At 39.5% G+C, this 61,158-nt stretch overlaps 1 protein-coding gene and 2 pseudogenes across 2 annotated transcripts; all 3 read right to left on the bottom strand.

The window, feature by feature from the left end:
• Window positions 1-742: 742 nt before the first annotated feature.
• CBFB (core-binding factor subunit beta) lies at window positions 743-49,331 on the bottom strand. 2 transcript variants are annotated; one of them, XM_070770750.1, is made up of 6 exons: window positions 48,988-49,331; window positions 48,673-48,759; window positions 43,681-43,797; window positions 25,222-25,338; window positions 14,977-15,072; window positions 743-2,974 (listed from the first exon to the last, which is right to left on the bottom strand). In XM_070770750.1, exons 1-6 carry the CDS (start codon window positions 49,063-49,065, stop codon window positions 2,906-2,908), a joined length of 564 nt encoding a protein of 187 aa, XP_070626851.1. In that variant the 5' UTR covers window positions 49,066-49,331; the 3' UTR covers window positions 743-2,905. The 2 variants fall into 2 exon arrangements, with proteins under 2 accessions (XP_070626851.1, XP_070626852.1); XM_070770751.1 differs by having other exon boundaries at window positions 14,946-15,072; window positions 48,988-49,330.
• LOC109572588 (protein-serine O-palmitoleoyltransferase porcupine pseudogene) lies at window positions 18,039-25,215 on the bottom strand (annotated as a pseudogene).
• Window positions 49,332-52,173: 2,842 nt separating the features above from the next.
• Window positions 52,174-52,777, bottom strand: LOC109571672 (large ribosomal subunit protein eL22 pseudogene; annotated as a pseudogene).
• Window positions 52,778-61,158: the final 8,381 nt, after the last annotated feature.

Below are 61,158 nucleotides of genomic sequence, written 5' to 3'. Positions count from 1 at the left end.
TAGATTAGAAATATAACTTCAAGGGAAAATAAGTTTTCTGGTTGAGTAGCCTTTATCAAAAAAGGGTCATAAAATGTCCACAGGCCTCCAAGGCCAGAAGATATTGTACACAACATTGTTTATGGGAAAGGTATGCAGAAAAAATCCTGGTTTTGATAAAGACAAAACAGATGTAATGTTTGGGCTGACTCTGTATGACTTTGTATCTTTCATTTCCCTCTATGTACAAGTCAAGGTACAAAAGTTCCTTTTGAAAATAAAGTTATGGGCCTCGCTCACTGAAGCTTGGTCTCCTCGTGTCATTCTTTTTTTCCTTTTCCCTCCTTTTCTCTCTCTGTTCTTCTTTCAAGATGACTCCTTGGAACACAGGAGCTTTATTGGCTTTCTGTGTTAATCAAAGAAGATCAAGCCTCTTTCTCTTCTCTTTATTCTTTCTCCTTTATTCTCTTATCGTTCGACCCTGGACTATCAGGTTTAAATCCATTATAAGACCCGTGTCATCTCTCTCTCGCCGACGCTGTCTTTCCTGAGGGTACCCTAGGATCCTGCTGGGGCTGGACCCCGACATAAAGGTTTTCTTTGGAATTAACAGAAATGACCACTAGATGCCACTGTTGGGTTTTTTTTTTAAGGGTAAATAGGATGCAAGAACAGTTCAGATACAAAATCAATTTTTGTGCCATAATGAACACTGGAACAGAAACTGCTGGATTATTGTTAATGAAGAACCAAGACCCAGAAGTTCACTACACAGAAGTTTATTGTGAAAGTAAATTAAACGTACAAACACACAATATGGCTAATGGTGGCAAAAGCAATCTGGTAGCTTAAGGCAAGTTTTAATGGAGATGAATTTAGAAAAGATGATGCAATGATGTAATTTTGTTTAAATACAGATTATGGAAAAATATCAAATTGCATCAATAACTTAATAATAAAAGTTTTGAAAGCCTGCACTACTGGAGAAAAAGGGCTCATGATCTTAATGCCAGCATTAAGACAGATGGAAGCAGTACAATGCTAAATGACAAGAACAATCCCGTATTTACAGAAGGATGGTAACATGAACATTTAATAACGTTTGATCTTAGTTACTGGTGGACTGAAAGCCCTTAGCTAGAAGCAATAGAAAAAATGTGCCATCATCATGTTTTTTAAAAAAACAAAATTTAAGTGCAGAGTCAAAAACCAAGGAGCTCTGTGATAAAGTAACCTTAAAACAGCACTGGAAGGACCATTTAAAAGGCGATTCCCTCAAGGGAAATTAGGGCACTGAGTGTGTAAACATGTGAGCTGCACAATATCAAAATCCAACCAATTCATTCATAGTACTTAGTTACACAAGATCAGCATGGTCTTTTATGATGCATATTGTTTATAATGATTTAAACACACTCCTTACCATGCATGACTTCAAATATATAACACATACTTTTATTCTGAGATACAGGATATGTTTATGAATTATAAGACCTATATACATTGAAAGTCACACCTCCCTCATCAGTCAAGTGTATATAATCCAATAACCTTATTCAGACTTCAGTTCATTTTCTGAATTGACCATGTCAGTTTTTTCAAACTCTTTATAATAATGCCATTAAAATACATTTTTGCAAAACTTCAGAAATGTAGTAACATTAAATGAATGTAACCATGAAAAATATTTGTAAGAAGGTGCCAAATAACTTACGTTTTTTTCCAGTTTGTATTAAAAAAAAAAAGCTGCAATCAATTTGACAATGAGCCTATTTTAAAAATATTCTTATACTAATTCATCTCAAAAGGTTCTATTAATAGTCCTTTTGGAAAATACCATATATATATAACCTGTGAATTTTTTCTCCAGAATAATTAATGGAAGAAAATGTACCCTCTGCATAGATGTACATTTTCTAAGACTAATTTTTCATCACTCAGCATTGTTTTTACAAAAGCATGCATTATAAAATACACATAAAAGCAGCTATCTTAAACATGATTTTAATACAATATTACCTTTGTAGCTGATTCATCACTGTCTCCAGTTTAATATGCTGTTACATACATGAAGAAGCTCCAGTATCCCTTTTCTGATTGACTTAAAAAAAAAAATCCCTGAATAAAACAGAAGCCAGCCTGTGACTTCTTTAGGCATTTCAGTAGGATATTGAGAATATCTCCATACAAACTCATGATTATAGAAGAGAATCTAAAATGATCTGGGGCAGACTAGAGTTAATTCCAATTACAATTTTTTTATGTTTAAAAAGGAAAGAAAAGGAGCTGATTATCAACATTTAAAAGGATACTGCAACTTTAACAACTGTAAACTTTGTGTTAGAAGGCATGGCAGACAGCTCTATGCTACAAGGTTTTTAGCTTGTAAATAATGCAAACCATCAGCAGTTTTAAAATGCCATAAACTATAAAAACACAGAAGGAAACGGGAAACACAACAAAAAGCCAAGAATGTTTATCTAAAATGAAGCTGAATAACCAACACATCTAAAACTGAAAAAAAAAAAAAAAAAAAACTAGAGCAACTGATAAGGAGGGGGGAAAACCCTCTGGTAAAAATTTTAATTTCTTGACTTTTTAAAAATGGCATGAACTTTTAAATTAAAATGAAGGGAAAAAAAAAGTTTTACAAGTGGATAGTTTCAACTCACTAAAATAATGCCAACAAGATAAGCTTGCATAGAAAAAAATTTCAAATTATTACTGGCTACATGCATACTTAATTAGAAATGCAGGTATTATAGTGCAAAACCATGGCAGTTTGTGATGTCTTGTTACTGCCTAAGGTTGAGAAATAAACCGTAGTACCTCCAGTTATCACAGTTTCTGGTCTTTTAATTAATTATTTCTGCAGACTAGAAACAATGAATGTGTAAAGATGGGGTCACATCTTTTGTGCCACCAATTAGCGAAGTTTGAGGTCATCACCACCACCTAAACTGGAACCAGGACTAGGGTCTTGTTGTCTTCTTGCCTGCAATGACAAAATTATAATTTAGGGTGAAAATGTGTTTTGAAAATCAAAGTGCTAATAAATATAAAATACAGTAGCACATATAAGAAAAGTTTGCAACTAACAAATTTTCAGCCAGTATTTCCACATGTTAAGAGGAAAAAGAACAATACAGATTATGTATGAAATATTTTGCTATAGTTGCCTTAAAAATCAAGAATAAAAATCTCATTATATGCAAAAGAGCATTATCAAAATATGTACTGTGGATAAAAGATTAATAAACCCTGTATTTATAGTTTTGGGACTAAAAGGTTTAATTTGAACACACCATCCAATCGTCTTAGAAGCAAACTTTCCCATTTTCTCTTTTAATAACAGCAGACATTTTACATACTACTATATAAAATAGATAACCAACAAGGATCTACTGTATAGCATAGGGAACTATGCTCAATATTTTGTAATAACCTATAAGGGAAAAGAATATATACATATCTGAATCACTGTGCTGTATACCTGAAACTAATATAACACTGTAAATTAACTGTTCTTCAAGTAAATATACATATAAATAAATACATTTTTTTAAAAAGCTAACATCCATCGAGCACTAACTATATGTTGGGCACTGTTCTAGGCAATTCACATGGATGAATTAATTGAATTAATTTAATCCCTGCCAATCACCTATAACACAGGTGCTACTGTTTATCCATTTTATGGATAAAGAAACTGAGTCATAAGAAATATATGGCTTATTAATCACATAACAACAATACAGTAGTGAATTTCATCTCCCACTGTATTCTATCTCTGCCATCTGGGTTTTAACCAGAAATCTCTTTACCAAGAAATAAAATTCAGAATTACTATGAATAAAGTATTGTCTCAAAAAAAAATGAGAGTCCTTGGTGCACGTGTTTATACCTGGAAGTATCTTTACAACAATACTAAACAACTAAGAGGCTTGACAATTATAAACATTGAGGATTCCAAGTTTCACTTTAGAATAAACATTTCTACTTAAACTATGGGAAATAACAGAGAACATCTAAGAATGAACATATGGTACATGACACTCTCTGCTAATATACAGTTTTTTAAAATTTATTTTTAATTGAAGGATAATTGCTTTACAGTATTGTTTTGGTTTCTACCAAACATCAACATGAAATATACAGGTTTAATATAAGTGCCCCCCACTTGATCCACACATAATATTTACTTTCAGTCTCTCACAAATTCCAGTGCATCTTTCTTCCGTAAGTGTTCTTTAGTTACTACAAATGTCAGTCAAGCACAAACATCTGTTTATAGAACCTAGTTCCTTCAGCAACAGTTTTCCTATGCTAGAGACTACTCCATTTTACCAGCTGTTTAGGCAAAAAACCCTCAACATGTCTTTCTCTCACATCCAACAGCAAATTCTGAGAGCTCTACATTTAAATAAATCCTGAATCTGACTGACTAATTCCTACCACTCTCACCCTAGTCCAAGCCACCATCACCTTTCATCTAGATCTTGTTTTAGCCACCTTTGTTACATGCCAGCAACCAAGACTGACTGCAATTAACTTGTGCCATCTTTAGCTGGAAATTCCATCTTTAAATGGAATCATGTATTATTGTCACCAACTGATTGTCCACTGTCTGTCAGTTTTGGGAAACAACCAAAAATTGAAAGTTCTGATTTCAATTATTAAGATCTAAAATAGCTGTTAGGGAATGAGCATCCTTGACCTTCAGTGAAACATCTCAACAAGTCACACCTGTGTAAAATCATGTTTAGTTGGAAGCTCCAGTTTTGTTGTCATTTCTCAAGAAGGTTATGCTCTTTAGACAGAAATGACACTGCCTTATTTGCTTTCAAACAGATGAAAACCCAACACTAATTTCTATGGTCTTTCTTATAAACTGTGATGTATCCTGCAGCAAACCTTAACTATTTTTACACGCTGACTACATCTTGGCACATTCCTTTCGATTAACTAGTCAGGTTAACGTTATGCTACATGGGTACAGACTGAAAGAGCGATAGAATGCATATGCATCAGAAAAACAAGTTATGTTCTCTACAGAATCAATGCTAAATGTAGTGTAAGGACAGATCAATTCTGCAAAATCAGAGATGGTAATATAAGCATCTGGTTTCAGTCAATGAAGGTTAGAAAGGGGCTGAGCAATGAAGAAAACACTGAGAAAAATCAATCCTAATTATATATTTATAAATCATTACTAACCTACCAGTAATACTTTGTGAAAAAGGTATTTCAGCTTTTGTCTTGGAATAAGAGTAATTTTCAAATTATTTTAATAATCAAGATGAGGTGGATGAACCTAGAACCTATTATACAGAGTGAAGTGAGTCAGAAAGAGAAAGATAAATATCATATTCTAATGCGTATATAAAGAATCTAGAAAAATGGTACCAAAGAATTTATTTACAGGGCAACAATGGAGAAACAGACATAGAGAACAGACTTATGGACATGGGGAGAGGGGAGGAGAGGGTGAGATGCATGCAAAGAGTAAAATGGAAAGTTACATTACCATACGTAAAAATAGAGAGCCAATGGGAATTTGCTGTATGGCTCAGGAAACTCAAACAGGGGCTCTGCATCAACCTAGAGGGGTGAGGTGGGGAGGGAGATGCGAGGGAGGTTCAAAAGGGAGGGGATATATGTATATCTATGGGTGATTGATGTTGAGGTTTGACAGAAAACAGCAAAATTCTGTAAAGCAATTATCCTCCAATAAAAAATAAATATATTTTTTAAAAAATTCAGTGAAGAAAAAGAAAAAAAATTATTTTAATAATGGGATGACTCCAAATGAGTGACAAAAACAGTCATCAGCAGCTAGAGTTCTCTCTACTAGTCAAGGCCGTGCAGAGGTTGCTATGGGTTTATTTGTTTAAAATATATTTTTGGTGAAAGCACGGAAAGAGAAGTTATTTTGCTTTCTGTGTTTTTAATTTCTATTTGCATTGTAAAGAAGGAATGAGGAAGATGTAAAAGAAGACACTATGATGGAGAATCAAAAACTGAAAAAAATGAAAAGAAGTCTGACAGTATGAATGAGAGCAGAAGAGAGAATGAGAGAGCGGGGCGACTGGGAGGAAATTTAATGTTAGAAAGGAAGATGTATGCGCTGTCACATGAAGGAGACAAACACAGACACATTTATGTCCAATGAAATAGATTCCACATGACTGGAATTCAACAGCTGGATACACTGCCTTGAAAAGTGGTGCTTTAAACTGTGGCAGTTTTCTAATGAAGGCTGGATATTTTAGAAGGAATTCTATGAGTAACAAACTAGACGAGATGATGGCAAAGAAACTCTGAACCTGATTATGTTAAAAGCATAAAGCCTGTAATTTCTAGTTTCTTTCTCCCCAGTCTATCCAGATAGGCCCTTGATTTTAACTTTTTATTAACAATATTTCAGAATAGGGTTTTAATATAAAGCAGACACCCATGAGCTTGCTCAGAAAACAAATCTGTTTTTAGTTTTTATAAAGAATTAGTCTAGACATTTTACTACAGACCCCTCACTACCAGTTGCTCTGTTTTCTTTATCACCCAGAAACATGGCAAATCCAGTTTCTAGATGGCAGTCATGGGATGTGCTCAAAATGAAGAGACAAAGACATTCACCAGACGCTGGAGCTTCCTCTGCTCGTCAGAGCCATGCAAAGTAGCCAAGAGCAGGGATACCCAAGTGAAAATGAATAAAACCTGGCTGACTTCCTTTCTTTTATTATCAAGATCATCAAACTGCAGAAAACTCTTCATGAGAAAATGCCCTAATAATTAAAAATAGATCCAAACTTATTGAGTGTATACTACACCAAGATAATGTGCAAATCACTTTATGTTTAACACTTGGCTAAAGGCTGGAACATAGCATGATAGAATTTTAGAGCAGCACTGTGCTTTATAGAGCTCTAGTTCAACTCTTACTTACACACGATACACCTGAGACCAAGAATGTTTCATGGTTCCCCCAAGGTTTCAGTTAGCTGGTGGCAGTGAAAACAAGTTCAGAACGCTAAAGAAAATGAACCTTTACCTTACGATTAGTATTAATGTCAGCCTCCTAAGAAACTGCTATTTCTCCTGACTGCTAAGGCAAGACGAGACACAAAGCAGAAATTTCAAGTCCTAATACAACAGAAAGAAATGCACTTTCTCCAAACTCATAAAAAAGGTAAAAACGAGGTCAGAAGACAATCATTAGTAGACTTCAAGAGCTGGTCTACTCAAGAGCTGGTCTATTTCAAAAAAAAAAAAATACAGTTCTGATAAAGTATACTTCAGGAAAACTTTTAAAGTGGCATTTTAAAAATAAAAGAGATAGTGGAAATAACTGACATTTCCAGCCTTGGATGGGGCAGCTCTACACTTTAGTAATGTGAGCTTATATAAGTTTCTTCCCCTCTTTCAGCCTCAGCTCCGCAAAAGGGAGATAAATCTTCTAAGAGCATTTAAGAATCAAATGTAAAACCAATATTGCAGCATATATTGTCTGGCACATACTAAGCACTCATGCTGTTACTATCACTACAAAGCTGTTTATAACTTCCCAACTTATCTATATGAACTTTTTAAATCTTAAAAAAAAAAAAAACACTGCATCCTGTAGACGAGTAATTTTTATGAATTAAAATAAAGTTGAAATTAAAAGAATTTTAGTAAAATCTACCTCTCCTATGATATCTAGCAAACAAGGCCCTCTCCCTCTGTGTGGGAGAAGGCAGACCTAGCACTCTGGTTCTCTCTCACTAACCCTCTTCTGATGCTCACTCTTAGTCTGAGTTCATATTCCTAGTTCACTTTCATCTACTGTCCAAAATACACCTCAGGAAGGTCCAGTATAGACAGATTTTTATGTTAATTTGTCCTTACATAAAAATAAGTGTTGATAGAGTTAAGTGATGTGAAAACTGAAGTCTGTGGGAATTTAAATAAGAGGCTGAAATTTTTTTCTTGGGACCACACAGAATCGAAGGCTCCAAAAACATACAAAACATAAATATAAAAACCACATAGTCTTTCGCCTGTTTTTATTTCCAAATAGTTTCCACATAAAATTCCCATATGATTTGCTGAACTGTACTAAAACTGCTTATAGCAGAATAAGCAATAATGGTTTACCCATTCTCTGACATTAAAAACAATAATTTATTTGCTAACATTTTATAACCTAAACAAATGAAAGCATTTTCTACATAATGACAGAGAAAATCTCGTTTAGCACCCTGTCACCCTGCAGCTGAATTAAGAGCCAACAGTACTATATCACAGTTTTAAGAGGCCAATCAAGCTGAAGGCAGCCTCTGGACACACTGAGAGTGTGTGTGAGCTGCTAGAGAACAGATGACACAGGTTATCATTCCAACTTATTTATGATCAAAGCACTCAGCCTCTACCTTATGAAATTATTTACTTCAATCTTCTTTCACAAAAATCCTAAAGTAAGGCAATGAAATTACAGTTATAGAGATGTGTAACATGAAAGACTGCCACGCATAGCATGTCAGTATTTTCAAGTCGTGGAAAGACTCTCAGGTAAAGAGGCATGGGGTTTCTTCTATGTGACAACAGTTATCAGTGGGCAGGCACTTTACAGAATAAATGTCTTTGATTACTTTTTCTGTTTTAAAGTCTACTTTTTTATTAAAAAAGCATTTTTTATCTTCTGTACTGAAGAGTGTACAAATCATAAATATATGATTGATGCATTTTCACAAAGTAAACACACCCATGTAGTCCTTAGATAAAGAAATATCACCAAATACAGTAAGTTTGTACCCGCTCCTCATCACTACTTAACCCCAAGAGAAGTCAGAAAAAGGCAAAATTGTTTAGTATTGTTAAAAAAACAAAGAAAGAAATAGCACAGGATACAAAACAGCTTGGCAACATATCTTTGACTTTCACAGTTTATAAAGTTAGGATATGCCTGCCTTTACTGCCACTCCAGATAGACTGTGAGCTAAGATGCACAGAAAGAGGAAATGAATAAAAAAAATATATGAACAATAAATGCTGGAGAGGATGTGAGGAAAAGGGACTCCTCTTGCACTGTTGGTGGGAATGTAAATTGATATAGCCACTATGGAGAACAGTATGGAGATTTCTTCAAAAACTAGGAATAAAACTACCATATGACCCAGCAATCCCACTACTGGGCATATACCCTGATAAAACCACAATTCTAGAAAACACATGTACCACAGTGTTCACTGCAGCACTATTTTACAATAGCCAGGACATGGAAGCAACCTAGATGTTCATCAACAGATGAATGTATAAAGAAGCTGTGGTACATATATACAGTGGAATATTCAGTTCAGTCGCTCAGTCGTGTCCGACTCTTTGCAACCCCATGAATCGCAGCACGCCAGGCCTCCCTGTCCATCACCAACTCCCGGAGTTCACCCAAACTCATGTCCATTGAGTCACTGATGACATCCAGCCATCTCATCCTCTGTAATCCCCTTCTCCTCCTGCCCCCAATCCCTCCCAGCGTCAGGGTCTTTGCCAATGAGTCAACTCTTTGCATGAGGTGGCCAAAGTACTGGAGTTTCCGCTTGAGCATCAGTCCTTCCAATGAACACCCAGGACTGATCTCCTTTAGAATGGACTGGTTGGATCTCCTTGCAGTCCAAGGGACTCTCAAGAGTCTTCTCCAACACCACAGTTCAAAAGCATCAACTCTTCAGCACTCAGCTTTCTTAATAGTCCAACTCTCACATCCATACATGACCACTGGAAAAACCATAGCCTTGACTAGACGGACCTTTGTTGGCAAAGTAATGTCTCTGCTTTTGAATACGCTATCTAGGTTGGTCATAACCTTCCTTCCAAGGAGTAAGCATCTTTTAAGTTCATGGCTGCAGTCACCATCTGCAGTGATTTTGGAGCCCCAAAAAATAAAGTCTGACACTGTTTCCACTGTTTGCCCATCTATTTCCCATGAAGTGATGGGACCAGATGCCACAATCTTAGTTTTCTGAATGTTGAGCTTTAAGCCAACTTTTCACTCTTCTCTTTCACTTTCATATTTCAGTGGAATATTACTCAGCCAAAGAAAGGAATGAACTTGAGTCAGTTCAAGTGAGGTGGATGAACCTAGAGCCTGTTACACAGACTGCAGTATGTCAGGAAAAGAAAAATTTCATATATTAATGCATATACATGGAATCTAGAAAAATTGTATTGATGAACCTATTTGTATGGCAACAAAAGAGATGCAGAAATAGAGAACAGACTTGTAGACACAGTGGGGGAAGGAGAGGGTGGGCCTGACTGAGAGAGTAGCACTGAAATATATACATTACCACATGTAAAACAGATAGCCAGTGGGAATTTGCTGCATGACGCAGGGATCTCAATCTAGTGCTCTGTGACAACCTAGAGGGGTGGGATGGGGAGAGAAGTGGAAGGGAAGTTAAAGAGGGAGGGGACATATGTATATCTATGGCTGATTCATGTTGATGCATGGCAGAAACCAACAAAATATTGTAAAGCAATTACCTTCCAATTAAAAATAAATAAAAATCAAAGAGGGGGGTGAAGAAACTAGCTTCCAATGAGTTCCATTTTAAGTGTCAGATACTGAGTTAGGCAGTATCCTGGGAGGTACGGTGTTAGCTCCATTTTATAGATGAGGGTCAAGAATTTAAGCAACTTTCCCCAGTGTCACATAGCAACAAGTAGTAGAGCTAGGATTCAAAACAAGGGCAGTCTATTAGAAGCCTCATCCTCATCTACTACCTGAAAGGTTCTCAAGTTACATTCTGCCAGTTACTGGATTCCCTGAAAACATCCCAGGCACTCCAGAGGGAGACCAGAATACTCCCTCCCCCTGCTTCATCCAGAGCAGTGCCCCCTTTAGCTGTTTTATGCATTAAAGTTCTATGTAAAATTTCAAATGAAGATAGAAGTTCACATTAAAAAAAAAAGTTTGAGAATCTTCTGTTTTCATCATTCTGTGTTAACACAACCAACAAACATTCTCTTAACAGGTAATAGATGATACAAAATTCAAAAGGTATAAAAATGTAATCACTCCAGGAGTTTTAGAACTGGTTTCAGGTTAAAAGATCCTGGGGAAAACCAAAACCACTTGGAGTTCTGCTTCCTTCTGTCAGTAACCTTAACCAGCTACACATACTAAATGCTCATGAGCCCCACTGTTACAGGTTTAGCAAGCCAGGGCTAGAGGCCTCAGAGGTTGTCCAAACAGGGGCAGGACATCCCCAAGCCTCTGTGCTGCCAGGATCTTAAGCCTCCAAGGCTTTAAGCCCAGTGGCACTGGGTGACTGCCACCCACGAGTTTTCCGCTGCTCCTTGGCCCTTGTCTCCAGTGAGGCGTCAGGACCACCCACTAGAACCATTATTATTCTTTTCTTCCTCAGTTTTTTCTTTCCCAGGCAAAACGGTTTCTGACCTCTTCTGGGAGATTTTATTTTTCAACTTAATCATCTTTGTGGGTGATGTGGAAATTCATTTCCCAGTGCTAGGCTGTACTGGTGGAAAACTGCTTAGGAGGTTTAAGTCTTCACGCTTCCCTTCATTAACCAACTACTTGCAAGACACAAAGTCATTTTTTCTCAGAGTCTCAGTTTCTTGAAATGGAAATAATAACTTTACCCAGGTGAATGTAAAAAACCCATTTTCATAAAATTGTTACTTTTTAAAAAACAAAATTAAAAACAAAAAGAATCTTTGATTATATTGTTTAAGATCCTCTTACAGATATCTGAATTACAGCGGGGGCGGGGAAACCACAGTGTTTTCTCCAATGTTCTCCCTTCAGGAAAAAGGAGGTAAACTACAAGAAATAAGCTGACTTCAGGAATCTGTTAGGAATTTTTTTTTAAAGGGAAGAAAAATACACATTCACAAAGTGCCAAAAGACATGATACCCAAAACTCCCTAAGAGACTGCCAGTGCGAGCTCTGGCGTCTCCAGTCCAGTTTTCTAGGTGACAGTTCTCTACAGGAACTGACTTCTTCAATTATTGCCGTAAGGGACTACAGGATCTTAAATCATTGATGGAAACCAAGCCATTTTCTCTACGCTCCAGGTCATAATGCAGGGAAAGTGCCCCAATACACTTTACAGAGAACGAAAAGGATGTTCTTGTTAGCCAGATAACTCAATTAACTGGAACCAGCACTGTGGTAGAGCTTTTAGTGCTAAGAAGTACTTTAGAGCTATTATTTACTGAGAGCACACACACACAAAGTGCCTTATAAGCATCTTCCCATTTAATTCTCACAACAATTTCTCTGACAAAACAGACCTGAGAGAGGTTGGCAACTGATGAACCAGGAATCTTAACTAGCCCTGACTACAAAGCCCATGTGCTCTATCACTGACATAAAACTCACTGGAAACTATCTATCTGAGAAAAAAATTATTTCACATCTTTATCAACAAAAATATCACTATATTTTTGTTCATATACAAACACACACACATAAATTCTCACACCAACATGTTTTTCAAGAAACATTATTTATAAGAATAGTCAAACTAACATTTTAGAGAAGACAATTCTTAGCCTCAATTAATCTAAAATTTTATGTAAAGCAAATCGCATACAAAAAAAATTCTAATTAACTTCCAACAGCTGTCAAGTCGTTATTCTTCAAATATAATGTAGCTGGGCAGCACTTTTTAAAAAATGATTCTGATGTTCCTTTAAAGCTATGTTAGTTTGTTCCAGAAAGACTGACCCATTCTTTGACATGCTAAGATCTCGTAGTCCTTCACTCCTTTGCACATTGCTCCATCTCTCCAGAATGCTTGCCCCAGCTTGTCCTGCTGGCAAGTTCACATTCCTCCCTCAAAACCCTGCAAGTGACCCCATAGGCAGAGGCAGATGTGAGCGCCCTTCCTCTGTACTGCCATGGCTCAAAACATCAGGGACCCCATTTCACTGGGGATCATACTACAGTGGAGGACAGACAAGTTTTTAATTGTTCTAACATACTGTTCAATAAGAACAGTAATAGAAAGAAGAAGAGCTCTGGAAACTACAAAGTAGAAGGGCTAATTATGATTAAGAAGATCAGAGAAGGGATTGACAGATAACACTTAAGCTGGACCTTGAATACGCAGAAGAGTAAATTCTCAGTCAAGGAACAAACAGCATGAGCAAAAAAGGTTTAGATAACAAATGCATATTACACATTGAAAATTCCTTACTATTACAGAATGAGTACCCTTGAAGAAAATGCCACAGAAAGTTTGATTACAAGAATTGCAAAAGCTTCAAAGAAAAAAATGTACTACATTACATCCCTCCTGTCTTTTCCCCTGGCTAGAAAGTATTTTTGAGGTCATCATCAGTCGCTATCAGCCAATAACATCAATTTACTCACTGACAAAAGGAAATATCAACCATTAAACAATAATTCTGTTTCATACACTAAGCACTAAGTAGACTTGATTTTTTAATTTGTTATATATATATGGCCATGCCACATGGCTTGCGAGATCTTAATTCCCCAACCAGGGATTGAACCTGGGCCCTTGGCAGTGAAAGCACGGAGTCCTAACAAATGGACCACCAGCGAATTCCCTTAGAAAATATTTTAACAAACATATATATGAAGTAATACCAATAATGTCAGCTGACACCTAGTCAGTGCCACATTCTGTAAAGGTGCTTTCACATGTATTAATATTTACTCATTTAATCTTTATGATGAACGTATGAGATAGGCACAATTACAGATGAGAAAACTCAGTCACAGAAAGATGAAACACGTTATCAGAGGTGACAAAGTGGCAGTCAGATTCAGAGCCTGCTATCTGGCTCCAGGGTCTGGGATCTTAACCACTGTCTTTGTGTACACACACACACACACACACACACACACACACATGCACAGACACAGACACACACACTTTTAAGCTAATTTAAATAGTGTATATATAATTTTGTGCATGGAAAAACAACAAATTTTCTCTGTCATACAACACTAACTTAAAAAATGTTTTTAACATGGAAAAATATATATAAATAACATAAAAATTACACCTTAACCATATTTAAGTACACAGTTCAGTAGTATTAAGTAAACACATTCACTTTTGTGCAACCAGTTTTCAGAACACTTTTAATGCCTGGAAATTATTCTATTTAGTTGATAGTCATATCAAATTTAAGTCCTGGACAAGACTAAATATGAGTGTTTAGGACTGAAGCAGACATTGGTAATAAAACTGTAAAAAGACACAAGGAAGTGATTACTACAAATACTGAGGTAATGATTACTTTTGAGCGGAAAGATACGGTCATAACTAAATGCACACATGGAGGTGGGAATACCTAGGTAAATGTCACATTAAAAAAAAAAATCTCAATGGTTACAGGAGTGTTCACCTTCCAATAATTAAGCTACATATTTTTTTGGTGTCAATTTGGTGTCTATTTCACTTTATCACAAAAAGATTTAAATAAAAATAGTCTAAGTTAATTCCATTCTTTGCAGTAGTTTGAAAGTATTCAATTCTCCTCTAGTAAAGAGACTATACAAAAAAAAAAAAAGAGAGACTATACAGAGGACTGAAAATTAAATATTACAATATCAAGCCAAAATATTTACAGAAAAGTGGAAAATGATGTTTTTCCCAAACATTTTAATAATGTTCTAAAAATACATATTCTATGATAACATGATAGTTTTTACACAAACATCTAAAAGATATTTAAGACAAAAGAAGATATTTGGATCAATGAATAGAAAATATACGTTCCAGTAAATGATTTTTAGGAAGACCAATAAATGAGGAATTCATGTACAACCTTAAAATTAAGACTAAAGTTTCTTTTTAGCAATTACATTTAATAAACATGAAGTCACAGAGCATCACCTTTTAAAAATGAAAGACGTTAAACTACTTAAAAACATTATGCACAAACATCACAAATAGAGCCTGAGAGTTTGGGGGAAAGTACTAACCAGTTACTGCCAGCAGCTGTGAAACTCTCACCTCCATTTCCTCCCGATGAGACCTGTCTCGGTCTTCAAATTCACGTGTCCTTCTTCGGGCCTCTTCAAAGGCCTGTTGTGCTAAGGCATCCTCCTGCTGTCATAAGAAGACATGAAATGGGTACTTTAATTTTGACTTATAATCAAAACATTAAAATTTGGGGGGGGGGTGTTTTATTCTTTCAAAGAAAGGAATAACAGAGGAATTCCCAAAACATCAAAGCCATAAAAAAAACATTAGAGCAACTTCTCCAAGAAAATCTCATTATTTTCGTGTGCTAGTATAACATCCTGGAAATAGCAGTCACGTTCAATCACATTCTAACAAATGAAAATGCTCTTCCCTTTTCTGTCCTTACCTCATCCTATTCACCAAAATAAAATCCTAATCAAGTCAATATTTAAGACATGGAAGTATGAGGAAAAAGAAATTAAGATACTTCTACAGTGTGGGGATAAGACAGGCTGGATGCTCTAATTATAACACTGAAGCCAGAAATATAAAGAGAGTATTAACAGAATTGATTGTACAAATGTTAGAAACTTCTAGGCAACAAAAAGAAAATTCCAAGGGATATTATCAAGGAAAATTATTTGTAATATGTAACAAATCTACCTGAATCCTTTCCCAATGGATGAATAAAGATCTGTACATGAAGGAAACCCAGATATCTCCAACTTCTTGTGTCTAAAAGGCAACCAATTTAAACTCACCCTCTCTACTTTAGTCTGGATGGTACCACCACTCACTCATTTCAGCTGGGAACCTGAACTGCCTTTGACACTTTACTCTCCTCTTATCTTCACAGACCCAATCAACCACCAAATCCTATCCACGTGACCTATTTTTTGAATCACTGTAGTCTCCTTTTCATTCCTTCAAACATTTTGCTAGTTCAGGCTCCTAAGAACTCTCACTGAATTACTGCAATTACTTACTGCTTCCATTCTATCATCTCCCAAGCCATAATACAGCCATCAAAGCATGCCTTCTAAAGCACAACCTGACCATAATAACCCCCAACTTAAAGCTCCCTCACTGTCTACAGCACATGATGCTCAATGTTTGCAGCCACATACGTCTCAACCCTAGAACTTTCAATGCACAGTTGATGAAATTAAAATATCAAAAACACAACCCAGAAAGTCAATATTCAACTGCCTCAGTTTCATTGCAGGAATGGGTGGCCAGGTAACAATGCTCTAGCCAATGATACAGAAGTGTAAGTCACCCGATAGGGCTTCTAAGATTCATTTAAGAGACATGTCACCTTTCCTTCTCCCTGGGAACTGATGCAATGACCAGAGATACAGCATCCATCTTGCACGCATAATACTAAGCCATACACACTGAGCACAGTGCAGCAGGAAAAATGAAAGGACCCACAGCCCCCAGTAATATGTGCTATACCAGGCCTGAACTGCATACCGCCGTTATCTTATTCTGCGTGCTAAATCCTTTATTTGGCTATGTTAGTAGGGTTGTTCAATACTTGTCATTTTCACTGACTAAACAAAACGGATAAGTGTGAACAAGTTTCCACTCTTATGATGCATTTACTAGCTTTGTGACCCAGGAGTATTTCATTTTCTAAGCCTCAGTAAACTCTCACGAAGAATGCACATAGCCCTAATGCTTCATGAGATTAAATAACATAAAAAAATTTAAGTGCACTACCTGACAACATTCAATAAATCCTATTCTTTTATAAGCATTTGTGGACAGATAAAATTTATACATGTGACTACACATTACTATATATACCAACTGTATTCTCAGAATGTAATGTATAAGCCAAAGACACCCACAAAAGAACACTATTCCCAACTCCTCAGGGCTTTCTCTTAGTTAGGTATCAACTAGGACATGTCTGCTGATAACAGGATATCCCTTCTGTTCTGTGTATTCATTCACTTAATTTCATTTATTCCACAAATGTCCCTGAGTCTTTATGATGCCCAAGTCACTGTGCTGGGTGCCACGTATACAATGAGTGGGAACAATCAATGCTTTTCCTCACAGTTTCTGGTCTAGTAGGGCAGATGGACAATGAACAAATAATTACAAAAATCAATAAATAATTACCAGTTGTGACTGAATACTTGAAAGATAAAATGAGAGCATGTGAGATGTAATCTAACTCTAACAAAGTTATTAGTCACTAATGTGTATTTTAGCAAGGATCATAGGTTTTTACCTTATTAAAATAAAAAGAAATTATTACCATTATTTATAGTAAAAAAAAGCCAAGAGAGATTTGGTAGCTCTCTACCTACAATTCCAGCTTCGTCTTTTCTAGTAAGATGTGAAATGTATGTGCAATGAACAGTGTCTTACACTTTAATAAATGGTTAAACTGAAAGACAATCAGCGACCCAATGTTATTTTGATCGTCTCCTGGTGGGAACTTAAATAACACCTCCCTTTCAAGGATAGTATAAAGAGTACTTGCTGAGAGAACTACACACTCACCCATCAGGTACGCTAAAACAGATAGGGCCAACTAACACCAGCCAGACTCAGGCAGTCGTGGAAGAGGCTTTCAGCACTCCGGTCCCCCCAGCTACCTGCTACACTAATCTGCTACTCCAAAGTCTATACCACAGTCTGCACTAAGCAGTCAGGTGGGGTCATCATAAAGAGTGGTTGGGTGTTTGTGAAACCCACATGGGAAAAAAGTCTAGCAGTGCTCTCGCAGAGCATACAAATAGACTATTCTTAACCATTCTTGCTATGCTGATTTTGTCTTTATTGTATAGCTAAATCTACAACTATATTTATTTTACAGTTTGGTAATACTCACCTTCCTGTGCAATGAATTTAAAAAATAGATGTATGTATTAAATGAAAAATTAAGAATCAAATTCGTATCCAAGAAAGCTGATGATGAACGCATAATCTGTACAAAATAATAGCATTTCCTATTCTCTGTGGGGACCAGGATGATTACCACTGATCACATGAAAACCAAAAGAAATAAATCTGCTGAAGAAGCATCAACATATACTTCAAAGACGACAATTTAGCATGTGCAGCTGCAAACGGTACATTTAACACCACTCTGTAGAACATAACTTTATTTAAATCAAACGACTCTTCTAAATTTTCACTCACATTCTTGTGCACGTACAAAAAGCAAAGCTGTTTGCATGTTGGCTTTGCTGGAAGAAAAACTCTGAAAAAAGCTTTAGGATACCAGTTTTACATCAATGTCATCAGATACTTTAAATAGAAAAATTTATTCATCCCAATAACAGCTAAATTTTTCTAACCTTATTATAGAATCAAAATAGAACTTTTGGAAAGTCATTATATTGAAGGTGAAACATTTTTGTGACTGCTTAAATTAATTTAAAAAGTACAACAACGAAGATAAAGCTGTTAGTTCTTAAACTGATAATACAAATACAAACAGTGCAACAAACATTTAAACACTGTATAAAGAATAATATTCTTGGTGAATTTTTAAAATGATTAAATAGAAATTTACTAGGAATTAGTTGTGGTACACAAGTAACTCATAATTGTTACCCGAACAATTCTTTACCAAAGTAGTGAGGAATTCTACCAATCAACTGGACATCAGAGTCGCATAAATTACACATATATCCATGTATTCACAGTTAAAGTGGCTGAACTATAAAATCTGTGACAAAGCTGATGCTGAACACAAAAAAAATTCACATGACATTACACAAGCACTTTGTATTTTAAAAATTTGAGCCTTTGAAGAACTTCTCTGAAATCAACCTAGTTCCTAAAATGGCATTGATTTTGTTTCCTGTGAATGAGTCCTTTTAGCTATATTTTGTTCAAAATTAGCTGGAAATCTCTGATCAAAGTACACAATGGTGAAGTGCCAAATTTTTCAGTTTTTCCAGCTTTCAAAGAATTGCAATTATTGAAAATCAAACATAGGAAAACACTGAAATTTACCTCTTACACATTACAGAAAATGAAGTGAAAATACAATCAGCAAATATGATTCAATTGTGAGTTTATACAACTGTACTCAGAAATATCTTCATTGTGGGAAACTTTCAAAACACTTTACTGAAGTATATTACAAACACAAAATAGTACATATCTTAGGGCTGTGTTGTCCAGTAGCACAGCCTCTAGCCATTTGAGTACTGCATACCTGAAATGTTGCTAATTTGAGTAAGTGGAAAACACACTGGGTTTCAAATAGTTACTTCCAAAAAAAGGTAAAATGTCTCAATAGATGTTTATATCCATTTTATGTTCAAATGATAATATTTTGGATATACTGGGATAAATAAAATGCAAAAGTTACTAATTTAAAAAAGCTTTTTAAAATGTGACTTTTAGAAAAATTTAAATTACATAATGTAGCTCACACTTGAATTCTACTGGACAGCACTGTCCTAAAAGATAGCTTGATGAATTTTCAGAAACTGAACCTGCTCTGTAACTAAAACCCACACGAAGAAACAGAGCATTACCAGCATCTTGGAAGTCTTCTCCTCCATTCCAGGAACTAGCCTCCTCACCCAAGGATAAATCACTACTGTTCTTTTTAACACCATGTAGTATTAGTTTTACCTATTTTTGTACTTTAATATATTTGTGAAATTCACTCATTGGTGGGCTAATTGTAGTTTTTTATTTTCATTGTATTTCTCTGTGTGAACATGCAATTTACCGATTTGACTGTTTAGTGGGCATTTGGGCAGTTTATATAGTTCCTGGCTATTAACCAATAATGCTGTTACAAATGTCCTAGTATGTGTATCTTGATGAATACATACCTACACACACACACACACACACACACACACACACACACACACACACACTCATTTCTACTGCATACCAAGCCTCAGAAAAGAATTACTGGATCACGCATACACGTATGTGCAGTTTTAGTATTTATTGCCAGTTTTCCAAATGTTTTGTCAACTTTATGTAATCAAACAATACACCAACTGTTTTTCCATATCCTTGCCAATGTTTGTCAAAGATACTATGAACAAAGGCAAAAAGACAATACCTGTGAAAATATTTCAGCGGAAATACTTACACAATTTAATTTTTAAAAATGCAGTTGTGACTATTCTCTGTTTATCTCTTAGCTTACCAGGTACCTCAGCAACTGTTAGAGAATTTTGTTCTCACATGGCAGAGAGAATAAGCAAGCTAGCTCTCTTCTGTGTTTCTTATCAGGACACTAATCCTATCATATCAGGACTCCACTCATTGGACCTCATTTAACCTTAATCAACCCCATAAGGAGGCTTCACTGGTGGCTCAGTGGTAATAGAATCCATCTGCCAATACATGAGATGCAGGTTTGATCCTGGGGTCAGGAAAATACCCTTGAGAGGGAAATGGCAACCCACTCTATTCTTGGCTGGAAAATCTCACAGAGGAGCCTGGAGGGCTACAATCCATGGGGTTGCAGAAGAGTCAGACACAATCTAGTGACTAAACAACAAGAACATACTCCATAAAGGCCCAATCTCCAAATACAGTCATATTGGAAGCTGAGGCTTCAAAGTACTAACTTAGGGGTAACACAAACATGCTGTTCACAACAGCTGGTAAGTGGTGGGGCCAGGAATCACAATTCTATGACCATGAAGCTCCTACTCCTAACTTCTATACTATATTGCCTTTTTACTTTTATTATCTTCCAGAAGATTTGGGATGGTGAAAGCTCCAGACAAGTGCTGATGGTTGGCATCCCCTGCTTTAAAATTTTTATATTATGAAAGACCTATTATTATATTAGTTTTCTATCACAGTAGATGACACTTTATAGCAATAAAACCCAATCTGTGGACCAGGGCAACAAAACCTGGGAAATTCTAAGTACGGAAAATACTATGGGTTAAACTTAAAATTTTTTACCTATCATTTTATATTTCAGTTTTAGACGTCAACTTAATTCCCCCTTATATAAATTCACTCTGCTGTTAATCACTTTTTACAAAAACAGCCTTCTAAATTGCCATTTACTACTTTCCTGAAAGAATTAAGTATTCCTCATCCCTGTGGAAATCAAAGTAGCAGAGATTCTTTCCTAAGAATTTTAACTCTGAATCTGAATTTTTTTACTAGGAAGGTTTAATTTTTTTGATCTCTTACGGAGACAATTCCTACATTTCTATATATGGACAACAACATGGAAAGAGATAACAGAACTAACAAAAAGAGAGCTCCTTTTATTCATGCCATCATTTTAACTTCATTAAGTGGATTAATATTAAACAACTGAAAAATTAACACCATCTAATAATCATATACTCTGACATGTTCTGGCCCCCATAATTACAGAAGTCAGTCAGCTGTTAACCTTACTGCAACTCACTTGCACGTACTGAGGCTTCCCTTTTGCAGGTTTGGCTATGATGTATCTAGGTGTGGATTTCTTTCTGCTTATCCTTCTTAAAGTTCATTCAACTTCTTGGACATGGAGATGAATATTTTTAATCAAATTTAGAGATTTTCAGCTATTTCTTAAAACACATCTTCTGCTCCTTTCTTTCTCTCCTCTCCATCTCGGATTTTCATAACATGTATGCTGTTCTGTGGGCTGGCGTCCTACCGTCTCTGATACTGATTGTTTTTTTCCTTCTGCTTTCTGTTCTTGAGGCTGGATAACCTCTGTTAACTTGTGTTCAAGTTCACTAATTCTTTTGCCAGCTCAAATCCTGAGTCTGTGAATTTTTCATTTCAGTCATTGTACTTTTCAAATTCTAGAATTTCTATTTGATTCTTTTGAAAAATTTAGATCTCTTTATTCCTTAAAAAAAAAAAAAAAAATCTCTTTTGGCTACACTGCACAGCACATGGGATCTTAGTTTCCCAACCAGGGATCGAACCCACACCCCCTGCATTGGCAACAGAGAGTCTTAACCACTGGACGAGGGAAGTCACAAATGTCTTTATTAATACTCTCTTTGAAGAGTCACTGGCAAAAGGAAGAATTTTTCCTTTAGTTCTTTGAATACACTGAAAAAGAAACTGCTTTTTTTGTTACTAGGAACCATCATTTGCCACCGAGCTCTCTCCAAGTTTCTATTGCTTGCTTTCCCCCTGAATAACAGTCACACTTTTGTGCTTATTTTCGTGTCTTATAATTTCCTGTTAAAAACTGGGTGTTTTAGATGAAATACTCTAAATTAGTAGCAAATAGAAATTCTGACCCTGCCTACAGCTTCATGTTGCCTGTTTTCTGTTTGTCCAGTTAGTGACTTGCCTAATTTTCTGGAATCTGTTCCCCCATCAGTGTCCAAACTCTGATGTCACTGCTTTTTTTCACCCCTTCTTTTTAAGCCTTGCTTTCTAGGGGGCTGTCCCAGGTCAGCATAACTTAGTGGTCAGCCAATGACTGGTCAGAGGTTTTGCTTCAACACCTTGAGCCAGAAGGCTTTCAAATCCTTTGCCATGGGGTCTGTGTGTGGCTTGGAGGGATACTTTCAAAGTGTAGGGAGTTTATCAGTCTACCCTGCATTCAGTCAGGGGCCAGTAGCTTTCAAGGGTTCTCTGTCCTCTCCTGAATAGGTGCGGCCTTGTACATGTACACAGCCTTTTGGACCCTAAGAGCTAAGTGTGATATGAATAGTAGGGCTCACTTTAGCTATCTCTTTCCCTAGATTTCCCTGATAAATTTCTGCCCAGTCTGCCATTTTCTTCTTCCCTGCAACATTAGCTTTCTAAGACTGTCTGACACAGAGACTGCTATTGTTTTCAGTAACAGCCCTGGGCTTGTGTTTTTCCAAGTGCTGCTCTAAATAAAGTCAGCTCCCTCTGACAGGACAACAGAGCTGCCAGTCCTCATGGTGTGCCCAGAGTAGAACTTGAGGAACCAGAGCTGAGGGAGGAGATGGGAGCATCTCCTAACATGCTAGACCGTCATCACTGTTTATACTAAAATTCACTAGCTTTGTTCGAATAAATGCCTCTCAATATTTGTCCTTTGGTTAACTTTCAGAGACCTTAAATGGGTTTTTGCTTGTTTGTTTACAATTTTGTTAAGTTTAATAATTGCTTTTTTGGAAGGAAAACTTGCCAAGCTCCTCATTCAGCTGTTTCAAAACTGCTGCTCTTACATTTTATTTTAAACTGCGTTCCCTCCCCCCAAAATGTGCCAAAGATCCAGAGCAAATATTAAACAGAACCATCTATTACACTTTGAAGTGCCCCACTAAGCACACAGTGGTAGTCCGATGCAATTTAAAACCACTGAAGGAAAACTTTCCCAAAACTGGGACCAAATTCTGGGTCTCAGTCTCTTCAGAATTCCTCAATATTATGAGAACATGAGACTTTCTATACTTAAAAAAAAAAAACTTCCAAATTTACTTGATAATAACAAACTGTATATACAAAGAGACAAGGCAGGCAGGAAGGCCCTGGATCTCCTGTTCTCTGCTTTCCCAGGCTCTCCCCACCCCTAGGCCCCAGGAGGGACCACTCCCTTCCCATCCTGTGGTGGAAGTGGGGATTGGAAGGTATGGAGATGATGTGTGTGTGTATGAATGTGCATATGTGTGTGTGTGTGTAGCGGTATGGGGGGCAGTGTGAAGAATGGAGAAGAATCAAAAATTAGAGAGAAGGCCTTCCCTCATCCCCACCACCCTGAGGAGGGTTCTTAAGGGAGCTGCCTCAGATGTGTCTCAGCCTATGAGACAGTAGAAGATCCAGCATCCAAAAGTAACCCAGTGACTGGCCCAGCTGAGCTCTGACCATTTGTGGACAGTGTATGCCATGCCGTAACCCTGCTCCTCTGTGGTGTCGTCCACATCAACATCAAAGAGGGAGCCCAGGTAGGCCAGGTGGAAGATGGCCAGGGCCCCAAAGAGCAGATTTAAGGCTCGCACCCCCAGGCCCAAACGATACTGGTGTGAACAGTCTGATGGACACCTTCTCGACAAGATGCAGGCACTGAGGATCCGAGCCAGGCGCTTTCGGAGGATGTGCTCCACATAAGTGATAAACGCCAGAGACAGCAGCACTGCAGCCAGGTGGAAGCTAAAGCCGTGCAGGAGGGCGCTGGCTGTATAGGTGACCAGCACGGCTGAGAAGGTCCCCAAGTGGAGAGCATTCTTGAAAACATAGTTATTTAGCCAGCAAGACATGGGCAGGTTCCAGCTTGTGACAACTTCCACCATGGACCGGGGCAGCTCCACGTTCAGTGGCTTAGAGACCGTCAGGTCCCATTCCAGGTGATCCTTCTCCTCGGTGAAGCCGGTCCCTGCCAACGTGGCTGTGGCCTCAGATAGAAAGCCCACAAAATAGTTGCTAAAGCGGAAGGAGACAGCACTCTCATAGGCTCGCAGCCACTTGCGAAGGAGGTGGTCACCATCGAGGGGGATGAAGTAGGGGAAGAGATACGGGCCCACACAGGTGGACAGCACCAGGCACAGAAGGGCCAGCAACAGGCTCTGGGCCACCTTCTGCAGCCACCGGCAGCTCAGTGGGCGGCCTTGGACGGCCTCTAAGTACCTGTGGAAGGATATCCAGGGCCCAAAGATGACAGTGCCCACAAAGCAGAGGTAGCCCATGAATTCCATGGGTGACGGCACCATGCTCACCTCACCCCGATCCAAGTCAAAGCCCAGAGACACTGCCTTCATGGCTACAATCATCTGGGCCCCTCGCATCCTGTGCCATGCCACAGTGTCCACCATGTACATCTCACCCATGAGCAGGTAGGTGAGGATGGTGATGGAGACGAAGACACCGCGATGGGAGGAACGTCGGCAGAGGAACAGCACGAGGTAGCACAGAAGGCTGAGCAGCATGACCCAGACCATGTGCAGCTCGAAGAAGTGGTAGAGGCTGAAGAACCCACCCACCACAGTACTTGCGTGCTTCAGATAGGACGGCAATCCAAGCCTCCAGAGGAGGCGGCAGGCGAGACAGATGGCAAGGAGCAGCCAGATCTGGTCAAGGCCCTGCTGGGCAGTAGGCAGGAGACAGTCCTGCAGGAGCTGCTGGAAAAATTCCTGGCGGCTGAAAGTGGCCATTGTGGACTGCCACGGATGGATGAACAAATAACTTGGCAGTAAAGAAGCTGCAGTCCAGAGGGCCAGGGATACACCACTGCCACCACTGGGACGCCTTCCCCACCAGCTGCAAGGCTGCGACCACTGACGCTCCCAGGGCAGCACTGTATACTTACTCTTAAGGACTGGGTAACATAGATCTCCAGACAAAGGCAAGATTAGGGATAAATAAAGGGACCACAGTCAGTAAAGCCTGAAGTCACCCTACCTGGGCTCGCTCCTCATCAAACTCCAGGCAGCCCATACCATCCAGTCTCTGGAGATCAATCCAGCCTTTCCAGATAACACAGACTCCATTGAGAATCATGGGAGCCTTCAAATATACCTAAGACACAGAAAAGAAGAATGAAGATCCATGCTGAGCCATCAGACACATAAGAAACAAAGGATAAACTTACTTATGAAAACTGGTTTTCTTTGGGGGGGGAACTAAATACAGTGATAAAATTAAGAATTGCAGGAACGTATACAAAGCACAGCCTCTGTGTTCTATACATTAAATTAATCTGGCTTACCAGGAGTTTTTATTTCTAGTCACAATTTTTCTAGATTATTTTTAAAAGGAAGTTTCACAGATTTTGTAAAAACTGTTTGTAGTTAAGATGATGCTTGAAGTAGACATCATTTCTCTTGCAGCTGAAACTGGGACATTCAGGTACTTTGCCTTCATTTTTGAATCTTGACTAGAAAGACATGTAGATGTACAACAACTGGAATTCACTAACTCCTGAAGAGAATGCACTGTTTCTATCTGGATACCTGAAGCCACCCAGGGTCAGGCTCTTCTCCTTTCCTTTCCATCTTATGACCTACCTCATAGACTTCTGTTAAGTAATGCTGCTTCTTTTTCCTTCTTTTTTTTAAACTTAAGTTAGCCAGAGTTGATTTCTGTTGCTTTTAGCCAAAGAACCTTAACTAGCACAACACTTACTTATGCATGTAACACATGTTTCAAGTAAATAACCCTTGAGCAAAAGTCACTTTAGGCATGACTTCCGAATTTGTCACTTTCATTTTGGATCACCAAATCAATCTTCATATTGCCTGAAAATATAATTGTTCTCAAGCAATTAAGGATCCACCAACAAAGGATGGATCATCTTGATGAAAGATGGATGATGCTATTATCTTGAGGTGAGTATTTTACTGTGATACAGTAAGAAAAAATAAAGGAGGAAAAAGCTGAAAACACCTTTTTCTTTAATCAATTCAGCAGTTTCTTCAACAAAAAAATCTTGAGGCACTCTTGTTTTTAGAGAGGTTTAGTAGGACTCTCAGTACCTATAAATATGCAAGAAAAATGACTACTGAAGCACCTGTAAAATAAAACCTAGAGGACTTATGCCTTCTTAGTACATATTTATGTCATTTCCCTCCACTACTAAACACAACTATTTTTCCTGTTAAGGGCCCCCATAAGCCATGCTGAGTCAATTTCTACTGATATTGGAAAAAAAGTACAAAACATTAGGTTCCATTTCTCCTCCCATGTGGACCAAGGGAAACAGTCTACAGTTATAGCTGAAACCGTTTAACCACACATTTCCTTCTGTTCCGATAACTGCACATTGTGAATTCCCTTCCACATTGTGAATTTAAAACTCCAGTGGTGTGCACCTAATTGAACAAGTGACTGTGACAACCTCATGCGTGATACCTCACTAAATCTACACTAACTCTCTGAATTGCCTATCAGTATAACTTGACTTACCACATTTACTAATCGAGATTCCCCTTACTCTTTCCAAGAGAGAAGAGGGTACTACACAGCATGGCATTTCAACTGTCAATCTACCTCATTATTTTATTTTATTATTTTTTTACCTCATTATTTTAAACTCTCACACTAAACATAAAGATGATTCTCATTTAACAGGAGAGAAAGGTCAATTTTATGATCAGATTATATACTCTTTATCAATGACTTACATCTTTTAAATTCAAAGATTCCATAACCTAACTTATTCAAATTAACTTCCATCATCAATAAATATTTTCCTTATGAAATTACCAAATTTTTTTAAAAAGCTGATTTATTACTCTTTTGTAAAAGTTCTCTCATGACTAAGAAAACCACTGATCTGCCTTGGAAAATTCCTAAATGAGTTCAGAAAATGGCTACAGTTCATAATCAAGACTAGTGCCTAGAATTGTAATTTAAAATAATATTTAGATGATCCTGTGATTTATTTAGATGTTCACATTTAAATACAGTTTTATGTGTAGACCTTCAAAGTAAGTGTTTGGCATTTCATACATTTATGAATAACAAACCTCAAAGTACGAAGAAAATAAAACTGTCAACAGTTTGGCATCTTGTAATGTAATTTAATAATGTCATTTAAACATTCAGACATTTTTTTTACTGAAAGTAATGATGGTTCACTTCAAACTGTGAAAAGAAAATGTATTAGAATATGACCTTGGGTTTAAACCACTGTCCTAGAATAATTAAACGTTTTATATAAAATGAATTCTGTAAAGCCTTTAAAATGGGTAAATATTCAGCTAATCACACACAAAAATAACAATAGCTTGCTTATCTTTCCAAAAGTAAAATATCAGGAGGATATGCTTAAGACTTCACAGAAAGTTAAAAGTGACCGCAGCCTCACATTTTGCATTCTTTTGGAAATAAGGTAAAAGTATTACAATTATAGGAAATGGCAACCCACTCTACTACTCTTGCCTGGAAAATTCCACGGACAGAGGGTGCTTGGGGGCTACAGTTGGTGTCACAGAGTCAGACAGGACCGAGCATAAGCACAAAAGTATTGGACATTTTAAAAAATCAGCTTAAGTTCTAAGTACCAGTATTTCTAACGCTATTTCAATTCAAATTACACATGGTATCACTTAATTTTCACATTCTATAGCTTTAAATTCCACATCACTGTAGCAGTAAAGCTTCAACAAAAATATGCACGAACCAACCATGGCATTATCCATTAACAGAATACCACTCAGCCATTAAAAAGGAATAAAGTAGTGATACACGCTACAACATAGATGAACCTTGAAAATATTATGCTAAGTGAAAGAAACCAGAAAAAGGCCACAAACTACATGATTCCATTTACATGAAATATCCAGAGTATGCAAATACAGAGACAGGAAAGATATCAGTGGTTCCCAGGGGCTAGGCGGCGGTGGAAATGAGGAGTGACCGTTAATAAGTACATGATTTCTTTTTAGGGTGATGAAAATGTTTTGGAATGAGAGTGGTGATAGATGCACAGTTCTGTGAATATGCTAAAAATCCCTGAATTTTTCTTTAATTTAATGAAGGGTAAATTTTATGCTCTATGAATTATATCTCAATAGAGTAACATAGTCATGGTTAAGTTTTATTATCTGTTACACAGGCGACATCTAAGATATGTGAACAGTGATTTCTGGGCAGGCAGTTGCATGTGGGATTTTGGCACTCTGGGAAGAGATACTGGTTGAAGATACAAATCTGGCAGCTATCAACAGGGCTTCCCTAGTGGCTCAGATGGTAAAGAATCCACCTGCAATGCAGGAGACCCAGGTTCAATCCCTGGGTCTGGAAGATCCCCTGGAGGAGGAAGTGGCAACCCACTCCAGTATTCTTGCTTAGAGAATTCCATGGACAGAGGAGCCTGGTGGGCTATAGTCCATGGGATCACAAGAGTCAGACATGACTGAGCAACTAACATACACACAGCCATCAACAACACTGTGGTGTTTCAATTCAGGGGTATGGAAGAGATTACTCAAGCAACCGTAAGTAGGAGAGAAGTGACCCATGAAGAGACCTGAGGCAATTCAACTTTTTAGATGCTATGTAGAAGAGAAGAATCCAGCAGAGCAGGCTGTGAACAAAGAGGAAAGCATGCAAAGAACCTAGTGGCTAAAGGTTAAGTTACAGGCCTCCCCGTAAAAATTTCTCCTTTGTTGGCCACATAAAACTTCAAAGTATCATGTTACAGGACCTTATGTCACTCATAACTTTTAGCAATGCTCTTATTTAAAGCAGGAGTTTAGTCTGGAGTCCAGACAACCTACATGAGTTTGGATTTACGGGTAAGTTTCAAGAAGACCAGAAACATATCAAAATTCTGTATAAAAATATATGTTTGTGTCCATGTGTATTTTTCTAAAGAAGTCTAATGCTTTCACCAAATTCTTGAAAGGATGTATAAGGGGAAAAGGATACAACTATGATAGTAAAAATGCAACTTCCCCTTCCCCCACAGACACCAATGTCTCTGCAGCACACAGCTTACGAGATGATAAATCTCATTTCCTTTAGTAAAGGGACCAAACTACTTCAGTAGCTAAACATTAGTTACCCTGGGTTTTGAAATGCAAGAGTCTGAGTAAGGATATGAGAGAACTTAAGGTACCTTTCCATTTATCAACCTGTATAAAACTGTTCTATCTGAGAGTCTGGAGTCTCTTTTCTGTGGCTATCTAAACTTGGAATAAGCAGTGGCAACTTCAATTGTCCTTTCTTCTACAATAGCTCCTAGGTAGCCAGAGAGGCAACAGAAACAGAGAGTACAAAGCAGAGTGAGTTCCCTCTGTTGAGTATTTCTAAAGAATGTAATTTCAAGAAAATTAAAACAGAATAATTGTAAATTTGCAAAGATTTCCATGCACACCAGCACTGAGCTGTAACGTAACATCAATATACATGGAAATCAAGTATCAAAGCTATTGCTAAAGCAAGAAGCAGAAAGTTCACCCTCAAAAAATCCATTTCAATTGGAAAGAATATTTCACTTCCTTGTAGTAAACTTTCAGAGCTCAAACACTGGTGACTTTGGTCTATAAAATCAGATGTTAGGGAAAACAGTGGAAGAAATGATCAGCACTCCTTAGGCTCTCAGTAAATAACTGAATGATGATTACCAGAAGAATAGAAAGATAGCTGGAATTAAGAAATGCTTTTCTTATAGCTTCCTTATAATTTCAATTTGAAAAGATTCACCTATTCAACAGATGTTTATTACCTGTCATTTTGTAAAGGGTAGTTATCATAAGGTTAGAGGGAAATACATGATGAATTTTTAAAAATTTATATCCTACCACCTCCCTCAAAAATTCCAACACCAGTTATCTTAAAGTCTGTAATAAGGAAAAGCTGCTGCTACTGCTATGTCACTTCAGTCATGTCCGACTCTGTGCGACCCCATAGACGGCAGCCCACCAGGCTCTGCCATCCCTGGGATTCTCCAGGCAAGAACACTGGAATGGGTTGCCATTTCCTTCTCCAAAGGAAGAGCTGAATATATACAAAAAGAACTGTAAGAATTAAGACTGAATTCAGCTATTACATTTAAGTATGACTTAAATAACTCTTAAGATTAATGGAATGTTCCACTGACAGTGATAAAATTGTCAGGAGGTAGATCCAGGAGCTTTGCAATCTCCTTTTAAAGACCACAATTCTAACAAAGTGGACTAGAAATACAACCAGGACATAATATCTGAAGATTATCTACCTGAAAAATCTATAATATTTAACAAAAAAACCAAGTGAATTAATGTGCTCAATAAAATGACTAGTTATAAAAAATATACAAAATCCAACAACTTTCCTATGTTGCAATAGTAACTATTTAGAAAAAATTTTAAGTCTTTATTTTAAAATAGCATTAAAAGTATCCACTAACAATAAATATAATAAGAAACAGGTAGATTCTGTAAGAAGGAAATACCTAATTTTTAAAAAAAATTTTATTATTTTTTACTTTACAATATTGTATTGGTTTTGCCATACATCAACATGCATCTGCCACGGGTGTACACGTGTTCCCCATCCTGAACCCCTCTCCCACCTCCCTCCCCATACCATCCCTCTGGGTCATCCCAGTGCACCAGCCCCAAGCTTCCTGTATCCTGCATCGAACCTGGACTGGCAATTCGTTCCTTATATGATATTATACATGTTTTAATGCCATTCTCCCAATACCTAATTTTTAAAACACAGAAAAGGACTTGAAAAACAAGATGTCATCTTTAATGTAAGAGTACCAATGCCAATTTACCTCAAAGTAATCCTTATTTTAACCAAATTCCAGGATAATCTCAAAGTAATGTTTTCTGGAATTTGAGGGATAAGTCTATAATGCACACAGAAGAATTAGACTATCCAAGAAGATATAAGGAAGTATTTTCTGCCCTTTAGATATTAAGACATGTAACAATGCAATCAATATACATGAAGTAGTGCTGTGACAGCCAGAAACAACTTAATGGAATAAGCAAAACAAAAATTAAAAACAAATCCAAGAATACGAGGATTTAATAAATAAAAAAGGCAACACTGCAAATCAATGGTAAATTGGTATTTTACTTAACAGTGGAGACTGGAAAACTGACTACCATGTGGAAAAAAAAACAGTTTGAAACAAATAAAATGGCTAAAAATATTAAAATAAAACAATATAACTATCTTTAAATGAAAGAAAAAAAATTTTTAAATAAAAATTCTAATAATGCGTATGAGGAGAGATACCAGGTTCTAATACATTGGCAGAGGGAATGAACTGGCTAATAATTGGGGGAAGGCATTTTTTTTAGCAGTAAGTATGAATTTTCCTCTTATAAACAGGTCATGTGTTTGCAGGGACTTTACAGAAGACAACTACCATAAATTAGGAGAATCAACTGTAATTATTTTTTAAAGAAAAGGAATATTATCACTATGCTTAACTCCAAGTCAGCATGGGAAGAGTAAAAATTAAATGTGCTTTAGAATCAGATAAAACCTGGATTTAAATTTTAGTTTTAACAGTATATTTGAGATAAATAATTTAAGATTATGAATAAGTCTACCAATTTCTCACATATAAAATCAATAATCACACCTCTTTCACAGGTGACAACAAAAATTAAGCCAATGTCCATAAGCTTATGAAACATATAAAGCACCACAGAAACTTAAACAAAATACTTCCACTAAAATTTTACATAGTGTTCTCTTTCCAAGGGAAAGAAACAACTTTTTTTTTTTTGAGACAATGAATAGCTGACCACACCAATAGCATCAGCAGATAACCTTTAATACTGGGATGGCCACAGGCACCCAGGAAAACAAGATACTTCACAAAGGAAGTATGTATCCCTTGCTTGTTAGTTGTAATCATTTATGTAGTCTATTTACAGATTCCTTTAGAAGATACTTGGTTCTGACTCATCCTCCTTCAGTCACATGTTCCTCTCCATTTAGAAATGCACAGTCAGCTGCCTGCCTACTGGATAATCATTACAGACAGTCATTCAATCTCACTTGCCTCTGAATCATACTTGGGTTGCATGCAAGTGTTAAAAAAAACAGATTCTTCTATAGTGATTAATGTAATTTACCAATCTACTTTTTACAGTTCACACAGAAAACAGTACATCTTATTGAAACCATAACACGGATTAATATAGAATGTGCCTGGAACTTAAAAGATTAAGCAAGCAAACGTGTGCATGCACACACGCAGGTGCACACTCAATAAATGGATATTTAACCAAACAGAAAATTCCATCCTAAAAGTCATATGGAAAATGGATAAAAATACATAAAAAGAAAGAAAAAAAAAAAAAAAAAAGTTACAGGGACCTGAAAAGCCAAACAATCTTGAAAGAAGATAACTTGAGGACTCATACTTTCTGATTTCAAAACTTACAACAAAGCTTCATTAATCAAAATGCTATAGTATTGGCACAAAGACATACAGACTAATGGACTAGAGTAGAATGCCCAGAAATAAACCCTCACATGTGTGGTCAAATGATTTTTGACAAGGGTACAGAGACCATTCAATGGGGAAAGAAGAGTCCTTTTAATAAATGGTGCTAGGAAAACAGATATCCAGAAGCAAATGAATGAAACTGGACCCTCACCTAATACTACATACAAAAATTACTTCAAAACAGACCAAGCCTAAATATTAAGACCTAAAACTATAAAACTTTTAGAAGCAAGGATAAAAGCTTCATGACACTGGGTCTAACAATGATTTCTTGGGGATGACACCAAGGACACAGATAACAACAATAAAAATAGATAAGCTGGACTTCATTAAAATTTTTAAAATTTGTACATCAAAAGATATCAATAGGGTAAAAAGGCAACCCACAGAATGGGAGAAAATATTTACAAATCACATACTTATTAAGGAATTAACATCCAAATCAATACTGAGAACTTCTAAAAGACAAATAATGTTCGTACAAACACTTATAAGAGCTATTTAGTCAAAATCACAGAGAAAGAAGAGTGGCTACCAGGAACAAGGGGAAATAGGAGTCAAGGAATAGAGAATTACTATTTAATAGGTATAGAGTTTGTTTTATAAGATGAAAAGAGTTATATGTGTGCGTTAGTCGCTCAGTCATGTCTCACTCTTTGCGACCCCATGGACTCTAGCCCGCCAAATTTCTCTGTCCACAGGATTCTCCAGGCAAGAATACTGGAGTGGATTGCCGTTCCCTTGGCTCAGATGGTAAAGCGTCTGCCTACAAAGAGGGAGACCAGGGTTCAATCCCTGGGTCGGGAAGATCTCCTGGAGAAGGAAATGGCAACCCACTCCAGTATTCTTGCCTGGAAAATCCCATGGACAGAAGAGCCTGGTAAGCTACAGTCCACGGGGTTGCAAAGTGTCGGACACGACTGAGCAACTTCACTTTCACTTTCTCCAGAGAAGAGTTATGGAAGGATATAAAAAGGAGGCAGGTCATGGCGAGCCTAAAATCAGAGAATATAAAGCAGCCTTAAGTTAGAAAAACAATTCAAGAAAAGTTAAACATTGAAAGGAAAAAGATGGAAGTTAAAGGTTGTTCTGAAGTCATCAAAATGAGGTCAAAAATGGCCATGTTAAAATACTGACTCTAATGGGAAGAATAACTTGGTGGGCTAAAGTAACTTTTGAAGGTGATATGTGAAGTTTCTAGCAACTTACCTAATTATTATTAGCAGCAATGTGGTAAACTGCAAACAACACAGACTCTTGGGTAAAAGACCTGGGTCTGGATGCTGGCTCTTCCTAGGAGACAGATTACATGACTACTGAAGATTTAGTTAGCCTCTCTGGGCCCTAGTTTCCTCAGCTGTGAAATCAAGCTATCACCAAATGCATTCCAATATCAAATAAAAGACTTCATTCACTCTGGTGCAGGATTAAGTAAATTACTGAGGATATAAATCATATGGTACTAGTGGTGGTGATCAAGATGAAAACTAGTTTGCAGAAGGTCAAAACATATTTTAAACAGTTCAGAGTTCTGAAAATGTTCTGAATTTGATAGTGGTGATGAAGGTTGTACTCTGTGTATATATTAAAAACCACCTAATTGAACAGATGTGTAAGATGGTGAATTCTATATGAATTTACTACAATTGGAAAAAAAAAAAAAGCCCAGCAGCATTGTTCTGGATAGCAGAGGAAAGGCAAGTCAGGACTGAAAAGCTGGAATAAGCAATACCCTCCAAAAATTTAGAAGGGTTCTCCTGAAGTCCCATTATTTAAAACAATATTCTCCAAGAGAGGCAGACATTATTAAAAATTGTCATTTAATATGGGCAGAATATTTTGTTTATTTGAAAACATCTAAATTCTCCTAATGGAAAAGCTGAAGTCACATTCCTAGGCTATACTTCTGTTTTAATCTGAAGATTAATCTGCCTTCATATCTAAAGTTTTAAAACACAAAAGGGCTTATGTTGACTGTATACATGAAAAAAATGTTTTCCCCCATAAAAACAACCTGTCAATCATTCCCAGACTTGGCCATTTTCTTCTTAGAACATACAGTATGGCACAGGAAAGTCATATTGAAAGTCTGAAAAGCACAGTTTCACTGCCAAAGGCACATTTTAAGCAGTATTTTAAATTCTTTGTTCCTAAATATACATCAATTTGGGAAAGCCCAGCCTAAACTGGAAAGCTCAGAGTAGATAATAATTTCTAACTACTTACATTGTATACCTTCATAAAAGAAGGTAACAATAATTAAACTCCCCAACAAATCACTGTCTCTAGCATGAGGCAGTTAGCTGGTCTGTGGCTTCTACTCTTCTGTAGAAAACTAAGTATCAAGGAAGTGATGTCAGAGAAATAAAGTCTCAGAGCCTGCTCAAACTAAGTGGCATTAAGACTTACAAATGCTTTCCTACCAGTAAAAAAGGAGATAATAAAAGTATCTGTTTTTGTATCAATGAAAACAGTACCTGGCACAAAGCCAGTGCTACAGAACTGTTTGCTATTTCTGTTCTAATTCTTAAATGAGAAAATGACAGTACACAGTAGCAAAGGGAGTCCCATATACTCAGAGATAATTAATAAACATTTTCTGCCCCCTAAAATGCCTGTACTAGAAAGCTCAAAGTTTTCTGTAGGAGAGATTTTTCATATGACTGCCATGTGTACAGTACTGACTGTCTACTGTTTTCTAGATCTGCAAAGGTTTCCTAGATCTGCAAAGGTTTCCTAGGTGAATGAACACTGCACGTGTGCTCACTAGATACATCCACATCCATTATTTCTTACTTTCTTTTTCCAAGAATTAACACTGATAATCATTCTGTTGCTTCTCTCTTATACAAAGGTATCTATTTATTGCTGATTTTTCTATTCCTAAAATCAATTATTAATAAGATATGCAGAAAATCTGAAGATAAAAAGTTAATGCCATATCAAATAGAATAATTTTGCTTTACAATTTAAATATACACAGAAAAAATAAGAATGGCAATATAACAAAATGTTAACAATGATTCTCTAAGAGGTAGGTTATGGATGATGATTCCACTTACATGAGGTACCTAGAGGAATTAAATTACCAAAGACAGAAAGCAGAAAGGCAATTGTCAGGCGCTAGGGACACAGGAGAAAGGAGAGTTAGTGGTTAATGGGTACAGAGTTTTAGTATAAGGAAGATGACAACAGCATCAATTTTAATATACTTAATGATACTGAACTGTATAGTTACAAACAGATAAAATGGTAAATTTTATGTGATGTACATTTTAAACATAATAAACAAAACAAAACAACAAGCTCAAAAAAACAAACACCCAAAAACACATCAAGGGACTTCCCTGGCGGTCCACTGGTTAAGACTCCAGGCTTTCAATGCAGAAGTGTTGGGTTCAATCCCTGGTTGGGGAACTAAGATCCTACATGCCACACAACCCTAGTCAAAAAATTTTTGTGTTTAAAAATTAAGATATTTTTTAAGTTGAGAGGCACAATTGAAGGAGGCCAAAATTACTACATTAGAGGCAGTTTCGACAAAAATTTGTATTTATACTTCCTAATATGTTTTATATGCAGTCAAGGCTATCTCTACTTTAAATGTGACTCATAATAAAACTTCAATTGCAAAAATATCTGATAAAGCAAATGTATTTAATACATAAAAAAACTCCTACATCTCAATAATAATTTGATATCAAAAAATAGGCAAAGGATCTGTACAGACACTGCCAAATGGCAAAGATGCACATAAAACATACTGAACATCAAGTCAACAGGGACATGCAAATTAAAACCAAAATGATACCACTACAAACTCACAAAAAGGGCTAAAATAAAAAAAGACAGTACCAAGTATTAGTAAAGATATGAAGTAGCTGAAACTCTCATAGACGGCTAGCTGGAATGCAGAATTGCAAAGCCACTTTGGAGAAGTTTGGTGGCTCAGACAGTAAAGAATCTACCTGCAATACAGGAGACCTGGGTTCAATCCCTGGGTTAGGAAGATCCCCTGGAGAAGGGAATAGCACTCCACTCCAGCATTCTTGCCTGGAGAATTCCAAGGACAGAGAAGCCTGGTGGGCCACAGTCCATCGGGTTGCAAAGAGTCAGACAGGACTGGGCGATTAACAATGACAGTTTCTTAAAAAGTTCATATTCATGAAACTAACTAGCCAGCAATTTTAGTCCTATGTATCTATCTACCCAAGAGAAATGAGAACTAATGTCCACATAAGAGACTGGGGTATAAACATTCAAAGCAACATAGTAGCCAAACCAAGGCAAAATAACTCAGATGGCCATCAACTGCTAAATGGATAAAGGAAATGCAGCAGATTCACACAATGGAACACTGCTCAGTAACAAGAAAAGATAAGAGACTATGTAACAGAAAGCAGACAATGGGTGCCTGGGCTAGGCGGGAGGACTGGCTGCAAAGCACATGAGGGCACCTTCTGAGGTTACGGAAATAGTCTGTATCTTTATTGTGGTGGTAATCACAAGACTGACTGCACACATTTGTCACTGAATTGTACATCTTAAATAGGTGAATTCTACTGTATATAAATCATATCTCAATAATGACAACTGAAAAAAATCAATTACAATGGGAAGCAGTAAAACTGGGACATAGCAGCCCGCTGATTTCTTTAGTTGATAATGTCTTAATCCTTGTAGTGTTTGAATTAATCATTCAAAAATACTGGGGTCGGAAGTAGAAATAAAAAGGGGGAAGATTAAGGATGTTTCTCTCAGACATACTATTCTGACTTTTCTAACTTGGAAAATATAACTGAGATATGGCCAAGACTACACTTCACACTAAAAGGTAAATCCAGGCAAACAATGCAATTCAAGAAAAGGGGAAAAGATGAGGGCTGTATATCAATTCTATCTCAGTAAAACTGGAAGAAAAGAGAGAAGAGGGGAAAAAAAGAGTATATTATCTTCATATACTTCAGAGGGGCATTTATCATATATGTAAATTAATCTAACTGGAAGGTACTATGACATTCTAATTTTTAAATATTATTATTTACTCATGAAGTTAGTCAACTCTTCCTGGATTTAAAATTTGTTGAAATAAAACTTTTTTAAAAAGCCCAGATTACTTATTTCAGCGCACTAAATCTAGCACTAAGTGCTAGAAAATATACTTCATATTGTAGTTGAATTGAAGCACTTAAAAGTCTATATCCGACAAGCTAGTTGTAAAGTTGCCTCAGTTTCTCTTGGGGAAAACCACATTCCAAAGCGTTACCACAGATCTCTCTTATTTGGAGTGACTGCACTGTCTTAAGAGGAAAAGAAACTTGCTTCTGCGCTTGAATAGGAATTTCTCAAAGCTAAAGAGAGTGCTCTAAACTCTGCCAAATTGTGGATGGTATATAAACAGACACAATATTTATTTTGGGACAAAGATTCTGCAAGCAAGTAAGCAAACCGCTCCAGAAGCAGGAGTTACAGAACTCTGAAGACATTTAAAGTTAGAGTTTTTGTTTTCATTCATTAAATCAAAGGGTATTAAACTTTGCTTTATTATTTTATGCTGATGAAAACGAGTGATAAAAAGATTTTTAAGTATGAATGTTCAGAAAAGAAAACTAAGTAAAACACATAACTTATCAAAAAGTTTAAAAGTTAACTGCTCTACTGCCACTTAATAACTACTCCCAATGTCTGCTATTGTTATCTATCAATTAAAATTGTAAGTAATAAATAGCAATGCAAAAACCATAGAAAGTTTAACCTCTTTTTCTGGGACATGTCTAGTATATCTAGATAAAACTAGATAGTATATTCAATTTCCATAGAAAAAAATGGAAAACAAACAATAGCACTATAAAGTTAACTTCTTCAGTTTATAAGATTTTCACACCCTCTAACTTCATGCTCACAAACTAAGATTATGCAGTAAGCATAATCATTAATTTTAAAATCTAAGGAGGCTTTAAAAAAAACACAAAATGCATACAAAAACCATTAATCTGACCACTCAAGACTAATAACTATGGTCAACCATAACCATTTGCATTTGTTTGAAATAAAAATTAATTGGAAATAAGTTCCAAGAGGAAAGATCAAAGGAACAGGGTGTTGCTTGATCCAACAAAAATTTCACACAAGAATGATTTAAATTCTGATCTGTTGCATTCCTTGTCTTCTGACAGCTAAATGAGAGGAAAGCAGTTTAAACTAAGAGAGAATTATGAACATTTTGGCAGTCTAGGTTTATAAAGTACCAGGAAGGACCACTGGGGAAAGATGTAGTCTCCTAACACTATACTGCTAAGGCCCCTATAGCACTGAAAATCCTTGATTATCTACGATCTCACTCTACAAACCTATCAAATAGTCTAGCTTTGGATAGGGCTTGACAATTAAGAAGGCATTTTCACATATTCTGGTACTTCATTTAATCCTCACATGAGGTTTATGAACAGGGAAGACATTCTGATTCCCATTTACAGCTAAGGAAAACAATTGTGTTTGTCTTCTGACTCATATCTAGAGCTCTCTCCATTATACTGCATTATTTTAAACCTTTTCTAAGAAAGACCCTTAATTAAGAGTCAGCTTTATCTGTCAATAGCTCACTAGGTACCTGGGTGTGAAATTTTTAAATATAATTGAAAGGCAGACTATAAAAGTGTGTGCTCTGACTTGATGGTCAGTTATCCACTAACAGACCTTTCTTACTGAAGACTCTAGGTTTGAAAATATTCCAACAAACACAAAGGCAGAAAGAATGAATAAAAAGACTAATTTTTGTGAAGCCCATTTTCTTAGATTATAAAGCCATATTTCAAATCTAAGAGAATATGGAACTTCTGTTTCCTATTAGCATTCTAATTTTTTTCCTGAATTCATCAGATTTAAGTGAACACTGGGAGCCAGCCTCTAAGATGGCCCCAATGATCCCAGCCTCCTCCCATATATGTGAATAAACCACCCCCTCCCTGCTGAGTGTGGGCTAGACATAGTGACTCGCTTCTAATGAACAAGAAGAAAAAAGTGATCAGAGAATAAGTCATAAAAAGCAGGATGACCTCATTCTTTTTCTCTCTATGGAAAGGAATATATGACTAGGAATTGAAGCCACCAAGCAGAAGTCATGTGAGTGAGTTTGCAAGGGGATCCTTTAGCTCCAATTAAGGCTTCAGAGACTGAAGAGCCCCAACAGCTGGACTGCAACCTCATGGGAGACCCTGAGCCAGAACCAATCGGCTAAGCTACTCTCAGATTCCTGTGAAAGGGCACAAAGGGATGAAATATTATCTGGACTGTGGGTGGTGTTTACATGGGTGTGTACATTTGTTAAAACTCAAATTATACACTTAAAATGGGTGCATTATTTGGTAAGTAAACTATACTTTAATAAAGCTGATTTTTTAAAAAAAGACACTGAAATCTTGAGATAAGCAGACAAAGGGTCACTTAGGAAAAAGCTGTGCCATCATTTAAGAAGTTAAGGGTGAGTGTTGAAAACAGAAGCTGCAACAAGCTACCACCACAAACTCACGTGCCCTTAACTGCTCAAAATTGCTCCACCCACAGCTTTTCTCATCTCAGATGACTGCAATCCCATACTCCCAGTTGCTCTAACCAAAAACAGTTGGCGTCATTGACTCTCACACCTCACTTCCAATCTATAAGCAAATCCTGTTGGCTCTATCTCAAATATTCCTGGACCGACTCCTCACCGTGTCCACTGCTACCACCCTGGTCTCTCACCAAGATTACTGCAACAGCCCAACAGGTCCCCCTGCTTCACTCTTGCTTGCTAAAACTGCTGTTAACCCAGCAGCTAGAGTGATCTTTTCAAAACTAAAGGCAGATCATATAATTCATCTGCTCAAAAAGCAGAAACTACTCTCCATTCCACTCAGAATAAAAGTCCATTGTTGTTCCCATGGCCTCCCACAGTCATATAAACTGGCTTCTTGCTATCTCCTTAATCTCTTCTACTACTCTCCTCTTTGATCAGTGTACTCCAGCCGCACTGGCCTACTTATTGTTTAACAAACACACTGTGCAAGCTCCCACTCCAGGGCCTTTACAAGGCTGTGTCCCCTGTTTGGATCACCTTTCCCTCAAATATCTGCATTGCTCATCATTCCCTATCTTCCTTCAGGTCTCTGTTCAAATATGACCTTCTTTACCCAGTCTATCCTGTTTAAAATTGCAGACATTCCCGTTCATTGATGAACCTTATTTTATTCTAATTTTCCTTTTATCTCCCCAGAGCATTTATCACTTTGTAACACACTATATAACTTATATACTATGCATACTGCCTGTTCTTCCATTCCTTCCATACAACAACCAGTAGGGCAGGATCTTTGTTTTGTTTATTCATATATCAAGCTCCTAGAACAGTGCTCACTAAATTACATAATAGGTGTTAAACAAAGACCTTCTGAATGAATGAATTTTTGAATAACTCTGCCAGTTACTGAGCTAAGCACTTTATATACACTATTTTATTTAATCACTAGGGCCACCGTGGGACACATGCATTAACCTCCTTTTATTGAGGACCATAAAGATTAAATAACTTGTCCAAAGTTACAGAATAAATGAAGTAGTATATGAAGCCAGGACTTAACTTCAATTTGTATGTAACTCTAAAGGCTCAATTTCTCAAAGTTGGGTTTGAATGGGAAGAGAACTAAGCTGCTTTAGGACCTAACTAGGTTGAAAGTATGTGGAAGAAGAAACACTGATTTTGGATTTAGTATAAGGAGCAGAGGCAAATAATTAACATTTAGGGAAACTGCTTCAATTAGTTTTGCTTCTAGTCCTATGGGGACAGAAACAAACGTTAATGGTTATCAGAAGAGAAATAAGAGACCCCACAGCCTGAGCTCTATGGATGAGAAAACATGGGTTAGTATCTTTCCTCTAAATTCATTGCTATACTTATCCCAGTGGTAAACAGCGAAATACTAGCAGGGTTTTGTTTTTTCCCCCTTAATGTTGTTGGTTTTTTTTTTCATTAAAATGCTTTCTTTTTCCTAGATTCTACTGGTGTAGAAAGTATTGGTAAAATCATATTTGAGAAATGTATCATCTATACACAAACATTTACCAATTTAAATCTGAGGGAAAGATACAGATTTCTGCCAGTATTACCATCCTTGGAACACAGCCACGTTCATTTGTTTACACATTGTCTATGGCTCCTTTCACACCGAAACAGCGAACCTGAGAAGCTGCAACAGAGATCGTATGCCTGCAAAACTGAAAATATTTACTCTGGCACTTTACAGAAGAAAATCATAAAACAAATATTAATAAAATATAAGTTTCCGTATTTCTTGCATCAGTTCTATCATTTTTCTTGATATATGTGAAAACACATTCTCTAAATTCTAGAACAAGCTATATAAGGTTTTTGTTCTTGTTGATCATATAACTAAAAACATCTCAACAGCTTAAGTCCAAGGAAAACATGGTCTTCAATCTACTAAACAGATATCATTAATTCAAGCAAACATATTCTAGTAGAATTAACACCCATTCACTAGTTATTAAATACTAGAAGATTTTAGTAACATTGAGATGTCAGTCATGAAATCCCAAAAGAGTTTAGCATAAAAGTTGAGAGGAAAGCAATTTTTTGATTTATGTTTTTAGTATCTGAGCTAACAAGTTAAACTTTAAGGAAGTGTTTGGAACAAGGAAAACAACAGTCACACATTCACACACCAAACAGACAAAAAAGCAATAATCGTACACTGTCATTACCTTCCAATTTCTCCTTTATATATTAATTACCAAGTAGTAAAACCTGGAACATGTGCTTTTAATCTTCCAAGCAAACAAGTCTAATACATAAAAAAGCAAACTTCTAACTTATTACTCATTTTAAAATTCTGTAAGCTATTTTCCCTCTCCCTGTCAAAAGATTAGTTGGTTTGTAACTCACAAAAGATCAAACTTTGTTTCACAAAATTAAAGGAAAAAAACCCACAACTCTTCATTGTATATATACAAGATATGAAAATCCTTTTCATAATACAGCCCAATACAAAAATCTTTTAAGTTCCTCAAAGGAATATTTAGATGTTCCTCATGTTTCGCAAATACAGTGATAGGTTATACTATTCAGAATGACACTTAGAAAAGAATTTTAGCAAGTGAATAAAAACAAGTATAGAAACATGCTGCAAAGGAAACAGGAGAAAGACTGAGTACAAAATGAGGTAAAAAACTTTTTTTCTTTAAATATTTTATTTCAAGAAGTCAATTTCTACATTAAAAGATGAACCAATCCAAGACACTATTCATTAACATTTCATCAAAAGCACATAATTCATTTAACTTAGATTTTAATAGGGCTCTCAACTTAAACATCTCTACCTACATTTTTCACATCTTTGATCTAAAACTTCCTACATAAAAATTTTAAGATATTTGTTTCCCAGAAGCTTTTCCTCAAAACAAAAAAATATTTCCGGGTTAACGTTTTCATATTTTCTCAAAATTAAATTCGCTACATTAAGAAGTGGAAACCTATCCATGAATCATTTCTAAATACTATTAAATTTTAAGCCTAAGTCTTTTCCCATTTTTCTCTAAATTTCATTAAAAAAAAAAAACAAAACACTATAGTCACACACATTTTAGTAAAACAAAAAATTTCTTGTCCACACTTTTGAAGGAATTAGGTTTCAAATGTTACATATAAGAAAGCACACTACTCTTTTTAAGGGTGAGAACTTTCTGTGGCAAACAACATAAGCACGATATTAGCAATGAAATTATATAAAACACTTGATTTTTAAAAATTGTATTATATCTTTTTAATATGGAATGAAAGCAAATCTGATCACACGTCTATAATCAGACCTGTGATCTCTTTCTTAAAATATCAATCATCAGGTAATCTCTAATAGTAAAACAATCCACAGTATTTCAACTTGCAAAGAAATGTTTCCTACCTTGCCTGCTTCTCTTTCGAAGTCGACATACTCTCGGCTAGGTGTTTGTCGCTGTTCTCCCTGCCAGCTGGCCGGAAAAAACTGGAGAGACAGATTGGTTCCTGTGGCCACAAAAGCCTTTTAGAAAAATCAATACAAACAGGATCAGGAGCAGGACATTACATAAATTATGCAGGCAGTCATTTATTTTTACATCAGTTTCTGTCTTAAGCCAGGCAGCACCAAGATTACTTAAAAGTAAAAAAACATGCACTCATCATTTTTCTTAAGTATTAAGTTACAAACATCTGATTCCATTTTGAGGACATTTGCCATTGGCTGCTTAAATATAAAATCAGACATGGAATCAATACTTTCTTTCAGGTCGTTTTTTGCTGACGTTAGTACAACGCACTGCTAATGTCTAACCAGAAGTCCCCATCACTACATTTAAGAACTTGTATTTTTAAACGTAAAAATCACTGAAGAGCTGAATATTTTGAATTTTAAAGCATACCACAATTTAAAGTTGTATAAATGAGACACTTGAATTTTTCTTGATTTTCCGTGCTCAAAGAAACACTATGCTTCAAAAACCATGCTAAAAATGCACTCGGAGATGACTGGAAGTGAAAATATCTCCACGATATATCACATTGGGAGGATCTCATTATCATGAATAAACTAACCAAATATCATTTCCAGTAATTTTTAATAACCAAAATTTATAAGATGAAGACAACATCCTCCATTATGGTTTTCAGTAGAACTCACTCTCAGAGACAAAAATTTCAGTTTCAGCAAAGGCTCAGCTTAAAAAACACACACTTTTTCATCCCCATAGGTGTCTATTTTATCCAGAGTTTCCCAAATTCCAATCACTTGCACACTGACTATAAATAAATGTTAATTAATTAATAGCTCACTACTGAAAAAAAATGCACTTGGGACTATCTCTCCTCTGATAAACCATACATTAGCATGTGATATGACAGTACTCATCTCTCTAAAACCTTGGATGAATTTTTTAAAATGTGTTTTCGAAAATCTGACTTTAGGAAAACTGGATCTGACAATAACAAAAGCGTATTCATCTAATATTTATAAAAGATTTGGATGGCACAGCTCAACAGACAGAACAATCTAAAACCATTTCAATCAAGTGTCATTCTGTGTAGCCCCAGAGCAATTTAACTCTATACTTTCCCTGAGTTAAAAATGGAAGTAGCACTGTCCCTCTTTCCCAGGGAAATTCTAAAAGAAATACATAAAAAGCACTAAAAAAATTCTGCTTTTTATCATCTAAATGTAAACTCTTTGTTGAAATCAGAAAACTTTTTGTTTTAGGTTACTAATTAAAATTCTAAAGCATGATTTGTTTCCAAGTATAGAGTCTTCATCTGAAAGCTGGGGTTCACATTCTTGGGCAATTTGTTGAAAGCATTAGCTGATTCAGCTATCCACTAGTTCCCCCAAAGATAGGGACTTAGATTCTTTACAGATAAAAATTACAGCACTTCCTATTTCTATAATTGATACTAGAAGGTGCAGTGGTCAATCTAACTGCTAAATCTCTATAGATACCTTTAATGGCATTTCCCTAATCACTGGGATATCTTTTCTTGTGGTAAATACTTAAACGAATAGAGACTGAACATTGATATTACGATATTAACCTTAAGAACTTTGCCAACTATTAGCGTAAGTTTAAAAAAACCAACCACTGAAATGAAAAGCAGACTCTAGGAGGCAAACTGCCTAGGATGACCTGAGGCAAATTACTTCACTCTGAACCTCAGTTTCCAGAACTTGTAAAGTGTTTAGAACACCACCCAGTAAATGCTACATGTATTTGTTAAATACAATGAGAAGTAATTCTTAGCTGAAGAAGACAGCCAACTCTTTCGGTCTCAGACAATGAAATTCTCAGAGCAGAGTGGTAACAGATAAGAGATCCTGTCCATAAATGAATACCCTGCCCAAATCGGGCAGCCATGTTTCTTCAGCAGTCACCTAGTAACAAACCCTTCTGTCACAGTGTATCCCAAATCAGCTCTGGGCTAAGTAAAGACATTCTGCAACTCTTATTACCTCACCACACCTCCCGCCTGAAGGCCAACCTCAGAACAGATTTCCTGCTTCATCACTTCATGTCCATTATCTCATCAACATACCTCTCTGAGACCAGAGAAGTGGTAAAAACAGATCACACTCTAGAATACCATTTCTCAAATTTGACCACAGAACTCTTTTTTTTTAATGGAACATCTACAATACATAGGAGTTGGGAAAATTTTATTTGAAAACATAAAAATCCACAATGGTAAAAGTGGTTGTATGGAGAATTCTCAGAATGTCCTGACTATATTTTATGAGGTTTCATTAAATTGTAAAATAGCCAATCCAACATACATTTTATTCTTCCATCTTCAAGATTAAAAAGATTTTACCACTTTCACAGTAGTCACCATACCTCTCATAAGTATTTTTTATTAATCATTAGTGTTGAAGATATCTCTTAATGCTCTTACTATAATACAAGAGCTTATATAAGGAATAAATCTGATTTTACCAAATAGATTCTACCCCTCACCTATAATCACGCTTATCTCATGCTATGATATAGAGTCTTGTTAAGTTTTATAGCTAAGAAGAGATGAGCATCACAGCCTTATGTTATTTTTTTTACATCTAAATACAAAATAAATTCTTCATTAACCTCACTGATAAGGAGGTGTTCATAATAAAAAATAAATAAAAGGGGAGCAGGGTTGGACATAGTTTAGAGAACTATATACTTTTATCATACATGGCTGCTATTAAAATAAAAGCAAAAAAAATGCCTTTCCCCACCTATTTTCCACCACCAAATAAGTAACAGCCACAGCCTGTTTACGAGTTGTAAGATAAATTTGGGGCATTAAATGAAGTAACCTTTAAATTCAAATAATCAAGCGCTTATGATACAAAAGATACTGTGCAAAACCCATACAAAGGGGGCATATATGAAATTAATGTGGTCTCTATCCCCTAGAAGCTAAAACTCTGTTAATTTAAGTATGGCTAACATTGAATTAAAGGGAGAAAACTGGAGAGGAAAAAGTGAAATTCCTTCCAAATACAAAGTTATATTATTCAACACATTAAACTGTGCTGTCTTAATTACAATTCTTAGATGAAATTCAAACTACCTATCTTCTTTAACTTAAATACTTGTCAGAAATTAAGAATTTATTAAAATTTGTAGGACCAGATTTTTGGAAGAAGAGAAGGCCTAGAATTAGAATGTCTGATTTATCCCTGAAGAGGAATTTATAACAAATACAAGCAACCTATAATACTGCTGTAACAGTAAATTCATGTTATATATGATACAGTAATTCAAATATACTATGAATTCATATATATTCAAATACACTTTATACTTCCAATTCATAATCACATGCAATAAAATTTGATATGACAGAAAATACCCTATTAACTATATTTCCCTAGGTTTCCCCAAAAACCTCAGCTCTAAAAAATTACAATAGCATTTTATAGCTCATCTTTTATACTTACATCAATTACTTCCAAGAAATCCATTGGTTGGGTATACCATCCACCTTTTCCAAAAGGAAATCCAGACAAAGGATGATATAATCACTGAACCAACTAAGTAAGGAAAGATTCTTCTACCACTTAGTGCCAAAACTAAAAACTATTTGTCCTATATATCTGAATCATATTAACAATTACAACTACTCAAGGAAGTGGGCTAAAAGCTAGACATTTTCTTTTATAATGTGCAATAACGACCAAATATTCTAGAGTTCCTAGTTAAGTTGGCCCTATCTTCTCATTATCTGTAATACAATTTAAAAAGCCTTTGTCTTAAACATCAAAATATTTTTAAAAAATAAACTTTATTTCAGTGATGACAAGGGAGAATTTTATGATATGTGAATTATGTCTCAATAAAAATATTCTCTCCTGTACCGGGAATGGGAGAAGCAAATGGTCCAACAAGTCTTGCTATTGTTAGCCTAAATTCAAACTGCGCCTGTAGCTTCAAGTGTGTGAAGATGCACTGGCCCAAGTCATGGAGCAGATAATCAGATTCCATTATACAGTGCCTCAACTTCTTAAAAAATTAACAATCAGCCTCTACTCTTTAGTTTTTTCCGATGCACTTTTTGGCTCCATCATTCTCTCCTCATTAGCACCTCCAATAGGACAAACAAACCAAAAGGAGATGAGGGGAACTAGGATACTTGAATTTTTTTTCAACATAACGTTTGGTGGAGGTAAAGCACCAAATCCAGCATCTAAAACAGGGCCTCAGATCGACTATGGGTTTTGCAAATCCATGCGATTCTTTAAAAACTGCAGGCCTAAGCGGGATATGTTTTTTTAGGTTTGGAGGGAAAAAAAGGTTTCCTTCCGATTCTCCTGAAGCTTAACATGCGAAGAAAAGATGGCACGTTTTAGGGGGCTTCTTTTTTTCTCTCTTAGGACAACAGATAACCGGATTTACCCTCTGATTTATTCTCAGCTCTACTGAAAAAGAGATAGCTTCACACATAGATTTACGCAAAATCTAGCGTTAAGAACCAAACTATCGCCCAAGAAACGATTTTGAACGAAACCCACTTCTTTTTCCCTACGGGTGTTTTCTTCCTACTAATATCCCCTATTAATATTCCGACTCTTTCTGTAATCAGGGTCACAGCCTATAACAGTGACCTTTCCTGGTTTAGTTGGGCTCGGGTTTGAGATCCACTCGCGGCAAAGTGTCCGCCGAGTCGTGTGGGAAACATAATCCACCCGCCGACGGCCACCGGGAAGCGTCTCCCCGCGAGGACGCGGCCCGCCAGTGTCTGGTTTCGCATTTTGAATCCCGAGTAGGAAGTGAGACGGCGCCCGCTCAGTTCCGGGAGCCGCGGCGTTCGCGGCGCCGTCCGGAACCGGCCTGGGCCGCGGCGGCCCCCGTGCAACAAGTGACCCGCGCGCGCCCCGGTCCCGCCGACTTACGATTTCCGAGCGGCCGTCGCGGCAGGCGTTCTGGAAGCGCGCCTGGCGCTCCTCGTGGGGCCGGTCCCTGAAGCCCGTGTACTTAATCTGCAAGGCAGAGACGGCCCGAAATCAGGAGCCAAATCCGCGACGCCGTCCGCCCCGCGCCGCCCCGATAAGGGCAAGCAGAGTCAGCGGGCAGACGGCTGCCCGGGCGAGATTGCCCCTCAGCGGGCGCGCCGGCGCGGGGATCCCCGGGGCCGCACCGCCCAAACTTTTCTCCTCCCGGGCCCGCTCGGGGCGCGCCGCGGCCTCCCCGCCGCCCGCCTGCCTCACCTCACATTCGCGGCTCAGCTTCCTGAAGAACTCCTCGTTCTCGAACTTGCTTCTCTGGTCGGGCACGACGCGCGGCATCTTCCCGCCCTGAGGCCGCGCCGGCCGCCGGGCTCCAGGCTTCCGCGGGCACCCGCTGGCCGGCTCCGCGCTGACCGACTGACCGCCCACCCGCGGCGCCCTGACTCTCGCTTCCCTTTGTTTCAGGCGCCCGCCCGCGTGGGCTCCCGCGCCCGGGAGTCTAAGGTGCCGCCGCCCGCTCGAGCCCAGCCCACGCCGCCGCCGCCTAAGCCGTTGCCTACCGCCCGCGCTGATCCAACATTCGCCGCCCCCGGCCGCCGCCGCCGCCACTTCCTCTCGCCGCCCACCTCGCTAGCCCGCCCGCCCGGCCCCGCCCCGCCCCCGTCGGCCCCACCCCTCCTCCTCGCGCGCCCGCCCGCCCCAAACTCCGGCAAACAAAACGCACCATTCACAACTCTGCGACCCGCGCCGCGCATGCGCCGCAAGTCCGCTTGCGGTGCCGCTGGACTGCAGCGAAACCCGGCTCCTCCCGCGGCGCCGCGCGGCCCCTTTTCTCCTGGCCGGCCACTTCGTTCAGTGGGGGATCTGCCCCGTTCTTGGAGATAGGGAGCGGCCCGCGCGAGTCCTTCCTCTACACTACCTGGAACTTTTGGGCTCCCCAGAAGCGCGGAGTAACCCCAAATTGTCACCTGAACGCCAGGAAACTTAAGTCCTTGGAGACTTTGAAGGAGACTCCAAAGTCTCCTTTGGAAACTTAAGTTCTTGGAGATTCCGAAAACCGACCAGGAGGGGTGCAGGCTGTGCACATCAAAGACTAACGGTGGAAAGAGACTAAAAAGATCCAACTGAACCCGCATCATGGTGGAAAGGTCTGAGTTGTTGGAATCAGAAGGGCCTCAAATGGGACCTCACTCACTCCCCTGCCTGCTGGCTGGGGCCCTTAGATAGGCACTGGACCACAAAGCCTCAGTTTGCTTTTTTCCAAAAATGCAGGCACTCACAACCTCGCAGTATTAGCTGGCATGAGAGCTTTTATGTAGTTTTAGCACATGATGAACACTCAATAAATTTAGGTTTACAAAGAACAAGCTGAATTAATAACCCAATACCGGTTCATATATTTACACAAATGTACAATCCAATCCTAAAAAACCAGATCCACAAGTTCTAGGGAAGTCATTTAGCTCAGGCTGGAGACAGCCTGACATGGGATTTACAGCAGAGCTTTACTTAAAGTTGGTCCTCAATGAATTCTGACCGTTAAAATCTCAGCTTGTCAGAAACTCAGTCCGAGTATGGCAAATAGGTGCCAGTTTTGACAGTAGCTGGTCTTACAGCAAAGGATTGTAAGAATGCACTTAAACTTACAGGAGTTAGTGCCAAGGGCAATTGGCAATGTCTGCCTGAATGCAGGATTTGGCAGACTTTCCCAGCCCTTTCTAGTCTAATCCAATCTCATTTTTACAGATACAGAACTGAGCTAGGATGATGGACTATCCTGGTTTTAGCAATGGAAGTCCCATGTCCCAGGAAACCACTCAGTTCCTGGCAAACTGGATTGGTTTTTCACTCTAAGGTCCAGTAGTGATGGATTGCCCAAGGTCAGAGGGAGAGTTTTCAGCAAAATCAAACCTGCAGGCCAGTGGTTTTAACAAACACACACTTTCTGAGTAGCAAACATAGAATCAACTTCTTCCAAGGGCATGCTCCCTGGCCTACACCAAGCCTGTGTGAATGTAAGTATGTACACAAACAGAAAGGGTATACATAGATATGGATGTCACCAACCACTTTTGTTGGGTCTCCAGGTATCTCAGAATCTTTCCCTTGGGTGCTTTTCAGTTGCAAATGACAGAAAACCAATTAAAAAAAAAAAAACCTTAAAGCTAAAAAGGTGTCAGTTTTAAGTAAACGAATCACAGAGAGGGACTTTTTCCTTTCTCTGTTTCTTCTCACTGCTAATTCTCTCAGCCTCTCATCAATGGCATTCATTTCCTGACAAAGGATGGAAACATCCACTTCTCTGTCTCCAAAATTTCCATCTCCCGGATTGGCCTAATCTGGGTCCCACACTCTCCCCTCTGCCAAATCACCATATCCAAGCAAGTGTGATGACATCGGCCAGCTTATGTCACATGCTGTCCCATTGCAGACTGGGGGCCTGCGATTGGCAACTTCAGAGAAAAGCCAATGGTTGAAAGAAGGGAAGAACAGTTTTCCCCGAAAGGAGGGAGTAAGAGTACATGGTGGGCCCACTGAGCAGTTTGTATCAGCTACATCTGGCAAAAGGTGCCATTTATTTCACTGTTTAAATGTTCCAGTGAAACTGAAGGGGGAAACTTCACATCAGCACAAAGTGCAGACAAAACCAGCCTTAAAGTATCTGCACTTTATGTTAAGAGGTAAGTGAGGCAGCCTCTACCCCAGTTACCAAGGCAGAACCAAGCCACTCACAAGGAACAGAAGTTTTCATCCATCTGCTGCTTCTCCCTTACATCTTCCCAGTTCAGCTAAGAAGATCTTTGGGCACCAAGACAATACAATCATTGTTTGAACAAGAGGAAGATGATGAGTTTGCTGTCAGTCAACAAGGACTGTGGTCAAGGAAGCAGAATTTCTGCTGTTGGCTTCCATAGTAGGAAAAAAGGATATCCCATGTGATACCATGCAATGTCGCCATATTCTGTTTAGGTAGATACTTGTGTAAAACCCTTCATTTCTGTCTCTGATAGATGCTTCACAAGGAAGCACTCTTACTCCACAGTGGGTCCAGGTAGGGCTCACAGAGCTGCAGGTGACCTTGGTGTCTGGACTCCAGCAATAAATTGTTTTTTCCCTGGGAGATGTGGAATAAATAAAAGTTGAAATCTCACTAGAGTGGCCTAGATGCTCAGACCAGACATGAACTGTTTGTTGATTCTGTTCCCAAGTTTTATTCGAGGACTCATACAGAGGGGCTTTCCTGATGGTCCAATCGCTAGGACTCGCGCTCCCAGTGCAGGGGGGCAGTTTGATCCCTGGTCTGGGAAGTAGATCCCACATGCCGCAACTGAGAGGCGGTGAAGAAAAGTAAACAAAAAAAGGTTTTTTTAAAAAATTATATAATATTATATATATATATTACATATATATATAAGAACTCATACAAAATATTCCAGATAATTGAGTTTAACCTTCAAGTTCCTCCTCTTCTTGAACTTGACTAATCTGGAAGTAACGCAATTTCTAACTTTCTTTGCTGTTAACAACTACAGATAACCAATCATGTAGTTGCTGTTGTTTAGTCACAAAGTCATGTTACTTGGACTGTAGTCCGCCAGGCTCCTCTGTCCATGGAATTTCCCAGGCAAGAAAACTGGAGTCGGTTGCCATGCCCTCCTCCAGGGGATCTTCCTGACCCAGGGATCAAACCCAAGTCTTGTATGTATGTCTCCTGCATTGGCAGGTAGGTTCTTTACCACTAGCGCCACCTGGGAAACCTATCATGTAGATTATTCTTCTGCAAATATTTTTGGTGAGATATTTCAAATACCTTTTGGAGAAAGGCACCTCAGACATTACAGTAGTCCTGCTCTTGCTTCTTTTGACTGTAACAACCCCTCCACCAAGATTCTCAGCTTTTCCATTCACTTTGATTCTCTCCTAAAGAAACTGCTCAAAATTGGCAGCATCTATGATGCTACCTTTTACAGGGTAGGTATAGTCAAAGGTAAAACTTCAGAACCAGCTTCTTTTTTTTGCCCTTTGCCACAAGCTTTTTCACAGGAGCCATGGCAGCAGCTGAGGCAGAAAGCCACCATGAATTTTTTGACAAAGGTGATGGTCAAGACATATCCCTTCTAAGCTCGAGGGAGCTGGACTGGAAGCAGTGGGAGTACAGAGCAGGACAGAGTACTCTAAGTGTCAGCCTCACAGAGGTGGGGAATGCCGTCTGGAGGGAAAGGGATGGGAGAGTCTGCCAGGTGGACCCAGAACAGCAGCACCACAGACAGCCTTTGGCAACTCCAGGCCACAGGGTAACCCACATTCGGCATTGTCTGGCATCCAAACAGCCAGGACAACCGGGAAATGAGCCGCAGGCCAAAGGAGGCCATCTCCTCGGCTGAACTCTGTATGCCTTTTTTTTTTTTTAATGGTTAATTTTTTTCAATTATTTTACAAACTGGATTAAAGGAAATTAATAAAAGAAAATTTCACACACATCACATATATTTAGCTCTGTGCTTCTGTCTGATGGGTATGGATTGGTTCAGGCACCACCTCATGAAGGAGTTTGCTACCAGCCAGCTCTAGTAGGGCCCACAGATTGAAGCCTGAGGGTGACTGTTCATTGCCGAGAAACACCCTCCCAACCCCATAAACCTGGTTGAATTCTCTGAAGTCCTACTGCTTGGAGCTTTTCGTTCTTAAGGATTCAATCAGTCCAGGGCCTTCTCTCTCCTACTTTCCCGAGTGGGCAGCTGCTTCCACTGATCTTGAAAGGGTGGGCAGTAAATGGACGATACTGCTGAGCAGGGTGTGGAGGGAACTGTTAATTGTCTGGTTCAACTGTGAACCTCTGAGCGGGGTGCTTTTTATACCCCTTATCTCAGTTAATTCACACAACCACCTCCTAAGACAGGCCTCCTTGTCCCTATCTGAGATGAGGAAAAGGAGACCCTGAAAAGGTAAATAGGTGGCCATAGGACCCAGACAAGACCCTGACCCATTAGAGTTAATGAAATGGCTAAGCACTGGGGGTATATCCTTTGTTCACTCCTCATGATAACCCTGCAAGTTTGTTGTTATTGACCCTATTCTACAGATGAGGAAACCGAGGTTCAGAGGGGCTGGGGCTCTTAACCATTCCATTCCAAGGCTTCTACTGGTAAGGATGCCCAGCTTGTCTCCTTCACCAAACTGCGTGCAAGCTTGTAGAGAGCTGGAGTCACTCCCCTGAAGCACCCTACCATGCTCCCAAAGGGGCCCCAACAGGTTGGGTGGAGGGGTCTTACTATGGGCCTTGTGGCAGGATGTGGCTTTTGCCCTTGATGGTTGAACATTCCTGTCCCCTGAGCCCAACTGTTTGTCCCTCCTTGGCTTGGTTGGTCAGGGCCTAGACATCCTGCCTCCCAGGTCCAGCAGAAAGGATGGCTTTATCCAGATCCAGTGTCAGCAGCCACCCACATCTGTCTCTCCTCAAAGTGGGGGTGAGGTCCTCCCAGGTCCCTGAAACTCTGTGCACTTTTTTCTAAAGAAACAGCATCCATTCAATTACTGAGGAAATAGTGTACCATCTTAAAGCTGAAACAGGATCTGGAAGCCACAAATGAACGTCGAGGGGGGTGGGAGAGAAGGGGAATTAGTGGTTGGCACAGAGCCATCAAAGCCTAGCTCTACTCAGCTTCTAGTCTTTGGATGGAGATGGGCTGAAGTCCAGGATGGGGTATCATCCACCTAAATGAGGCAGCTTCCTGAGCCTTAAATAATTTTTTTGAGATATAATTTACATACCATACAATTCACCCTTGGGCCCATAAGAATTTTCCCTCTGGGAAGTTCTCCCCCTTCTTAACTGCCCTGCTACCACCGCCTGCCCCCCCCCACCCCCAACACTCCCATCAGTTCATCCATCCCAGAAGGAGAAGAAAGCAGAGAGGAGCAAATTTCCCCAGAATAGCATTTCTTCAGTGTTGGGATCAATAAACCCGTTTGCTTAAAAGGAACCAGATGATTTCATCCTTGTAATTACAAGGTTGACGTTTGCAAAATCTTGCCCAGGCACCAAATGAGCCTCTTTGTCATGGGAGGTGAAGGGGTTTGTCTGAGTGGCCGGAGGTGGGGCCTGAACCTGGTGTGGTGGGCAGAGGGCCAGGCTGGGGTCAGGAGGCCTGGCTGACCATGTGTGAGGGCTGCTGGATGGCTCCCCTTCCCCTGCCCTCCTCTCTGAGTTTCTGGAGGGTGATGGCAAACAGACTAGACTAGGGAACTGGAGAATGTAGAGCTCTAACCACACTGTCCTGCTGCTTGAAACCCTCCCCCAAGCCCCCGATTTGCCTATGGCTGAGAGGCAAAGGCCCTCAGCCCAGCTTATGGGACCCCCTGACAGTCATTCCGTTCCTTCCCAATCCCATCTCCCATTGTGTCTCCCTACGGCACCCTGCCATCTGACCACACTGGCCTGCTTGTGCTTCCCACATGCCTCAGGGCCTTTGCTCTCACTGTCCCCTCTATCTAGCCTGACCTCCTCCCCTTTCTCTTATGGGGAAACTCTTATTTGTTTTCTTTCCTTTCTTTTTTAAAATGTTTATTGATTTGACTGTGCCAGGTCTTGGTTGCAGCATGTGGGATCTCAGTTTCCTGATCAGGGAGGGTCCCCAGGCCCCTGCGTTGGGAGTACAGAACCTTAGCCGCTGGACTGCCAGAGAAGTCCCTCATGCTTTTTCTTTAAATAATGAGTTCAGGGGCCTTTGACTGCTCTCTGCAGAGTGACTGCCCTGCAGTATCACCTCATCCTGTCAGTTCTGTCCATTTGATGTGCCAGGGAGATGGTCAGCAGACCTAAGACATAGCAGTACCCTGGGTTCTAGAAGGAATCAGCTCCCTACTACTTTGTGCTTATTTTACTCTTGTGCAGACACCTCATATGAGTGTCTTTTGCTCCATCCTTACATTTTGTTTTAATTATTTAAAACTTGTGCATATTGTAGAAAATTTAGGAAATATAGGGGGGAAAAAAGAGAACCCTGTCACTTGAAGACAATCATTGCTAACATTTTGGTATATTTTCTTTGGCCCTTTTCCATCCACATTTCTTCACACAGTTATGACATTCTGTATGTACAGGGTTTTGTGGGGGGTTTTGGCCATGCTGTGCAGTTTGCAGAATCTTTGTTCTCTGATCAGGGATTGAAATCAGGCCCTTGGCAGTGAAAGCACACGGTCCTAACCACTGGACCACCACAGAATTCCCCTATGGGTACAGTTTTGAATGCTCCATTTTGACCTAATCCTATGGCATAAGTATCTCCCCATGTAATCATATAAAACTCCTAATGACTTCTTGGCTGATCCTTTATTGTCGGACATAACTATTTAGATTGTTTCCCGTTATTCAGTGCTATAAAATAAGGCTTCTGTGAATATCGTGATGCTTGAAGGCTGTTTCTTAAAAGTTTTGGATAGTGTTTTTAGGGTCAATTTCCAGAAAACAGATTCACCATGTCAAAAGATACAGGCATTTTAAGGTTCCTGATACCTGTTGTCAAATTTCTCTTTGGCCTTGCCTCTTCTCTCTTCTGGAGTCTTAAAAACCTGTTCCTTTCTTCTCTCCATTTCTCTTCCCACTGTCTCAGACACAGGAAATGCCAACCAAGAATAAACCAAGACCTGCAGATAGAGATCAATGGATCAATAAAGGAGGCTGAATAATTCAACAACCACTTCTGGCTCATTTATTGATGCCTGAGTCCAAATGCATCCTCTTTTATTTTCTCTCCTTTTGTCTCCCTGCTGATACCTTGAAACTTGGCCTTGTTCTTGGATTCTTTCCCCAATTTGCTGAGCTCTAAACCATCCTTGCAAGCAGGGTTTCCCAATTGCTCTGTAACACTGTCTTAAAAATAGGCCAACCGAGTTACTAGCCCATGGCCACCTCACCAGCCTGGAAGGGATTCCCTGTGGTTCTGGGGTCTGCTACATCCATAGCTCCTTCGAAGGATTCTGCTTCAAATGATCAGGCTGGCCTGGTGGCCAGACCAGTTCTGGGAGCTGAAGGCAGCCATGGACAGGCTGGAAGAGGAGGGGGCTCTAAAGACCACCCAGTGTGGATGTTTTGGGTGAGATGGTAACCAAGAGATCCCATCAGCGGCTTCTCTGAGGCATGGGTGGTGTAAGCATGCATGTAGGTGGTAGGTCGAGAGTACAAAGGGCGTGGAGTTCAGGTTACATTTTGGGGCTCGTTCACACTGTAAGCCAGGTAAACAGTGCTCCCTGGAGGGGTGTCCTGCAACAGCTCTTCTGCCTGCCGTAATACCTGGCAGTGGGAGGGAGGTAAGTGCCACCCTAATAATGAGTTCCACATCCAGACTGTTTTCCTGCTGGACGGTCCCTCTACCGAGAATTGTTCTAATATGGTTCCATCCTCACTCTTCATGAAAAATTATTCTTTTCCCAGGTGTACTGAGCATTATGGGCTTCCCTTGCAGCTCAGGTGGTAAAGAATCTGGCTGCAATTCAGGAAGGTGAAACTGAAATTGCTCAGTGAAAGTGAAAGTGTCCGACTCTTTGAGACCCCATGGACTGTAGCCTACCAGTCTCCTCCGTCCATGGGATTTTCCAGGCAAGAGTACTGGAGTGGGGTGCCATTTAAACCTGGGTTCAATCCCTAGGTCGGGAAGATCCCTTGGAGGAAGGCATGGCAACCCACTCCATGCCTGGATTCTTGCCTGGAGAATCCCATGGACAGGGGAGCCTGATGGGCTACAGTCCATATGGTCGCAAAGAGTCGGACACAATTGAAGAGACTTAGCACACATGCACTGAATATTATAGATGTATTGGTCACCTAGAAGGTAGGCAAGGTCAGAATTCCTTCTGGCAGAGAGGATCAGAGAGGTCACCTGAGTGTCTGAGATCACACAGCAGTTGTATTCAAACTCAAGGCCACTATCTATCAGCAGCTTTTCCTAGCACTGTAGAATCCCATGATTCAGGAACCAAAAAACGGATGATGGTGCCCCTCCCCCCATCAGATGCTGAAAATCCCAGTAAAAGGTACAGTGTTTTGAAGTTTTGGGTCTGGGGTCTTTGGAAGACTCTGGAAGCTACCAGTCCTGCCCTCAGCCCAGAAGAGCTGTTCCTTAGGTAAGAGACATGAATCAGCAGCCGGCACTTCTGCCAGCTTTTGATGAATTTTCCTGCCACTGGGGCTAATTTCCTGAAAGGCTTTTCTTCCACCTTCAAGCTCCCCTTTCAAAGGGTCCTTGCTCCTTCACAGTAGAAGATACATAATGATCACCCAGTGACTCCTTGGAGAGGTCATGGGTGTGCTCCTCCATAGCACCTATGGATGAATAGGCTGAGAGTACACAGGAGTCCTGGACCATAGCTGGAGGAGAGGGAGGCTAGAGCAGTGTCCTACCCCAGAGATTGCTCCCAGTGCACTGGAGAGTAGAAACCAGGCCCAGATAGGCAGTGGCCCGCCTGAGGACACACACACAGAGGACAGGCCCAGACAGGAACACACAGCTCCCAAACTCTGCCTAAAAGAGACAGGTTGAGCTCTGTTCTGTGAGGCTGTCTGCTCTTAGCTTCTGAGTTCTTTCAGGGCTCCAATGGGCCTTCCTCCCCTTCTGATTTGCTCCACAAAGAGGCCCAAACTCAACCCCTCATGGCCATGGAGCTATCATTGCAACGACAGAGGGTCAGCGGCAGGAGGCTACAGTACTACCTTGATTAGCTTCTGGCGAGGGGGGTCAGAGGGGAGGAGCTCCCCCAGTAACACCTGGCCTTCCAGGCTGTGCCCCCAACCTGGGCTAGACACCCTCTTGGGCCTTTTCCTGGGCCCAGGCCCTAGGGCGGCTTCACGTGAGTTCCGAGGCTGGGTGGAAGAGCTCTGAGCCAAGGCTCAGAGCCTTGGCAGCCTTGGCTGCCACCTGTGGATGGCAGTGGGTGGATGCTCAGAGCTGACCTCCTGCCTTGGCCCAAGCAAATGGACAGAGCCAGGGCAGTGCTGGGGGGTGTCCTGGAGAAGGGCACTACCTGGGCACTTAGAAGAGGGCAGAGAGCAAAGGATCTGTTTCTCATCCCACCTAGGAGTCTCTCTCAACTTCCACCACCCCTCCCCTCCTCTGTCACCAAGTCTTGCCCATCTGCTTTATGAAGTTGTTTGCTCTGTTCTCTGAAGGACTCACTTCCAGTTCTGTACCACCCTTTCCTGGCTTCCCTATTTCTCCCTTCTCCTCCTCCAGTTGCTCCTTCTGGAAGATAAGCCTAACCAGTGCCTGTCCTTCCCACGGCTCTCCAGTACCTCAGGGTAGGGGCCGTGTTCCCTCCCAGGCTTACAGGCCTGGTACTCCAGCTCTGGGCTGGTTCCTCTTTTAATCTTCCTGTGTGGGCCACGCTGATGCACAGCTGCTGGGATGGAAGAGGCTAATTCCTGCCTCCGGGCCTGGGTTCCTCCCCTTCCCTCTCCACCTCCATCCCTCCACTCTTTCCTACTGGTTCTTTCAGGTCCTCCTCCTGGAAGCCTTCCCCAACACCCCAACCTAGCCCAAGACAGGTTCATCTCTGTGCTCCCACAGCCTTTCCAGATGACCCTTCTGTCATGTCCCAAAGGGTCTCAGTGGTCAGACAACTGGGATGAGAAACAGATCCTTTGCTCTCTGCCCCCTTCTAAGTGTCCAGGTAGTGCCCTTCTCCAGAACAGCCCCCAGCACTGCCCTGTCTCGCTGTCCATTTGCTTGTCTGGGTGCATGTGCGCCTGCTTCTGTTTCTTTTCTCCACCCTCTAAGTTTCTTGGCAGATGGTTCCACTGTCTCTGTCACCTATCTCCATACCTTCCCTCATGCTTTTTTTTTTTTTTTTTTTCATTCATTTATTTACTTGGTTGGCTGTGCCAGGTCTTAGTTGTAGCAGGATCTTCTGTCTCCGTTGTGGCAGGCAGGATCTTTAGTTGCAGCATTCGACCTCTTAGCTAGGGCATGTGGGATCTAATTCCCTGACCAGGACTGAATCCAGGCATCCTGCATAGGGAGCACAGAGTTTTAGCCACTGAACCACCAGGGAAGTCCTTTCATGCTTTAATGCATTGTCATCTCATTCCACAAAGGACCCAAGGTGGTATATCTGTCATGGTCTCTCTTCCTTACTCAATCCCCACACCCACTTTCTCACTGTCTTCCCCCACCCTCTCTCCATATAGCTAATCACCTTGGTACGTAGAAAGGGGGAATTCTCATTCCCTTAGAAGTGATCCTTTCTGCTTCACAGGAAGTCTGGTCCAGAAGGTTCTGAGTGAGGTTCTAGGGCACAAGGCAGGCCCTACCTCACTTAGTAGGGAAGCGCCCTTCCCTACTAAGACCAGACCTGAGTGGTGTGCATGCATGCATGCTAAGTTGCTGACTCTTTGTGACCCCATGGACTGTAGTCCGCCAGGCTCCTCTCTCCATGGAATTCTCCAGGCAAGAGTACTGAGGTGGGTTGGCATGCCTTCCTCCAGGGGATTTTCCCGACTCAGGGACTGAACCTGCACATCTCTTACGTCTTCTACATGGACAGGCAGACTCTTTACCACTAGCACCACTTGGGAAATAGAAATAAGGCCATTCTGAACCCCAGGACACTGCCTGCAGGACTGGTCAGAGGTCCCAGCACCTCTTACCCGGCCCTGTGTGGCACAGGAAATGGGAGTCTCGTACAGCGCATCTCTGGTGAATCCCATTTGTGAGCCTTTCCACTAAACCCTTCTCCCCTGCTTCTTCCGTTCCCCAGCCTCATCCAGACTGTGTCCTGGGCATAGGCCCACCCCGCCCCCCACTGCAGGGCCCCAGTGTGTCTGGTCTGGGCTAGAAAGGAGTCGGCTGGGGAAGGGGAAGCCTTGAAGTGGCGGTGCCGCCTCTTTCCTTCACCTGAAGCCTCCCTGGACCTCAGAGTCTTCATAAGCTTGGGATCCCAGCCAAGTCCCTGGAGCTTCTGTCTAGCCAGCCTGTGGGCTCCCGGAGTACAAGACTGATCCCCCTTGGGTCTCAAAGCCTATAGGTGAGCAAGGCAGGTTGTGCAGGGCTGGGACCCAGGGCAGGAAGTCCATGAATTGGCTTATCAGTGCAAAGGTTTCTTTGGTCCCGCACTGCCCACCCACCCGTCTGCCCACCTTGCCTGCGGGGGGGAGCTTTATCAAGTGCAAGCCCAGGGTTTCTCAAGCCAGGCCCTGCTAAGGCCGCCAACAGGGAACTGCTCTGGGCTTGGCCACCCTAGGAAGAAGCCTTGGAGGTCTCCAAGGCTGAGGACCGTGAGGCTGTAAGAGGAACCCCTCCTCTTACCCCCTCCCACCACTGCGCCCCTGCAGCCTGCCTGCAGGCGCCAGGCGCGAGCCGTCGGGGTCGCAGGAGTCTTCACGGGGAAGGAGGCCCCATTTCGCTCGCCCCCACCACCCAGCGGCAGCAAGTTGCAGCT

This window comes from Bos indicus, chromosome 18 (assembly GCF_029378745.1).
Source record: "Bos indicus isolate NIAB-ARS_2022 breed Sahiwal x Tharparkar chromosome 18, NIAB-ARS_B.indTharparkar_mat_pri_1.0, whole genome shotgun sequence".
Lineage (NCBI taxonomy): Eukaryota > Metazoa > Chordata > Mammalia > Artiodactyla > Bovidae > Bos > Bos indicus.
The sequence above is the reverse complement of the archived record's forward strand: the minus strand, read 5'-3'. Positions and strand labels throughout refer to the sequence as shown.

Excerpts from the sequence above, each read along its gene's own strand:
- CBFB (XM_070770750.1), bottom strand. The coding sequence starts at position 49,065 with ATGCCGCGCGTCGTGCCCGACCAGAGAAGCAAGTTCGAGAACGAGGAG. Across the intron at positions 48,760-48,987 it reads AGCTGAGCCGCGAATGTGAG|ATTAAGTACACGGGCTTCAG; the intron begins GTGAGGCAGGCG and ends TCTGCCTTGCAG. Across the intron at positions 2,975-14,976 it reads CTCATCGGGAGGAAATGGAG|GCAAGAAGACAACAAGACCC; the intron begins GTGAGAGTTTCA and ends TTGTCATTGCAG.